The sequence below is a fragment of the Ictidomys tridecemlineatus genome, chromosome 13 (assembly GCF_052094955.1).
Source record: "Ictidomys tridecemlineatus isolate mIctTri1 chromosome 13, mIctTri1.hap1, whole genome shotgun sequence".
Lineage (NCBI taxonomy): Eukaryota > Metazoa > Chordata > Mammalia > Rodentia > Sciuridae > Ictidomys > Ictidomys tridecemlineatus.
In genome coordinates, this window is record NC_135489.1 from 98603602 (window position 1) to 98675690 (window position 72089).

General features: G+C 44.3%; 1 protein-coding gene and 1 long non-coding RNA gene across 4 annotated transcripts; one reads left to right on the forward strand and one right to left on the reverse strand.

Moving 5' to 3' along the window:
• Nucleotides 1-6528: 6528 nt before the first annotated feature.
• On the forward strand, nt 6529-9217 carry LOC144370069 (uncharacterized). The gene is made up of 2 exons (XR_013430003.1): nt 6529-7041; nt 7344-9217. It is a non-coding gene; the product is annotated as an uncharacterized LOC144370069 (long non-coding RNA).
• A 4101-nt stretch (nt 9218-13318) lies between these two features.
• On the reverse strand, nt 13319-44490 carry Diras2 (DIRAS family GTPase 2). Of its 3 annotated transcripts, none has more exons than XM_021720143.3 (2): nt 44180-44490; nt 13319-17248 (listed from the first exon to the last, which is right to left on the reverse strand). In XM_021720143.3, the coding sequence occupies exon 2, from the start codon at nt 17211-17213 to the stop codon at nt 16614-16616; it is 600 nt and encodes a 199-aa protein (XP_021575818.1). In that variant the 5' UTR covers nt 17214-17248; nt 44180-44490; the 3' UTR covers nt 13319-16613. The 3 variants fall into 3 exon arrangements, 2 of the variants coding, with proteins under 2 accessions (XP_021575818.1, XP_021575817.1); XM_021720142.3 differs by lacking the exon at nt 44180-44490 and adding an exon at nt 43800-43976; XR_013430001.1 differs by lacking the exons at nt 13319-17248; nt 44180-44490 and adding exons at nt 27214-27435; nt 43800-43976.
• Nucleotides 44491-72089: the final 27599 nt, after the last annotated feature.

Below are 72089 nucleotides of genomic sequence, written 5' to 3' on the forward strand. Positions count from 1 at the left end.
TTGTGTGGAATGATCACTTGTCCCTTTTTACTGCTGAGTCATATTCCGTGAGATGAGGGCAGGATGGTTCGAATAACCAGTAGCCCACTGAAGAACATTCGGGTGAGTTTTAGTTCGGAGCTGTTACAGTTGTTTTGTATACTTATGTACAAGTTTCTTCATGAAAATAACTTCATTTGTCTGGGATAAGTGCCAAAAAGTGCAATTTCTAGGTCTAGGTCTTTCGAATCTAAAACACGTTCCTTATTCATTGCTGGCATCGTGTTCACGGAGTCATTTCTTTGTGAAGCCATTGAAAGTCTGATAGATGTCAATGAAAAGGGTGGATTTGCTTAGCATGAAGGTTGGCGCCCATGCAGGAAGCGTGGTGGGGTCTCCGTGTGTGTCCACCGTCTCTCCCGGAGGGTCTTTCCCTCCTTTTTAACGGGGTCTCTGCTGTTGCAGGGAGGTAGGAAAGATTACAAAGAGAAAAAAGACTTTCCTCCTTCCACAACAGGTTCAGAAATGAGGCTGAGAGGCCACCGGTCCCAGACCAACTTGGCACCAACAGGACCCCGTGTTGCTGTGGCCATCCAGGTTTCCCTCTCTCGGTGGCCACCCACCTGGGAAAGGCCCCATTACTTCACGGATCCTGGCTCCAAGGACAAGTCCAACCTGGCGGGGTTCTTCTTGGGAAGTGAAGGAGAATCGCCATTGGCTCCTGGTTTTTCGAGGGTTGAACACAAAACCTTAATGTAAGACACCTGTCATTTTAATAGAGAGGCTGTTTGGGAATTCTTGTTCCTGGTCGTTCCTCGGGGCCACAGTCTCTCCCGAAGACTCTCTCCGCCCTCTGATCTTGGGGTCACAGACTCCCTCCTCTTGTGTTTCCTTCATAAGACACACACATCATCTGCTGTGAACCTCAAGGGTCCTCCACCAAACCCAGTGTCCAATGGGACAGAGGTCCGTGGGTCCCCCATCTCTTACCTAGAGCCAGATCATTTGGTCCACATTCCTTATTATTTACTATTAACTGTGAAATAAAAAGCACGAGCCAGTTGCAGTGCCACACAATGGCATACACCTTCAATCCCAGCCTCTGAATGGCAGAGGAAGAAGGACCGCAGGTTCAAAGCCAGCCTCAGCAACTTGGTGAGGCCCTAGTTGTTAGTGACACCCTGTCTCAAAAAAAAAAAAAAAAAAATCAGAAGGAAAAGAGCTTTTTCTCCTCCTCCTCCTCCTCCTCCTCCTCCTCCTCCTCCTCCTCCTCCTCCTCCTCCTCTTTCTTCTCCTCCTCCCCTTCTTCTTTCTTCCTGAGTGGGGTGTGTTTCCCTTGAACATCAGAATCCAGATTCTTCAGCTCTTTGGACTCTGGTTTCATACCCATAGACCCACAGAGAGCCTAAAACTGTTCAATCAGGACATACTGAAGGCTGTATTTTTGGTCACCCTGATCCCAAGGTGACTCTTTTCAACCTCTGTGACAAGGACTGGACCCAGCAGCACTAAAGCATTGACCCACATCCTGAGGTTTCTTTTTAATATTTTATTTTGAGGCCGGCTTCGTGATCCTCCTGCCTCAGCCTCCTTAGCTGCTGGGGTTACAGGTGTGCACCACTGCACCCGGCTTGAGTCAGTTTCTTAATCACTCTCTTTCTCTCTCTCCCTGTCTGTCTGTCTGTCTATCTATCTCAGAATCCAGTGGTTCTGTTCTCGGGAGAAAGCTGACCCACTGACTTCACAAGGGCTGTGCAGTTTTTGCAGCCTGCTGGTCCCTCGCTCCAGCTAGAAGGCTGGATTTATGGACTATTTTCAGCACACTCCTTCCTTACTATCTTTCTCCCTCTGGGAATATGTTAGACCTATATTTCTTGACTCCTTTGAGCTTGAGGGAACACGGATGACTAATTCTGGCCAACGAGTTGTAGGCAGAAATAATGTGTCCCTTTCGTTCCTGAGGGAAATAGCTATATCAATGTCCTTACTGCTGCTGGACAGAGAGCCCTAACTTGGGCACAGAGGACAAGTAGCAGGATGGGAAGTAAAATTTTGCTGTTTTAGGTTACTTAGATCCTGGTGCTATTTGTTATCACCACATAATATAGCCGATCCTCACTAATACAAGTGAGAAGTGTGCTTCTGCAGAAGAATTTTCTGACTTATTTCCAGGATTATTTCTGATGCTAAGCCAAGAGCTGCCTTGATTCAATGAACAGAGGAGTAGCCAGAAGAGGAAATTCATCCAAGAGGTATCTAGGGATAAGAGCAACTCTACACCACAGGTAAACGAGGTGAATGTGGACAATCAATGTCTTCTGTGGCCAGGGGTACTCAGGGATGCAGTAAGTGTCCCTTAGCCAGGGGCCTGTTTCTTTCTGGTGGGTGAGAGAAGGTCCTATCAGAATCAGTGCAGTAAACATGCAATTTGTCCAAAACACAAGCAAATACAAGTGATTCCAAAATACCTCCAAAACATTTCTTTGTCTTTCCTCTCTTACTTTTTAGCAGAAACCCTCAACACATACAGGATGCCGGGATGATGTGTGGCAATAAGTTTCTCAGGAAATTTGAGTTGAGAGATTCTGGGGTCAGGTTATATGGCAAAATAATAAGAATGTACTAGGAGACCTTTGAATTCATTGCTACCTGATATAACAAGGTCAGGTGAGCTCTGCTCTCCTAAACTGTCCTTAGACTTGGCTCTAGAGAAGAGAGAATCAGATTTTTCCTTTCTCCTTCCCTTTATGTGAATGCTGTGCAAATACTTTCTACTCAGTAAAGGTGATCAACCGATGCTCAAGGCCAAACACATGGTCACAGCCCGATTGAGCTGTTCTGTTACCTTAATAGCATGAGAGACATTTTTATGCTACCAAAAGGACTCACCTCCCACTCTCACCTGCCCTTTGCTGATTATAGGGTGAACCTGAGATTCTTAAACCAAAGCAGGCAAAAGTTGTGTTTCTAAGGTTTCCAGGAATTTTGGAAGTTTCTTATTTCAGGTGGCACCTAGAAGTAAAATTTGGTGGGAAGGTAGAGGGGAAACAGAGGAGTTAAGCATTATGGGGAACAACGGGAAGGTCACCTGACATGGATGACATCTTGCCTTGAAGCTGCCCTTGTATCTATGTTACCACTGGTACCAAAACCAACTTTATTTATCATCAAGGGAGAAAGAAATGGAGGCCGAGTGGCATCTGCTGTACTGTGAAATAATGATTTTTGCAATGACCCAAAGAGAGAGATGGAATGACAGATTGAGCCTGCGCATAGCATCGTCTTCCACAGACACCACACATTTTCAGACTCTGAGCCATCAGAGTTACAACTGAGAGCAGCTATAGAGGAAAAAAAATACCTGCTTCCCGTTAAACTTATTACGCTAATTTGATATTAATGGATAGTGCAATGGCTTTTTGAAAACTACTGTGGAATTTGGCTTTTAAGTTGCAGAAACGTCATGAGCTTACGAAGTCAAGTTCTGAACGAGTATACAGTAGGCAACATTGAATTGTAAATAGGGCCGAACTCCAATCAGTTTTCCCAGGCTCTTTCTTTTCAAAGTCACGCATTCATGGCTTGCGGTAGAGAAGTACTGTTTGGAGGGGATTGTGGAGTTTGGGGTAACTGCTATGGGTGAGAGAAGAAGGGGGCAAAGTTCAGAAGTAAAGCCCCTTTCGTGTGCGTAGGGGTGGGGCTTCTTGAAGAACTGATGGGACTATTTAAACAGCTAGCCACGGGGCAGTGTAAGAGGTGGGACATCCTCTATGACGCCATCATCTTTAGTTGCCCCAGATCTTCAGTTTTATTTGGTAAGTGATTAAAAGACAGTTATCCTTTGGTTTCTGTGGGCTCCAGGCCCCCGGCAGGCACCAAGCTCCATGGATACTCCAGTCTCTTCCATGAAGTGGTGTGGTATTTGCTTATGACCTACACCTGCCCCTGTACTTTCAATCATCTCTGGATAACTTATGCCTAGTACAACACAAATGCTATGTGAAGGGTTATACTGTATTCTTAAGGGAATCATGATGATAGTCTGTTCATGTTGGGTTCAGATGTAATTTTTTTTTTAACAAGTTTGATCCTGAAATGCAGAGCCTGTGGGTATGGAGAATGCACAATTTGCATCAGGACAACGTGGATAACAAAGAGACCACGCCCACGGCCCCTTTTCCTGTCCTTCCAGAATCCTGGTTCATTGAGGACAGCAGTGTTTCCAGTTCTGTAAGAGCTGTTCCCACTCCTCTGCATTTGCTGTAAGGGGATGTCCTGTCACGTGGAGCCAGGCCATGAAACACAAATGCAAGTTATCAGGCAGGGCTTCTAGAAGGCTTCTGTACAGGACTAATGGGACCGGATGCTCTTTCTCCCCCTGCTGTGGCTCAGCTGCCAGTGCTACAGCCACCATCTTTGCAAGTCACCAAGGTGGAAAAGTCCAGAGAAATCCCCCAAATCCCTGGCATGTTTCCCAAAGCCTTCCTAATAACCCCTGTGGGAGACCACCCTGACACGTGACGGAGTCACACTCCTCCCCGGCTGGGTGCTGAGGCGCTCAGTCGCAGAAATGTGGCAGAGCTCTCCCCACCTTCTTGGGTCCAGGGTCGGAGTCTGGTGCATGGGTGTGTCCTGCTACAGCCCCGTGGGTGGAGCTACGCTGCTCACCTGTTCCTTTGTGTAGGATAGAATCTTCCATGGAAGTGCCTTGTGTGTGTCCCCTTCTCTTACTGTGCCCTGGGGTGTGGCCTACCCAGGTGTCAGTCAACCTGCTGACAGGGGACATCATGAAGATAGACTCAGCCCCCTGAAACCTGACCCCTGGCCTCATTTGAACAGCTTCTCCTCAATAAAAGGGGTCAGCGCCTGCTCTCTCTCTTCCTGCGGACCCTTAAGAGGAGCCGTCACAGCGGCCCCAAAGAAAAAGGTCTCTGTGTCTCTTGTGTGGTTATTTCGTGCAGCCCAGTCAGCCCAGTTCAACTGGAGTGACCCCTGAGCCTTTTCACTGCGAGAGCAGAAACCGGGCACCCCCATAGAGAATCTTGCTGAAGCCCTTGGCCTGCGGGTTTCTGTCATGTGCCATGAGCACAGGCTTCAGGAGGTGGGTGCCCCGTGGCCCTCACTGTCAGGATGCTTCTTGGAGGGGGTCCTACCTCTCATGGAGACCCTGGCCCCCAGCACGATGGCCAGTGGCCCCAGCCAGCCTGGCAGTCCTCCTGATTTCATAAGGAGTCACAAGATCTGCCTCAGGAAGAGGGAGCAGGAGCCCACTGCCAACCCCTCACAAAGAACTCAGAATGTTAAAAAAAAATCTGTCAAAGGAAGGGTAAAAATGGCGATTTGAGCTGGCTATATTTAGCAGTTCCTGAAAGCAGCTATTCTGAGTGTGCGTGAATGAAAGCGACCGTGGATTCTGAAAGAGTGTGGAAGGAAACAGTGAAAAATGTAACCGAAAAAAGAACGTTTATAGCACAGCAATCCTAAACTCCATATTTTAGTTCAATCCTCCTTAATTAGTAGAAAGCGTGGCCTTACAATTAGAAAAGGAGGAAAGAGTGGGGGTTTGCAGGAGGTAGGGTACTAAAGGCGCTCTCCCGTATCCTGCCCGGGCCCCGCTCTCCTTGAATGGATATGATCACTGCTGCAGAGCAGGGAGTGTGTACTACAGGCCAACACCGTGCCAGATCTGTTACCTATTCGTAGTCTCATTTAATCCTGGTGACATGACCATCACTCCCAGTTAAGTGAGGAAACTGGCGTTGCAATCTGCTGTCAATCATAGCTCTCGATGGCTTTGACATCATTCTCTCTACCTGAAACCTACAGCAGAAGCCAACGGCCCTACTTCAAAGACACTACAAAGCTTTCGGTTTTAAATGTGATCGACAAAAAAAATCTCAATTAAGAGGAGTCTCCAATTAATTGAGTGTTCCAGGTAATTTAATTTCCTGACTTCATTTGAGCTCTACCCAGAAAAACTTTTCCATTAAAATGCATCGTCTATAGAACACACTTTCTTGACTTTGTGAACCCAATTTAAGTTTTCTTTGATAATTAAGTCACTGACAGAGCCTCGGGATGGCTCTTGCAGAAATCACTTATGGTTCAGTGGCACACAGTGCTCGGTGCTGTGCCAGACTTTTACATTTTTTACCAATCTTCTACTAATTAAGGCTGCAAAGGGTATCTCTAGGCATGAGATTGTTTCTCTTGTATTCCACATTCGTTTTCTATGTCGAAAGGGCAATATTGGGCCTTTTGGGTTAAACAATATATTATGTGTCTTTTAAAGACTTCTAAGAATATTTCCAAAATGCCCATGAATATTCATCATGGTTACTGGCTCTCAAAATTACAGTCCTGTGTCCTTTAAAAAAAAAAAAAAACGGATAACTTCTGGGAAGGGCTTTGCTAAATGATCTCATCATCCTTGTTTGCACATCACCGCGCATGCTTACACCAGCCCAAAGCCTGTTGTCCTCATACCAAGTGTGCACCGTATGTAATCACACGTGCTGTACTTAACATAACTGGCATCTCAGTAAGACTGGTTACACCAGAATCACCACAAGCCATGAGAAGTGTGTTGTGCTATGAGGTTATGACAGCTACCCTGTCACTGTGAAATAGGAAGTTTTCAGTTCTGATTTACCATCTAGGGGTGCTGGGTTTATTGCATCTGTTCAGCAAAAAAATTAAAGAACAGGACACAGAGTGTTAGGGTTTGGGTGTGAGGTGTCCCCAAAAGCTCGCATGTGAGACTATGCAAGAAGGTTCAGAAGAGAAATGACTGGGTTGTGAGAGTCTGGACCGAATCCGTGGATTAATCCCAGACAGGGATTAACTGAGAGGTAACTGAAGCGGTGGGTGTGGCTGCAGGGGGTGGGAATTGGGGCGTGGCTTGTAGGTATACATTTTTGTATCTGGACAGTGGAGTCTCTCTACTTGCTAATCATCCTGTGAGCTGCTTCCTTCTGCCACACTCTCTGGCCCTGAAGTTCAGCCTCACCTGGAGCCCTGAGGAACGGAGCCTGCCTTCCATGAACTAAGACTTCTGAAACGGTGAGTGCTCAGATCAACTTGTCCTCCTCTACGATTGTGCTGGGCAGGCCTTTAACCACAGCAGCAAAAGAACAAGCTGACTGAAACACAGAGTCAGCAAGCAAGCAGCGGGGTTTCTGCAAGAGCCACGGAGACAGACTTCTCCAAAGAGAAGGGCTTAGAGCTGGGAGTCCAGTGGGGGGTTTGGCCTGTTCTTTGTATGGTTTGTGGAATTTCCTCCTTTCCTTATGTCCTCCATTCTTGAGCAGTGTCCCCTCTGTCCTTGAGTCTGTTTTAGTTTTTCTTCTGGATTCCCCACTTAGGAGCACCGAAGTGTCTGCCTGATGGGACCCCCTGCTTGTGTCCGTGAGCAATTTCACGCAGCAGGAAGTTGACCTCCTCAGAAGACCCTCTCCATGCTCCTTGGTTCTGGCCCCATCTTGCCCTGACAGCCCCAGCCCTTCTATGTCTCCCTGTCACAATCATGAGATAACGTTCATACATGTGGTCTGCTGCATGATTTCCTAATGATGAGTTCAACACCACGGTGGTCACAGGTGCCTGGGGAGACCAGGGAAGAAGACTCTGGGTGACAGGAGAATGAAGGCGGATCACGACGAACCAAAAAAGGAAGGATGCAGAGAAGGACACAGAGAGAAGGAGAAATGACACTGCACCCACCGCGAGCGGTCGTGTGTGATGCATGTTTATAACATACAGCTCCCAGGATGAGAGCAGACCCAGGCGTAGAGTCTTTTCCAAGATGGAAATATTCTGGCCAAGGCCCATTCTCAAGTTACTGATTGAGGACTTGGGAAGCAAATCAGTTCTTGTGACCCAGTGGGGACTGGCCCCTGACCGCCAGGGACCAAGGGAGTGAAGAGAAGTGAGGATGAGCGTCTCTGGGTGTGGGAATGCCTCCACCCCCCTTCCCACTGGACAGCCAACAGTCTGCACACTAAAGACCCCCTGCATGGAGGACTGGGACCCCTGGATGCCCTGTGGTCCAGAAAAGCCTGGTCCAGCTGGACAGGGAAAGCCCTGTGTGGGAGGACACAGTGTATTCCAGGAACCAGGGAGTCTCCTGATCAGTCTCGAGGGTACTGGATTTCATTGCATGGTCAGGGTCTCCTACTGGGCCTCCATTTCTACCAATCAGAAAACTCTGACTCAGAGGAACAAGAGCCACTGTGAACGACTGTCAGAGGCTGGTTATTCTGTCACATTCCAGATACTGAGATGGGGGATGGGGCTTCTTAGAGGACCCTGTTTTCATGTTTCCGGTGATGCCGCCACAGAGCCTGAGAGACTCAAAAGGGACCCAAGACACGGTCATTTATTTCATTCAAATTTATGTGTTTATTTTGATGCCAGGAATCAAACCCAGGGGTTCTTAACCCTGAGCCACATCCCCAGCCCTTTTTAAATATTTTATTTAGAAACAGGGTCTCGCTGAGTTGCTTAGGGCCTCACTAAGTTGCTGAGCCTGGCTTTGAACTCGTGATCCTCCTGCCTCAGCCTCCCAAGCAGCTGGGATCACAGACATGTGCCACTGTGCGCAGCTTCCTTCGACTTCAGAAAGTGTTTCCCAGCCCCTGGTTTATCAGCATTTGCCTGCGATTTTGCATTCTTTATGCTATGACCTTTCTTTATTTCCTCCAACAAGTTTGGGAAACTGTAACATGTTGGGGAAGTGATGACCGAGCCACTCCACCCTCTCATGACACGTGGCCATCCTGGGCATGGGAGAGATCCACAGTCTATAAATCATGCCTCTCTATTTCCTGCATTTCAGGAGTCTTGACACCTGGGACTTTGCTAATTTGGAGCGATGCCCCTCTCAGGATGAGCCAGTTACTAGCAACAGTTAAGGACATCCCTAAAGCACACCTTTCATATGCAAACTGAACAATCCAAAACCTACCCACCTCCCGTCTAGCCCACCCACCTCCTCCACCAGATTCTCCCTGCCCCCGTCAGCTGAGGGCCAGCTGACAGACAACAAGTAGGGACAGCCCTCACATCTCAGAGCCCACTGGAATTACCCCAAACTGTCTGCCCTGCCCTGCCTTGTTCCATCACAATAAAAGAAAAAGAGAATGTTGCTCAGTGGTAGGACATTTGCCTATCACGTGCAAGGCTGTGGATCCCTAGCATTGCAAATAAAGAAATAAAGTTGGATTAAAATGGAAAATATTTTTTTAAAAATACGTCTGTCAAACAGGAGTAAAAAACAAAACACTACAAGCGTTTGATAAGTTCATCCTTTACGGTACTTCATTTACTTATATTGTAAAGATTTTCTTTATTCATTTATATTCGAATTTTAAAAGGTGAAAGTTGACAAGAAGAGAAATACCAGCCTTTGAGAATATGAACCAGAGGTGTGGAGGCCCATCTCCCAGCCGGCTCTGAGTTCCTGATGTGTGTCCTAACATTGTAATGGGAGTGAGGCGGGTATTCTGTTTTCTTGTTGTGCTGGAGCATGTGTGCACAGCGAGAACACACTAAGTCATGATGAGCACTGTGAAAGGAACTTCTTAAATGCCAGTGTGTATTTGTTGTTAACAAGACTGCAGGGGCTGGGGATACAGCTCAGTTGGAAGAGTCCTTGCCTTGCAAGCACGAGGCTGTCTAGAACTTTCTCTAGAATTAAGAAGAGATTTCACTTCTGCTTTATTTCTCTTTTATCTTACACTCATTAAGAATGGTGCTGCCGGGGTGCAGTGGCCCATGCCTATAATCCTAGCAGGTTGGGAGGCTGAGACAGGAGGATCGCAGGAGTTCAAAGCCAGCCTCAGCTATGGCAAAGCACTAAGCAACTCAAAAAAGAGACCTTGCCTCTAAATAAAATACAAAAAAAAAAAAAAGGGCTGGGGAGGTTGCTTAGTGGTTGAGTGTCCCTGAGTTCAATCCCCAGTATCAAAAAAAAAAAAAAAAATAGAATAGTGCCTACAGATGTTCAGTGGGAAAATGTGGGTTTCCTTTTTTCTTGTTGTATTGTTTAATTGTACATGACAAGAGAATCCATTTGGATGTAATTACACCAGCATGGAATACACATTATTCTTTTTCTGACATCAGTACCTCTCCATCTCCTTCCCTTTCTCACCCTCTGCTTCCTTCCCTCTATTGATCTTGCTGCCATTTACCCAGAGGTATTTTTTAAGTTCATTTCTTGTGGATGCCCATGAGGGTGAGATTCACTCTGGGGTCTTCATATATGAACATAGGAAAAAGTCACAACAGATTCATTCCACTGTCTGTCCTTTTCCTGTCCCTCCTCCCTTCCCTTCACTCCCCTTTATCTAAGGCATGGAACGTCTATTCTCCACGCAAACACACTTTGTGGGTTAGCTTCTACCTAACAGAAAACAGTCCACCTTTGGTTTGGGAGGATTGGTTTATTTCACTTAGTGTGATAGTCTCCAGATCCATCCATTTATGGCTGAGTAATAGTACCCTGTGACCTAAACTAACCCCTTCCATGTTGCTTGCGGCAAAGAGACTAAGGGGTTATAAAGGGAAACCAGTAATGACCGCAGTCTTATGACACCTAGGGTACTCCGGCAATGGAAGTGGTACTAAAATGTCAGACAGATGCCTGCCTCTTTGGGGCCCGTGGAGACTTGGGATAGAACAGGATGGATAAAAACCTCTTTTACTTAAGAAAAAGTTAATGAAGAGGGAAAGTGAGAACAATCCAGAAATGGGAACATATTGAGGCCTGAGCGTTCATGGCCCCGTGTGAGGAAGCACATTGGCTGGGCAGAGCTAGTACCTTGAGTCAAAGGAACCAGGCAGACATAGTCCCCAGCTGCAAGGTGGCACTGCAGCTGGGTCTTCTGTATTCTCAGGAGCCAAAGGAACTTGAGTCCCTGCCAAGAACGGTGCATGCGCCATACTGAGACTAGGTCAGCGTGAGGTTGGACACTCTGACAGCTGTGGCAGCTCCGATCCAAGACACTGAGGTAGTTCCTCCCAGGTAGCACAGGTGGCTGCCAACTCTATGCCTGAATTACCATTTTCTCTCCGTGACAACATTGGGACCTACTGTAACAGAGGAGACCAACAGCCTCACACGGATACCACCAATGTGCTACCTGGAAAATATTCACTCAGAGGGAACGTGGTTTGCAAGCAACCCCTCCCTCACACTACCCCAGGAGGTTTAGGGAGCTGGCCAGCATTTCCAATTAACTTGGGCAAATAGCAGCTGTTCTTAAATTTGATTCCATAATTACCTGGGGTCTTTAAATACCCTGAGAGATGCCACATTTCTGAGCTGCTCTATCGTAATTTCTGGAGAGGGGTTTGAGAGTCAGGAGTCAGCCAAACTTCTCCAGGTGATTTCAAAGTGCATCAAAATTGGAAAACAAGTAGATGATAGCCTTGCTCCTAGAGAGAGGTCTATGCCCAGCAAAAATAAACTCAGTATTTATCCTAAGGAGTTTAAAGACATCACACTAAAGCAATCCAAGCATTCCCCTGTTTAGAGTAACATAATTCCCAATAGCTGAACTATAGGACCAGCCTAGGGGTCCATCAACAGATGTATGGTTGAAGAAAAGGTGTTATAGAGACACCATGGAGTTGTATTTAGCCATAAAGAAAAATAAAATTATATCACTGGCAGGGAAATAGATGAACTTAATAAAGTGAAATAAGCCAAATCAGAAGGTCAAGGGGTGTACATTGTCTCTCTCACGTAGAAGCTAGGGAGGAATCCTTGGAAATCTGGGAATGGAACCACCATTTGACCCAGCTATCCCTCTCTGTGGTCTATACCCAAAGGACTTAAAAACAGCATACTACAGGGACACAGCCACATCAAGGTTTATAGCAGCACAATTCACAATAGCTAAACTGTGGAGCCAACCTAGATGCCCTTCAATTGGATGAATGGATAAAAAAATGTGGCATATATACCCAACCAGATTTTACTCAGCAATAAAAGAGAATAAAATCATGGCATTTGCAGGTAAATGGATGGCACTGGAGAAGATAATGCTAACTGAAGTCAGCCAATCCCCCCAAAAACAAATGCTGAATGTTTTCTCTGATATAAGGAGGCTGACTCATAGGAGGGTAGGGAGGGGGAGCATGGGAGGAATAGATGAATTCTAGATGGGGTAGAGGGGAGGGAGGGGAAGGGAAGGGGCAGGGGGTTAGCAAAGATGGTGGAATGTGATGGACATCATCATCCAGAGTACATGTATGGAGACACGAATTGGTATCAACAAACTTCATATACAAGCAGAGATATGAAAAATTGTGCTGTATATATGTAATAAGAATTGTAATGCATTCCACTGTGGTTTATTTTTAAAAAATCAATGAAAAAAAAAGAAAGATGTGTGCATGTGTTGCAGGGGGCGATCTCCCTAAAAATTCAAAGATCAGCAGAGGAAAGAAAGGGAGAAGGGAAGGGAAGAGAAAGAGAAATGATATTGGCCAAATTCTTTTACGTGTGGAGTGTGTGTACGAATATGTAACAACAAATTTCACCATCACGTTCAACTATAATACACCAATAAAAATATGGAAAAAAATTTCTCATTTGGGAAAAGGGAAAAAGGAAAAGTAGCAGTCTGTGGGCTTGTAGAAGAGCCAGAAATGCAGAATCCCAGGTCCCACCCCGACCTGTCTCAGAGGTTTCTGAATCCCAGCCCCAGTGCTTCATTTGCACATTAAAGTTTAATAAGTACCAGAATGTCCTTTAATGGGGCCTAATGGGACCTGCTAATTGTAATTATCTTGCATAAACGGGAAACTCTGAATAATGTAGCAACACTGATGGGGGAGGGGGGATAAGAATTGAAAAGAGACAGAGACTGGAGTAGGGAGTGGCCAGCAGAAAACAGGACAAAGAGGCTTCAAGAAATGGAAAGTTGCTGGTGGTTTCTTTACTTGCACAGGTTGATTTTCACACTGCAGTGAACTTTCCAGGTAGAGTCCTGTGAGCTGCTGGTTTCATTTGTCACCATTGAAAGCTCACGATGTGACAAGACCCCTTCAAACGCTTTACGATCTCATTAAGCTCCTCTTGATTGAGTCTCACCCACCTTGCAGAAGGTACGTAGGTTTTCTATCACAAACTCATTTCATAGCCTGGAGTGCCTGGAACATCAGCTTCATTTCCACCCAGTGACAGGGATCAGCAGGACTTCCCCATTCCCAAGGTCTCCCAAGACATCCCATCGTAAGCTGGCCAGCATACACATCTGCAGCCAGTGAAGCCCATCACACACCCACCACTCACTTACGGACAGGAGACACCAGCACCTCCCAGCCAGGGTGTCATTATCTGAAACTTTATTGTAATATGTTCCATGATTTTCAGAACATCACTGCAACTAGAAACTTGTATGCAAGGGTGATTTTTAGACCTGCAGAGTAAATAAAATATAAGAGAATGGAATTGTAACAATAGATACACCTTAATATAAATATACATATTGATATCCCACACATATAAAAGTCATGCTCTGCAAATACTTTGTCTACAGACGATCTGTGGGCTACTGGATTCCAAGATATCTTCAGGGATTTACACGTGTCCCATTCCTTATGGATATTTCCAGAGAGCTTATGTAGGTGCAACACATTCCAAATTTGGGGGAGAAAAAAAGTATCACAGAGCGATTTTTTAAAATATTGAGTACATCTTTTGTTCTACAAAGAATGAGCCTTTCTTAAATATTACAAACAGTGAAACAAATATACTAGCTTACAGATATGTACAGTTTACTACTTTAATATTTCAAAAATGCAGGAAGATAAACTATATAATATACATAATTTTAGATAGAGTGAACAATTCAATATTGCTCTTGTGTTGGTCTTGCTGCATTGTATGCATGCCAATGGCTTGTCACTGGATGGAGAGGGGACCAGTGGGGACAGAAGGGAACTCATGGAGCCCCATGCATAATCCCACAGTGCCATCTTCAAAGCAATATTTTGAGTTTTAGAACTTTCTAGGACTGGGTTAAAAACCGTTTGCACCCATGTGCAGTGTAGGACATATTCTCAGGAATCACCACTCCATATTTGAGGACGGGAACAAACACATGTTGAAATCCACCTGCTCAGTGCTACTAACCCCTCAAGTCCCACGTCAGTTGGGGAGCTCCTGAAAGACGAGGATGATATAACCATCAACATCCTCAGGTGGGTTCACAAAAAAGATGGCAGAATGGAGCCCCAGGATGGAGGCTTCCTTCCTTCCTGCCCTATAAACCCTCAGGCGAAGAACAAAGGGATGGAGTGTATCCTGAGTGAGCTCAGATTGTCAATAATTATAAGCTCCTCAAATCGATGAAGCCCCAAGCACTCAAACATGGAGAAATTGGCTTCCAAGGAAAGAAATCCTGACTCATTTTGGGTGGGAATTGGAAATGGGACACTTGGCAGGAAGCATTCACAATAAACGCCTTATTAACATGACAGCTGGTGGCAAAGATCATGGTTTACTGTTAGAAAGAACACACCCAACTCTAGACAATCCCCGTTGGCCATAAAGTTCTGTAACTTCTTCCATTGCCTTCACATTCGGGTGACAAACTAATAATCTCTGAGAATAGGAAAAACTATGTAGGGACACGTTGAAAAACACGTTCCAGAATATCCAACAACGAGATCTCACGGGGAATGGGATGGAATACTACGGAATGGCCTTTGGAAGGCACCTGTATGAAGCATTTAAAGAGGGCCTGGGAATGGCCCAATGACATGAGCTCCCTGCTGGCTCCCTTCCTTTCTCAGCATGATCATTTCCCCAGGAAAAGACAAGGGAACTCTTTTCTAAATCCCAAAGAGATGGTAAGACCGTGAAGCCAAGGAGACTCACTGGTAGAGCCCCGGATGAGACCAGGTAAGAGAACTGAATAAGAAAGGACTAAAGGAAACTAGGAAATACTGAGAGCCCAAGTATGCTTTGGAGGATGAAGGTGTCTATGTGGCTGTGACAGGAAACCCTGCACAGGAAGGGTCATCAAAATAGCAGGTGCAGAAGGCAGTTTGTGTAACATCTCCAGCTGGGAAGTCCTGCCTGGGGTTGGCACTGATGCCCAACATCCAGGAAGACCCTGTCTGCAAGAAGCGTGCACTGCTGCCTACCCAGATGGCCAAGAGGATGATCCACCAGTTGGGGCAGGCATGCATTCTGCCAACTAAAACAGGAAAACTCAGGCTTTGTGGGAATTTCTCAAGAAGCAGAGCCCAACCACCATGGCAGAACGGTTAAGGTGAGTAGGCTCTGCCCAGGACAGAACAGCCAGCCTGTGTACAGACACCATCACCTCCCATGCCTCCTGCAGGAACTAGCAGTGGCTGGAATTTGGTTTGAAGTATTAAGGATGCACACACAATCATTAAGAGAAGAGGACCATGGTTTCTAGGGTGGACACTGCATTGAACAGGTCTTTAAGGATGTGTGTAATAGAACATGCAAGAGTTTGCTATTGATTAAATGCATTGTCCAGGAATACAGTCCTGATTTGGATAGGTCATCAAAAACACAGTGAACAACTTCTGTTGCAAAATATTTCATGAAGGTGCAAAGTGTAGCCTATACATGTTCACGTCACTTAGAAAAATGATGTGCTTCTGGTCACTGGATGGCCTTTGTTGGCTGTTACCCAGCTGGGTACAGATCAAGTTATTGAAGAAGAAAACAAAAATCTTGGAGGGGCCAGGGGAATTTTTTTTATTCTAAAAATAGCTACTTTATTTGCTTGAATTTAAAATCTGAGGGGTAGAAGTTACAGCCCTCAGGGGCGAAAGGAAAGAAACTTCACATTCTAAAACCCTCAAAGTATAACACAGGAATATTATTGCGATGTTTGAATAATGGTGTCACAATACCTTTACTCAAAACTTGAAGAACTTCTGACACAGCAGTGTGCTATGCGTGAACTCATCCTGGTAGGTGAAAATAAATAATGAGTCGTCAGCTAACATGACACTAGCTCACTAGGTCTACAGGAGGTGAATACATCCCCTTAGGGTAGGATCCGGTGGGAATTAACTGAGGATGCACATCCTTTGAGGAAGGCTGGATTACTTTATCTTTAATACAGTTAAAAATCTATGGAGGGGAGCCACCGGGGTTCACTTTGGACCGACTGGGTTTCCCACCAACTCTGCCTGACGGTTCCCTCCTCCCCCCAAAGACGTAATTGACTTCTGAGCAGAGAGAAACGGCTGGTTTGGAGTCGGTGCCGGGTAGCTCTGGCTCTCTCTCGTGCAGGCAGGTGACATTCAGCCTTCCCAGCTTCTGCTGCTTTGAAGGGTATGAGTCTTCCTACCTCCTCGTGGCAGAGGCCGCCCTCATCAATGACCGTGACCTCTCTCAGTTCCCTGGGATGCTGAGCGCGCTGGCTTTGGATGTCACCGCCTGGCAGACGGGGCGACTCCACAGAGGGGTGGCTTATTGTCACTGGTGGGGGGTGTGGGATGCCTTCTTGGGGACACTAGGGCGGGCCTCGGTCAGGTGCCAGGTTCTAACACGTGGGCATCGGACATGCTGCCCGGACAATGGGTTCACGTGGGGTGGGGAAGGGGCGAGGCCGGGGGACGCAGGGGCTCCTTCACATGACCACGCACTTGCCCTTGAGCTTCTCTTTCCGCTTCTGCTGCTTGCTCTTTTTCCCGTCGATCTGGAGGCTCACGGTCCTGCGCTTCTCCAGGTTGAGCAGCTCCTGGAACAGCTCCTTGACGTTGTGGTTGAGCTTGGCCGAGGTCTCCATGAAGGCGCACTTCCAGGAGCGCGCCAGGGCCTCGGCCTCGCCGCTCGGCACCTCGCGGCTGGGGCTCTCGTCGCACTTGTTGCCCACCAGCATGATGGGGATGCTGTCCACGTCCCCTTTGATCTCGCAGATCTGCTGGTAGATGGGCTTGAGCTCCTCCAGGGACTGCCGGCTGGTGATGGAGTACACCAGGATGAAGGCGTGCCCCTTGGAGATGGACAGGCGCTGCATGGCCGGGAACTGGTGGCTCCCCGTGGTGTCGGTGATCTGCAGGGTGCAGATGCTCTTGTCGCAGCTGATCACCTGCCGGTAGGTGTCTTCCACCGTGGGGATGTAGCTCTCCCGGAAGGTGCCCTTCACAAACCGCAGGACCAGGGAGCTCTTGCCAACGCCCCCGGCCCCGAACACGGCCACCCGGTAGTCGTTGCTCTGCTCAGGCATGTTGCTGCAGGGCTCCCACCGTCCACCGGGGACACCTGGCGGAGGAACCAGAAGTGGAGAGAATGAATTTATAAAAAATCAACTTTGGAAAGTATGACTTTGCTTTCTTTCTGACTCTGCTTCCACTCTCCCAGCCCAAGAACAGATTTCTTTTAGAAACATCCACGATTCTAAATTCAATAAACGCGCCCGATCCCCCGTCTCCCAGAGGGCAGCTCATCTGCGCAGGAGCCAAACTGGAACCAGGCTGTTTCTCCTTCTTGGATCCTGACTCTGAGCAAGTTTCATCACACACAGACCCTCTGCTCAGGGAGAAGATGCAGAGTCTTCCAGATGGGGAAGAGGGGTGGGAGGGAAAGGGGGGCGAAGGGGAAGAGCATGGGTGGTGGAGCATGGGAAGGAGACCCTCCTCATTATACAACATACATGTATGAAGATGTGAGTTTGGTGTCCACGTACCTTATAGACAGCCAGAGATATGGTAGAATGTGGTCTAAAGGTGTATTGAGAATTGTAATGCAAAATAATAATAATAATAATAAAGAGCTCATGTATACTGGCATAATTTGGAGTGAACAAATTTTATACACAGAGTTACAAAAAAATGGTGTTGTGAATGGATAATTATGATTGTAATGCACTCCACTATTGTCAGATATGTAAGAAATTTAAAAAAAAAAAAAAAGGAGATGCAGAGTCATCCCAAGAGGGACAGAATCAAGGATAGGCAATGGGAGGAGATGAGAGATTCACCAATGCCCTGAAGACACAGACACACACACACACACACACACACACACACACACACACACAGCATGTGTGATTTTTTTTTTAATATTTGGAGGGAGGAATGAGGAAGCTTTTAATATTTATTTAAAGTTCATGTTAACTCATGAAATCCTACCACCTTGAAGAAGCTGGTGTCACTATTTCTGATGTGTCATGTTGAAACTGGAAACACAGAAGGGCTCAGGACGACAGTGTGATTCAGCCAGCGAGGAACAAGACTGGACACCAACCAAGGCACTATGGATGCCAGGCCAGCCACAGGCTGTCTGTAGAAGGGCTGGTCATGGTGTCCTGGGCATTATTCAAGCAGAGACTATCACCACCATGTAGACAGACTTAAAAGTTAACTAAGAAGCTTGGGTAGTCGTTTTATTCATCGAACCTAAAATGATGTGTTTTATTTTTAAGAATCACAAGGAATGGAATATCAGCAGGCTCGCTGTCATTAAAATTATTAGCCGCCATTAAAACTGAGTAGAATGGACCTTCCTTCCATCACAAACCTGACCCCTGGTCCATGGGAATTGTACATGTGTTTTTTTTCATTTATAAACCATCAAATATCTTTTATCCTGTCTCCTCTTTGGCAAGGAAGGACATAAGATGCAAAAAACAAAGAAATAAGCAATATTCACATTTTTTAAACTAAAACAGAGAGGTAAATCTAACGCAAATCCTGGAATCCATTCATTTCTGCAGACAAGCATTGTACTCATTTTCCCCTTTCTATTCCTAGAGTAATTATGGAATAATAATAAGCATTGCTGAGCAAAATCATTTTCAGAGTCCAGTAAAAATTATTAAACATAATTAACAATGGGAGGAAATGGGTTTAGGCAATGAATATATATATAATCTCCTGGCAGACAGAATGTCAGATCAAAGTCCAGACTGCAACCTCCCGTCTTCTGCTTTCCACACGCACATCTGCCTACAAATTAGCTCCATCAAATCCTCAGTTGTTCTTGTGCATACTTTGGAATCCTAGACCTACAAAGAAGTATCTATGATAAAAGAAGAAATAGAAAAATGTCAGGAAGTTCATTAACAAGAAAAGACTAAAAGAGAGCCTGCTGAAGAGTTTGATGAAGTGTATTCAATGCTCATGAAATAATCAAGATCAACCCAAGAGTGTAGGGTTGGGACAAATGAAATAAATTGTCATATAAGTTAAATCTAAAAAAAAAAAAAATCAGTGGCACATGGAACCTGATTGGAAGGTCCTCTGCATTCTCCAAGTGAGGCTTGGACGCTGGTTTTCTCACTCAGAATTGTTTAGTATTATGCTTATTTAACTCCAGAACTGAGTCCAAGAATCTAGCTGGAAGAAAACCTGTCCTAACAAGCCCCAAATCCCAATATCATCCAGAGATCTCTAGGTCCACGGGATTTGCTTTTTTTATGAGTTTGCTGAATATGGGAGCATTTCTTTTTGGTGCTAAGGCATCTCCATAATAAAACTAGCAACCAAAATAGAGATAGCAACTACTAAACATAAAAAGAATCATGGTGACTGTTTTTCATTTGTCCAGATAAATATCAGTTGAGCTTTGGCTACAGGCCAGGCTCTGGATGAGGGAACAGGAGACAACTGTGCAGAAGCGAGACCGATGCAGTGTCTACTCATAGAGTTCAGAATCAAGTGAGGCAGACGGAATAAAAAATATAACTTCACAAATATTTAAAAATGTACATCACAGGCTGGGAATATAGCTCAGTTGGTAGAGTGCTTGCCTTGCATGCACAAAGTCCTGGGTTCAATCCCGGGCACCACAATCCTGAGTGATATATATAGATATAAAACTAGTTCTGCAAAAGAGAGATCTAAAGGAACCACCTGATCAGACCTGGGATATCAGGAATAATGTCCCTGGTGGGAGATCTGGGGCAATAACTCTGCAATGACCTCTGTCTCAAACAAGTCTTATTCCAGCTGTAAATAATATTCCCTCACCTTAGAACTATTCGTGTATTTCACAAGCTTTCTGCAATACCTCCTACACACTATGCAACCTCAATGCTCACCTTCTAGCAGTAGCTAGCAGAAAACCTCAAGAATGGAAACATGACACCCCATGTGGAGGATGCTATCATGAAATTACAAACAAGGACCCAAGAAGAACGTAGTGGGGCATCGGATTCTGCCTGGAGCCCGGGAGGCAACTCACCAGATGGCTGGGGAATGAGAAGCATGTCCGTCAGGAGAAAGGATTTTATGGAAAGGAACAAATACAGGAAATAACACCGACATTCATCTCGGGGCAGGAAGTTGGTGTTAACTGGCATCTGGGAGTGGGTCTGAAGGAGCCAGCGTTATTACCCAAAGGGAAGACACGGGAAGGAGGTCTGGAGATAAGGTAGTGGCCAGGAAGGAGCTGCAGAGGGGCCCGGCTTGCAGGGCAGTGGGGGGAGACACCTGGTAGGTGACGGGGCTTTTGTTTAGAAGCTCAGCAGAGATCTACAAGCTAATGATAGATACAGGGATGTCATCCACACAAAAATAGCACTCAAACCTACAGAGCTCCCCCAGGAGGGAGTGGAAGGAGAAGAGCAAATGTCAGATCTGACTTGTACGATTAAAAGAACTCGTCGAGTTACTGAAACCGTCTGCATTTGAGTTGCATGAATGATAAAGTGGAGATGATAAGCCCCCTTCTTCACAGGGCTGCTGTGGAGGGAGGGTGTGCGAGACGGCACCACTAGGCGCTCAGCACAAGCCCCAGCCACGGGCTGTCTGGCTTCTTTCAGGAAGGATCAAGCAGAGAAGGGTCACCAAGGAGCAGGAAGATGGAAAGGGAGGAAAATGAGCAAGAAGGCGACAGGAAGCCCAGGGAGCAGGAGGTAGGAACACCGTCCAGAGGGGAACCGTAGCTACCAGCACCTTGTGCAGAAAGAACACAGACCTCCAGTCAGAATCCTGACCCTCCACCTTAAAGCTGTAAGGAAGAAAGAGCAAATCCAAGGAACACGCAGACTACAGTCTACGTTAGATTTACAGAATCATTAAAGAATAGAGGAAAATCAACAAAACCAAAAGTTTGGTGTTGGAGACAAATGAAAGAAAAATGCTAGAGAATTTGTGCTTTGAATTCACTCACTACAAGGCTAAAATAGTCCACACAGCGTGGTACTGGCACAGTATTGACATAGAGAGGCCTAGAATAGAATCCAGAGTCCAGAAATAATCAATTGATTTTTGACAAAGCTCCCAAGGAAATTCAATGGAGAAAGAATAGCCCTTTCAACAAATGTGCTGGGCGTCCGCACGCAGAAGAATGACACTGGAGCCCTCCCTCACACCATATAATGAAGTGACACCAAACGGATCAAATACCTAAGCTAGAAGACTCTCGGAAGAAAACACAGGCCTAAACCTTTATGATGTTGGATTAAATAATGCTTTTTTCTTCTTTGTGCTAAACTTAAACTACCATTAATATTTCAGCCCCATAAAACTAATCAGCTTCTTACACGCTTCCCAAGTGAACTTTCCAAATATTCGGTGATGATAGTATTAACAATAGTGATTTTTATTGAGCACACACTATGTTCCAGGGATAATGGTTCACTGTGCCTTGCACGTATCTTTTAACACTAACAACAGCCCTACAGATAGACACACGAATGCTCCTTTACAAACGTGAGGAAACGGGAAAAGGATGAAGTAACTTTTCTGGTGGTACTGAATCAAGCCCATAACTGTGAATGCTAAATATCATACTATGATAACAACTCTCATATTGTCTTTTTAAAAAAAGTACTTTATAGATGTGTCACTACATTGGTGAGCAATAAGATTAAAACCAGGCAAATTTGACTTTGGCAGAATTAAACGACACTATCAAGAAAGGAAACCCACAGGATGGGAGAACGTTTTTTAAATCATGTATCTGAAATGGGATTAATTTCAGTAATTCAACAACCAAGGAACCCAATTAAGAAGTGGGGAAAAGAGTTGAATAGTCATTTCTTCAGAAAAAAAAATATATGAAGGCATATGGCAACATTCTCAATATCACTAGTCATTAGGAAAATACAACATAAACAAATTTAAAGCTTATCAAAATATGACCTCATACCCACTCAGATGGCTGCAAATACAATAACAAAAACAGACACCATCAAATGTTAGTAGGGATGTGGAGAAACTGGAACCCTGGGGCATTGCTAGTCAAGATGCAAATGGTCATGCTTCTTTGGAAGACATTGTATCAGTACCTTAAAAAGGTCAACATGAAATGATCATGTGACTCAGAAATCCCCCTCCTAGGTACACACCCATAAGAAATGAAAACACAGGGTTATGCAAGAACATATACATGCATGCTCACAGCAATGTTCTTCACAGTAGCCAAAGAGTAGAAACAATACTAATATCCATCAACGTGGTGGATAAGTGAAATACAATGTAACAAGGAAATATTACTGCAAATAAAAAGGAATGAAGTGCTGACTCGGGCTACAACGTGGCTAAACCTTGAGAACATTAGTGCAGATGAAAGAAATGTTAACCAGAACACGCACACACATGTGAACCCTCTTATATGAAATATGCACCATTGTAAATGTATAGAGTCTGCTGTGCCTTAAATCTAAGTATTCTCCAAAGATCCATGTGGGAAAGGCTTATTTCCCAGAGGGGTGCCACTGGGAGGCGGTGGAACCTGACGGGAGACCTTTGGGTCATGGGGGGGGTGCTTCCTCAAAGGAGACCCGGGTCTCTTTCTTTTTCTCTCTCACTCCACAGCCATGAGCTGAAGTTTTGCTACTCCTGCCACGATACGCCACCAAAGGCCCAAAGCAAAGGGGTCAATCCTGGACTGAAAACCTCTAAAACTGTGAGTCAAAATAAACCTTTTCTCACGATAAGTGAAGTACCTCAGGTATTTTTGTTATAGTGACAGAAAGCTGGCTAACACAGCAACAGAGGTGTATTTGTGGCTTCCTGGACATACAGTAGACAGGCACTGGGGAGAAATGGAGAGTGACCATTAGTGGGTACAGGGTTTCTTGGGCAGTGAAGATGTCTCAACGTTAATTGTGGCAATAATGTCAGAACTGTACGAATATGCTAAAAACTACTGAGGTGTACGTTTTAATTGGGAGAGTTATATTGCCATAAAGCTGTTAAATTAAAAGAGAAGCAAGAGTTGATGGCCTGTAATAACAGGCCATGGATCTCTGTGTGAAAAAAATAACATATGAAAAGTAAGAGGCTTCGCTTTATTCCTAATAGCCAGATATTGGGAGCATCCCAAATACTCACAATAGAAAGCATGGGCTCCATCACACCCATGCCAGGAGAAATGGTAACCCTGAATGACAACGGCCACAAATACCCAAGGGCAATGGAAAAGACACCGCCTCAGCACCTGAGTGAACCTGGCCTTCCGGGCCCTAGATACGCTGAGCACCTCCACGCGGGTGAGAGCCCGCTACGGGCTGTTATATAAGGTCACTACCTTGATGATCCTGAACGATGTGATTCATTTAAAATGATCACAGAAACAAAATCTCAAAATTTGAAAGGAAAAAAATCATAAAAAAAACTGGGGAGTCCAAGAGGATCTGTTCTCCGTCTCCCACAATTTGAGGAAAATGAGGTCAGGGATCAAAACTGAAAGAAACAGGAAGCAAAGTTTTGGGTTGGAAACACAGGAGCTAAAGGAAGATGAGCAAGGGTTCCTATAAGTGATACAGTGGGGTCGGGAAGAGGTCAATCCCGCTGCTCAGGGTGTGGCCATGATGAAAGTTGAAGAGATTGCTAGGAACTAGATGAGAAATGCAGATGTCTCTTTCTTGAGACCTGGAGATTCAGGAACGGGGAAGGACAATTAATGGGTGAAGGGTCAGGTAGAGACCAGAGGAGCAGGAAAGTTCTATATGGAGTTGGTGGTGGGTAATCATGAAGCACATCCGGAAGGTGGCAGGTCCCTGGGGCCCAGGGTGTGCGTGGTGGCAGGCCTGTCCTCAAAGACGGCAGGAAGGAGAGCGTGGCGGCGGCAGCCCAGGATGCTCACATTCAACCTTCCCAGACCACCCAGACCACTGAGCTCACCAGCAGAGCAGGAGAAAGCCGCAGTGATCTGTGTTTAATAACCACCGACAAGTGGTGAACTTCAAAACAAGCAAGAGATAACAGTGCGTGCACTTGATTACCAATATGTAAGGGAAGTGTAAAATGTTCTTTTGTCGAAACCCAGGCCCTTTCTGTGGACGACCCCACTCTGTCTTCTCAGAAACAACCGCTGTTAGAAAGATTGAAACCATTCTCCCTTTCTGGCATCTGACCTCATGATTTTAAATCATGCACTCATGACTTGAATAAATCTTAATGTCCTGACTTAATGATTGGAGACCATATTTATGAAATTAACAAATTACATTCCCTCATGTCTTATTCTGTTTTCAGTGGCTATAACTGAATCTCAGAGACGGGATAATTTAGAAAGAATAAAAGTTAACTGGGGTCAGTAGAATAAATCTGACACAACTTTTCTAGGTACACATATGAATCTTACCAATTGTGTACATCCACAAGACAGGGGTCCTAGTTAAAATAAGATCTATTCCATGATGGTTATGATTATATCAAAATAGATTCTACTGCCATGTATAAATTTAAAAAGCCAATAAAATTTAAAAAAAATATATTTTCTAAAAGTTAGCCAGGCATGATGGTTGCATGCCTGTATTCCCAGTGGTTTTGGAGGCTGAGGCAGGAGGATTTCGAGTTTGAAGCCAGCCTCTGCAATCTAGTGAGGCCCTAAGTAACTCAGCAAGACCCTGACTCTAAGTAAAATATATTTAAAAAAAAAAGGCTGGGGATATGGCTCAGTGGTTAAGCAACCATGAGTTCAATCTCTAATACAAACAGAGAGAGAGAGAGAGAGAGAGAGATAGTTAACTCAGCTTGGAGATCCAAGGGGTTGTATCTGGGAGGGCCTTCATGCTGTGAGGGGTCTGCATCACCCTGAGGGAGCTCAGAGCATCCTGCAGCCACACAGTAAGTGTGCTGCCTTAGGCTCTCTTCTTCTTATAAAGCCACCAGTGTTATCACGGGGGCCTCATCCTCCTCACCTAGTCTAACCCTAAGTCCCTCCCAATGTCACCTCCACATACCATTAACGTGCGACCTCAGGGAGCAAACCTCCAACACAGGAGTTCTAGGAGACACACTATTTTGTGGTCCATTACCTGATGTTTGGGTAGTCACGCTATATTTTAAAGCATATACCAATCATTAAGTTTTGAGAGACAATACTGCAATTTATTCTAAATTTTATATCTATTTATTTATGGTACTAGGGATCGAATCCAGGATCACTTAACCACTGAACCGCATCCCCCAACCCATTTGTATTTTTCATTTTGAGACTGGGTCTGGCTAAGCTGCTCAGGGCCTCGTTGAATTGCCGAGGCTGCCTTTTGAAAGTGCAGTCCTCCGGCCTCAGCCTCCCTGAGTGACCGGGAGTACAGGTGTATGCCACTGTGCCCGGCTGTTCCAGAGTATGAAATCAGCCTCCTGTGCGTTGTCTGCAGGTCGTTTCTGAATCCTGTCGACAGTGGCATTCACCGAATCTTAAAATATTTTTCACCACCAAAGTGGACAGCAGATTGGAGCCCTGAGGAGAGAAAAGAGCAACTTCTTCCTTCGAGCTTTGCTAATTGAAGGGCAATTTTCTGTCTGTAACACTTTATTTTACACTCTTTATGGATTATCTTTTCCCTAAAATAACTCTCTCTGTTGGCAACTTTAAAAATCTCAATTTGTCTGTTTCCTTGAATCCACTGAATGTGTTGGTGTAAACATTTCTGACAAACCACTGTAGACGTTCTATGACTTGGGTATGATTTCCGTGTCCCTCGAGGGTTCAAATACTGAAATTTACACCCTGATCGGAGTCACTGAGAGAGTAGAAACCTAATCTGATTAAGTGCTTAGAGGTGGGGCTTTTTTTTTTTCTAAGAAATTGGTTAGTATTGGATGAAGTCATTAAGGTGGAACCCCAGGACAGACGTGAACACACACCCGATCACCCGCTCCCTGTCTCTTGCCGTGTTCTGCCCTGTGCCACCTTAGGACACGGACCAGATACAGCCCCCCCTTGACCATGCTCCTCAAGAACCATGAGCCGAAATAAACTTCTTTTTCTTTATAAAGTAGTCTGCCTCAGGTATTACATTATAGTAATGAATAATGAGCTAACACAGATGTTATTAAAATATATGAGTGTGTGCCCGCTCACTGGATTGATGAAATTCAGAAATACAGCCAAGCTAAATTCAGATTCTTTCTTCTTCAGATTTTAAGGGTTATTTTATTTTTGACTTTAGCATCCAGCGTTTTGATCATGAAATCCAGAGTCAGTATGATTCTCTTTCCTTTGCAAGAAATTATGGATTTTTTTTTCTTTCTCTTCAAAAGAGTTAGGGTCCTCACTCATCCCACCTGGAAGTTATACCACTTAATCATCATGTATCTAGAACTGCTTTTGAACTTTGGAGGGGAGGGGGCAGAAAGGGCAAAAAAAAACCCTGGTTTTTGTCTGCATCTCAGGAAAATTTTCTTCTCTCTCTCAACATGACATCATTTCCACCCCTGTATCTTTTCTTTCTATAGCTTCTGTTAGATGATAGGTTGATGGTTTCTATTCTTGATTCCTCTAGAAGCTTCTCCCTTATATTTTCAGTAACCTTTCTTGTGCCGATTTTTTTTTTTTTTTTTTTTTGCTTTTTCATAGAAGCACTTTCTTATCTTAGGAACAACTGTGATACCACACTGAATTTGAATGAGGATGCTCACTGAAATTGGCTGCTCCTGTTCTCCTCCCTTATCTAAGATCTCTCTGGCTCTGTTCATTGGGATTCTTCTCCATCACACTGTTGGTTTCCCCCGATGCCTGTTGGTCTCTGGATTTCAACTGGACCTAGGAAAAGACCATCCTAGCTACGGAGGTGTGACCATAAATTCTCTTGGATGCACCGGTCTACTGACCACAGCCCTCCCCCCCACAGGAAAGCTGTCTGGAGAACTTTAGATGCAGAGATTCATTTCTCTCTTCTCAACACTTGGTGGGACTGACTGTCGCTGCAGTCCCTTACACTTCTAAAAAGCGTACGCACAGACAGGGAGAGGAACGGAAGGAACAAGGAAAGGAGATACTCTACCCATCCCCACTATCAACTGATACAAAAATGCATGTCAATAAAGAATTCAGAACTTTTTAATAATGAAAATCAGGTGAGGGGCTATCCTGGGCACTAAGGATTCAGATTCTAGGGAAAATAGATCTTGATTTTCTGGGTCACGAAAGGTTCTCACTCAAACATCCTTTGAAGAAACTTAGGTCCATGTGAATAAGATACAAGGAAGACCTCAGGGGAGACACACCCACAGTCGTTGTTCTCTGTGTTGTACCCAGCATTAGACCTGTTTAAGAAAAAGCAAGTATAGTCAGTCCTCTGTATCGGTGCATTCCACACCCGCAGATCGAACCGACCACAATCAAAATAATTCAAAATAAAGAAGTGCTGCCAGTATTGAACACGTAAAGACATTTTCTTGTCAGTATTCCCTAAATGATGCCTGATAGTGTTCACATTACCTGAGGCATTGTAAGCAGTCTAGTGATTATTTAAAGTAGAAGTATAAGTTCTATGCACAACTATTCCTTATCCCAGACTTGAGCGTCTTTAAGATTTGTTCTGCTGGTGGTGGGAGGTTGTGTTTCCTGGAACCCCGTGGATATCAACAATGACTATAGTTGAAAGCAGAGAAAAATTAAAGAGCAGAAGAATTCACCCCTTTAAAAGTAAACATTTGGAAATGCCTGAGAATTTGGTGTACTTTCCTGCCCCAAACAGCCCTCTGTATCCTGAGCTTAGAGGAGCATGTTTTCATGGGTACATAGATAATCTCTGATCCACTATTACCCTGGTGGCCCATAATACTTTCTCCAGATCATGACACTGAATCATTATTAACTTGAAACAAATTCCACAGGTAGAGTTAAACTAGCTCAACTATTTAATAGTTTGAAAGCTCATTTAAACTATTAATCATACAAAGTGAATGAGTCAGTTAACTCAAAGAAAGGACGATTTCTGATATCACAACATGAAGCAGGATACCTTCCCAAGAAATTAAGAAATAATTTTCAACAGGGTTTAAATTCTCTAGGAAGATATACCTCTCTAGGTAAGGCATACACTTTTGTATATTTTTAGAAGCTCAGTTTAAATAAAAGTTTGTTTCCTCTACTTTCTTAGCTGAACCTAAACGTGAAAGATTTGTTTAACAGTGGGAGATCTCTTTCTGACAGTAAAAGATATGTAATAGTAAAAGCCAACGCCGATGGTTCATCTTTCTCCAGAAATGCAAAATCCTCTCTCAGGAATCTTGTTTTATGATGTTTGGAGACAGCCCATCCCCTGACCCCCAGGTACAGAAGTGGTGGACATGGCCAGGGGGTCTCAGGTGCTCATTATAAGATGCATAATATTGGAAAGAATGATCAAGTGGAAAGAAACAGGTTACTTCTTGGAATAGAAGAAGTGGAATAAATGATTTTTAGGAGTTTCGTTTCCAAGAGACCAATAAGCTCACAGCTTAAGATTCGCTGACGTTTGTTTGCAACAATTTCATTTAGGATGAAATTAGGTCCCTGGATGGCCAGGGACCACAGAAATTGTTCTTAGAGATATTTTTAAGACTGCCCTGAGCCTGATTATGTTGGGATGATTTCTGTTTTATTGCTTTTATTTCCATGAGGGTATGGGGAATGAAAATCATGTACATAATAAATATTATGGTCGCTCTGGTTAAGGACCAATACCAGTGCAGCAGGCTCATCCCTGGAGGGAAATGGAAACTAAAGAGTAAAGTCTCCCTGGGCACCAGCCTCTGCACCTGTGGAGGAGGTACACAGCCTGGTCACGGTGACTGGGAGGACACTGTACCCAGCTCAGGGGCCCCCTTCACGGCCAGCAGATTGGAACACAGGGCTACCGGCGTGTGTGCTTGGATAGGTTGATTTCTAGTGTCAGCAAAATACAAGACTTACAAAATGGGCAATTGACTAAAAACAATTTTTTTAAAAAATATCATGAATAATTGTATTGCTCATTCTCTTAATACCATGTTAAGAATCCACCTCCAAATCCCAGGTTGTGAAGATTCACACCTGTTTCTTCTAAGAGTTTTACGGTTTTAGTTTCTATATGTAGGGCACTGATCCACCTCGAGTTCTTCTTGTGTGAATAACTTCATTCTTAACTGTGGATACCCAGGTTTTCATTTGTTCTCCGAGAGACAATTTTTTTCCCCATTAAATGGTCTAGGACCCTTGCTAAAAATCAATCAACTGTAAATAAGAAGGTTTGCTTTCAGATTTTTAATTCTGTCCCACAGGTCTACATTTCTACATATATGCCAAAATACACTTTTTTTTTGTTTTTATTTTTGTTGTTTTTTTAGTTGTAGCTTTGCTTTGCAATAGGTTTTTGAAATTTGGAAGTCAAAGTTCTCCAACTTCATCCTTTTTTGAGATTGTTTTATCTATTCAAGACCCCTTGCAATTCAAATTCAACCTTCTTCAAATTAAAAACATTTGTGCAACAAAGAATATTATCAAAAAAGTTAAATAAGCCAGGTGCAGTGGTGCATACTTGTAATCCCAGCAGCTCGGGGGCTGAGGCAGGAGGATCATGAGTTCAAAACCCGCCTCAGCAACAGCCAGGTGATAAGCAACTCAGTGAGACCCTGTCTATAAATAAAATAGAAAATAGAGCTGAGGATGTGGCTCAGTGGTCGAGTGGCCCTGAGTTCAATCCCCAGAACTGCCACCCACCCCCAAAAAAAGTTAAAAGAGAATCTACAGGCGAAAATATCATATATCTCAAAAGGATCTAGTATCCATAATATATAAAGGCACATGCAAAGGAATCATAGAAAGACAAACCAAATAAAACAGGGGCAAATAACTTGCATAGGCTTTTTCTAAAGAAGACACATAAATGGCCAACAAGCACATGAAAAGATATTCAACACCATTAATCATTAAGGAAATGCAAATTAAAATCGTAATGAAATATGCTTCATACCCACTCAGAATGACTATTAAGAATAAAAAAGAAAATCACAAATGTTAACAAAAGTATGGAAATCAAAACCCTCTTGCATGGATGGTGGAACTCAAAAATGGCGCAACCTCTGTGGGAAAATTTAACATGTAATTACCAGAGGCTCTAGCAATTCCACTTGTGGGTATAACCCAACATGACTGAAAATAGGGACTCTGAGGGATTATTCATACACCCATGTACACAGCTGCATTGTTCACCACGGCCTGGAGGTTGACGCAGCCCAAATATCTACGGACAGATGAATGGGTGGATAAAATTCAGCACATACGTATTCAGCCTTGGAAAGAAATTCTGACGCGTAGTTACACAATGAATGGAACTTAAAATCAATGTCAAGTGACAGAAGCCACTCGCCATAAGACATGCACTATATGAGTCCACATGCAGGAGGTAGCCATCTAATTCAGAGAGACAGAAAGCAGAATGAGGTGGCCGGGGACTAGGGGAAGGGGGAGGGTAGTTGTTACTTATTGAGTGTGGAGTCTGCATTTTGGAGGATGAGGAATTCTGGATGATGGTGATGGCCGCCCGACTTTGTGAAGATACTTAATGCCACCGGACTGTGCACCTGAAAGTGGTTAAAATGGCAGATTCTGTGTGTGAGCACATTTTAGCCATGACAGAACTATGGATGACAGAGGCACTCAGTGTCGGCACAGTTGGCAGTAACAGCAAACAGTAACAGTCGGCAGATGGCTCCTCTTCTTTATCCACAGCACCCAGAAAAACCATGAAGGTCTAATCAGATCTGACAAGCCCCCACCTCCACCACCAAAATCTAGTTACTAAAGAACACCCATTAAAACGCACACTTACGTCTTGGCATGAATTTTCTGTTTTGATCGTGTGAATGATCACGTGAAGCCATTACCCGTCGAAATGATAATACAGCATATGTCTCATTGAAATGTTTAAGTTAATTCACCTGTGTCTTTTTACTCATCTAAATTGTGATTTTGCTAGAAAACATAAAACTACTAGCTTGCTCATATTTTATGCCTCTTGGTGTGCACTGTTCAAGACCATGAATACAAAGCCCTGTACGCCTTTCAACAAGGTTTAGTAACACATAACACTTAATCCAAAGTGCCACAAAATTTAAACTAACCTAGGTTTCTAAAGAATGCCCAGAATCTTCTTTTTTGATTTTTGTTATCGATAAGGAAAAACCAAAAGCCACAAACCCACTGGGGGAAAAAAATATTTTCCTGCTACTGTGAAATATATAAAATAACATGCCAGAATGTACTGTGACAAGCTCAAATTCATTCCTTTCTTAAAATGCTACAGGAAAATGTATAGGGAAAAAAATACCAAAATGCTGAAGGTACAAAGAAACCAAAATAAGGGAGAGAATTGCTTGACAGTTGGATAGAAGTACAAATGTTTTAAACATATCTCAGCTCATCTGCTATTTACTAGAACGATTCTCTTTCAATAACCGATATTCTGGTTTATAAAACCTTCTCTCAGCACTTACTTGTGTACAGACTTCTGCAGTCTCTCCGCAGGGACTGTTGGCCTCCCTCATCAGCACATCACTGCCTTCCAACCCAAAGCCGGACTCGTGGAAAACATTTGGCACATATGATTCGCTGCAAAAAATACACGTGTGTGTGTGTGTGTGTGTGTGTGTGTGTGTGTGCACACTCGCTAACAGGAGGAAAGTTGTGCCAGAAAGAGTAAATGAACTCTTTAAAGAAGCAAAATACCAGCAGCTCAGGAGGCTGAGGCAGGAGGATCGTGAATTCAAAGCCAGCCTCAGCAAAAGCAAGGCCCTAAGAGACTCAGTGAGACCCTAAATAAAATACAAAATAGGGCTGGGGATGTGGTTCAGTGATCGAGTGCCCCTGAGTTCAATCCGCAGGACTCCTCCGCCTCCAAAAAAAAGAAGCAAAAATAAAACACAGTCTTTTGAGAAACTACGTGAGAATAAATATTCCCAGTATGGCAACGTCCACTGAAATTCAAAACTTACACAAAGACGTCTATTAACATGAGAGGCTCAGAATCAAGGTGAATCCTTGGCTGTATCACTCAGCAAAGTGTGTACATTGTTGCAGCAGAGAAATTGAAGCCAAAGTAGGCAGGAGCAACTAGATATCAAGCATTTGCAAATTTTGTTTTTGAAATAAAAAATAAGAACTTTAAGATATAATAGAAATAATTGCTACCCTAGGAGGTTCACCAGTTATTTTGCAGCAAAGAAATGAAAGTTGTAGAACTGACATCAAGTTCTACATTTTGCTTTTATGGAAAGAACAACTGTTCTAAATTTATTAGCATTTTCCATTTGACAGGAGGCTTTTAGTAGCATGCCACAGAGCAGATATTTTGCAAAACTAAGCATACTTCCTCCATCCTTACAATATAATGGTAACATTTTAAACATGACAGGCACGGAATCTGCCTTAGAAAATCAATCATCCCATAGAGCATTTTTGAAGAGAGATGCCTAGTGATTCCACCAATACAGTTGGCTCTATGTCCATGAGTTCTATATGCATGGAGTCAACCAATCTTGGATCAAAAATCTTTAGAAAAGGGTGAACATGGTGGTGCATGCCTATAATCTCAGCAAAAATAAGGCACTAAGCAACTCAGTGAGACCCTGTCTCTAAATGAAATACAAAGTAGGGCTGGGGATGTGGCTCAGTGGTCGAGTGCCCCTGAGTTCAATCCCCAGTACTCTCCCAAAAATAAATCTTTAGAAGAAAAATTATCTGTTCTGAACAAGTTTATTTTCTTGTCATTATTTCATAGACAATATAACAACTATTACGCTGCATTTATGTTGTACTAGGTATTATAAGTAATCTAGAGATGATTTAAAGCAGAAGAGGATATGCATAGGTTATATGCAAATTCTAAATTTCATATAGGGAATTTGAAAATCTGCAGATTTGCTATTTGTGGGGCATCTTGAAACAACTCCTCTCAGATACCAAGGGAGCAATTTTACATGATTTTGCCTCAAATAATTCAAATGTATTTTTAAGAAACTTTCCTATAGCACAATTAAAAGCTTGAAAATCAAACATTTTAATCATCATAAAGGTCTTCTAAATGCAGGATTTCTCAGTGGATCCATCTGGTTAAAACACATGAATGCAATATCTTTCCCTGACATTTCAAGAGTTTCCGAGGCACTGAGAAGTCAGGGAAGGACGCCCTGAGAAGGTGATATTTCAGCAAAGATTTTAGAGAGGTGGCTGTGAGCCCTGTGGGGATCTGTGAGGTAGCTCCCCTGGCAGAGGAAACATCAAATGCAAACACAGGAGCTGTCCCAGACGCTGAGTCCCTGGTGGCATTCTCCAATGGAAGCGAAGCAGATGAGGTCAGCCATGTGGAGGAGCAGGGATGAGCACGGACAGGTGGACCCTGCAGAGCTTTGGAACGTGAGCCAGAAGTCAGCTTTCCCCCTGAGACAGACGGGAAGGTGCCAGAGGGTTTCACGCAGGGAAATGATGGATTTTGACCTCCACTGTGAAATGACAGTTCGAGGACCCAGCAGCGAGTTCTGACGTGTACCTAGAGTGACTTGTGCCAGGATGGCGGCCAGAGAGGGAGATCCACACCACCATTCAGCACCAGAGAGTCTTGCCTCTCCATCCTGGTTACACCTCCCTTCTCTACTGTCCAGTTGGTCAGTGGTGCCATCTGGTTCCACTACTTTAAATGTCACCCACCTGCCAACAGCTCCCAACCTTACACCTACGGCCATGTCCTCCTCCCTAAACTGCAGACCCTGGACCACCTTCTCTCTCCTTGACGTCTCTGGGTGCTGAAGAGATATTCCAAATGTAACCTTGCAAAGTGGAGCTCTTAACATCACCGCCCACCTCTTCCATGACCCACAGACTCTCCAAACTCCTCATCTCTTACCTGCAGCAGCCGCCCAAGCCCTGAGCAGCTCCACCAACTCTCACCCTAGGTTTCAGAACATTCATTCACACGCTCAAATCCTCCCCCCAGCTGTCCAGTCTTCCTGGGGATAACAGCTAAAGGGTTTTGCCCACTCTCTAAACACCCCCAAATTCCCACTCTTTGGTCTCTAGCTCACTTCATTCCAGCCACACTTCTCTTGCCTCCTGGACACACCTAACACACTCCTGTCTTGGGATCTTTGCACGCACTGCTCCTTCTATCACTGTTCCCACCGAGGTCCACGGGTCAGTGTTGGAACACCCACCTTGTCTGTAGAATGCCCCTGACCAGCCTGTCTCCATGGACAACCCCAACTCCAAGTGTGGTCGTTTATAGCTATCTTCACTTTATTTTCTCCTGAACACAATCCCCTTTCTGACCTACCATTTGAAAATTTACTTTAAAAAAAATAAAAAAGGTTTGTGTTTCCTTCCACTATGTAGAAGCATACCCATTGGGTTTCTCACCCATTCCATTGATGGCTATTGCCGTCCCCCCCACCCCCACCCAGGCTTACCTGGCCCATAGGAAGTACACAAAATAATTGCTCAGTGTCTGACTGAATCTGTATTTTATTTCTAATGCACTTGCCTTGGGCAAAAACTATGGGGGGTGGGGTTGATGAGACTGTCATGTGTCACTCTGGTTTTAATCTCTGGCTTTGTCTCTTCTTTGCTGTGACATCCTTCACGCACCTGTGGGACTTAGGGATGCCTGGTGGGCGGGAGGGAGCCCTCACCTATCACCCAGAGTATTAGCGCAGACCCTGCTGCCATTTCCACAGCAGGACAGGGCCAACCCTGCCGATGTCCCTTCGTGCCTCTGGTGGGGAAGGGTTAACAAAGCCAGACCGTGCCCTGGGCAGGCCCCGTAGACGGAGACGGTAGGGAACCTTCCAGACACTGGAAGGAGAGGAAAGTGACCACAGTGGTCAGAGAAAGGGTAGCGACCCAAGGTGAGGCTGCAAAAGAATCCCAGCTAACGTCACATGGGGCTTCAGAGGACAATGAGCCACCATGGGGGGCGGGGGTTCTGGCCACCATGTAGTGAAGAATCAAGTCACCTTAGACATCAACGGCAACTGGATGGAGAAGAAGGATCAAGGAAAGCGAATGTTTCCATCGTATAGAGCTGAATAAGTTGGGCGAGACTGTCATGTGTCACTTAACAAGGGGGACACAGTTTAGAAGCCACCCTTGGGCAGTCTCCGCATGTGAATGTCATACAGCGTGTTACGCAAACCAGGATGGAAGGGGCCCATCATGCAACTTGGCCTCTTGATAAATCCAAAGATGACGTAAACAAGGGGCATGCCCGAGGGCACTGCTGGCAAGACATGGGGTACTGTGTGCGGCAGTTTTCCTAAGGAGTAGGACTATAATCTAAAATAATGATAAAAAGAACAGTAGAGTAGATAACTACACCAGCGGCACTGTGACTGGTCATTGCTCATTGGTGGGAAACAGTGAGTGACCGGTGGGCCCAGCTAGAGGTGTTTGGAGCACACCACTGGGCAGGAAGCTGAACTGTCCTCGAGGGGTAGAGAAGAAAATCCAAGAAGGAGCCTGGCGGAATGGGAGAACATTTCAGTCCACTCTGTGGTTATTATGCAGTTTTGTAATATGTGCTGCAAAGTGGCCAAGCTACCAATATGTCTAGACCACTGACCAACAGCATCTCGCAGCCCTTGGTCCCCGAGTAGCCTTCCTCCGCAGCCTCCTAGGGGAGGCCGAGGCATCTGGAAACTTCACAGAGATGAACAGCTCAAGGTGAGAAAGACAAAAATGTCAAGTGGGGCCTCGGCTTTCCTATTCAAAATGATAATCAGGACCCACCACGGAGGGAGAGAGAGACGCTCAAAGCGCAGAGCGAGGGCGTTGGCAAGAAAAGGAACGAGGGGTTAACCAGATGGAGAACGGAGTCCATGTGGGTCCAACTAGAAGAGAGAAGGTAAGGGGGAAAAATCAACATGTTCAGATTAATTTGCAAGTGTGAGCACTGGGCATGGTAAGAGGGGCCGAGGCTGGAGGCCAGAATTCCCTGAAGATGCAGAGTGCACCTATTAGACGCTGGGCTTCCTGCCAGGTCATAGAGGAGAAGGATAAATCTCGGATTCAGAAAGGAGCCACTGAAATGCTGACCAGACAGCAAACACCCGAACCACCAGGAATCTTCCCTGAGTAGCAAAAACCTGAGTTTCAAGATAAGCATAGCTTGGAAATGCCTTTTGACCTAGGGACTGGTAGCCCCCTTCTACAAACGAGGAAACAGATTCTGGATGGTTAACGTAGCTGCCAGTTGTCGCACAGCCAGTCTGTGACGGAACCCACCCTTCAGCTCAAGTTCAAGTTCAAACACGGAAGGACAACGACGAGGAGGAGAAAGACATAAAAGCTCAGGAGAGTAGAAAAACAAGGCCGGTTTTGACGGAAAGAGAAAAACCATTGGAGGAATGCTCCGTGGCGTGCAGGGTATTTGCAGAAAGATCTTCAATAACATATAATCACACCGAGGCACGGCCGATCCGAGGAGGGCCACATGCCAATCCAAACAAGCAGCCCTGGGGGGTTCCAGATGCTGAGAAAGCGCTTCATACTGACCTGTACTTTTGCCACTTTCACGTCTACATCCTATTCATTTGAAAACTGCAGTGACGATTTTAGGCGGCTTCTAATGGAAAACTGTGGATTTTTTCTGACTCTTCCAAAAAAAATATTATAGATGCTTCATAAAAGGGCCACATCCAAAGCCAAACTCCAAATAATCACAGTGAATGTAGTAACATGTTTGGAGGAAAACATGAGATATGCTAAATCATTATTTTAATGTAGCCCTAACACCAGAGGCAAAAGTGTCCTGATAAATCTTACAAAGGCCAGACCACAGGAGACCGAGATCGAAGTCGGACAATGTTTAGTATTCTTGCCAGGTAGATGACAGAGGAGGGAGAGCTTTGGCCCCCAAGGGCTCCTTCATCTGGGCTGATGAGTATTCGAGCATTTTCTAAGGAAGGTAGGTACGTAGGTGAATGTGTGCAGATTATAAAAATGAGCCAAGAACTCTCCTAAATAGGACGGTTTCTATTAGTGCAAGTCACAACTAAGAGGTTTGGGTCACACTGGCTGTCCTGGGGTTGTAACATAAGAAGCCTTAGCCCGAAACATGGTTTGCTTCCAAAACAGAATGGCTTCCGTGAAATCTGGAATTGTCCTAAAGGACAGAGATGGAACCCTCATGAAAGATCTCAGAATGTCACTGGAAGAAAGAAAATATCACAAAATGGTTGCCAATGCACAAACCAATACTACTTCACATTTGGAAATGAAAAAGTTAAACGGAAAAAAAAATAGCAGTTTTCTAATGTTAACATAATGGGCTCATGGCTTCACATTAATCCAAAGGGTGATTTTTTTTTTTTTCTCAATCTCCAGTAATAGTAACCGGCCATAAATCAGATAGAAAAAGGAAGGCTGAGGTCAAACAGGTCCTGTGTGAATAACAAATTGAGCGGCCACCGGAAGGGACCGGCATTGTGATCAGGCATTAACACAAGGGCATACGGTCAGAATGACATCTATTGACAGCCATTTAGTCAGAGAGAGAGAGAGAGAAAGAGAGAGAGAGAGAGAGAGAGAGAGAGAGAGAGAGAGAGAGAGACCCAGCAATGGGAGTATCTCGCCTACAGTGTTGCATATAGATTTCCCCCTGAGTACATTTAGACCATACTGTGCTTTATGTCAGCTGCACTGGGACTCCTTCAGGGACATCTCTGGCTCAACCCACAGCCTTATCACAAGTATCTCATCAAGTGTTGGAGTCTGCAGGAGAAATTCCTATGAGTGGACCTGCATTTTAAATCTAATATGGATTGCCCTTTGCACTCCAAAAATGACCACTGATGTCTCCACCACCTGTCCCTCCATAGTACATGCGTGCTGTCTGTCTCCTCACACCTGACCTGGCACACACCAAACTCTTTGATCCTTTCTCATGTGACAAGATGTCTGTTTCTCATTACGGATTTAATTGCACTTACTATGAGGACATGAAGCATCTTTCCATGTGTTCAAAGTTGCCGTGTCTTTGAAACCTGCATGTTCCTGTCCCCTGCTCACTTGTCTATTATTCTGCGAGGATGATATTCATCTGACATGGTATTAAAGACTGTGGCTCACACAGGATGCTCGGCAGCCCAGCATTATTACCATCATCGGGAACCTCGTTGGACATGCTGGGCCCCACTGAATTAGACCTGCCAAATCAGAGTCTCGGGGGTGGGTATGGTTTTCCACAGTGCTGGGGATCAAACCCAGGCCCTCAAGCATGCTAGGCAGGAGCTCTACCACTGAGCCACATCCCAGCCCCTAGTCTCAGGTGACTCCAAGGACCACAAAATTTGAGATCCATCAGACCCTCATCTCAAATATGTTACAGTTACCTGTACTTTTATGTTAGTTGCTAAGTTCTTCCAATTTAACACATTTGCCCTTTTTTAGTATCCTAGTTTAGGATCCTCCTCAGAAAATTCTTCCCAACCCTGAGATCACTGAAGTTTCTTCCATATTCACATCATTTTCATGCATTATGTTTAAATATTTGCTTCAGCAACCTGATTTATTTTTGCATCTTGAAATTGTGGTACAGGTCCATTTAAACAAACATTTATAAGAATGGAAGAACAAAGAAGAGATTCACAGGGTGTCCTCTGTAAGTCTATCTCGAAAAATTAAAACAAAAAGCAACACTTGAGTGTCATGATATTCTGGGAAATTCGGGTTCTTTTCAAATCTAGGTACTGAGTCATTTCTATCAACCAACAGTTCCACTTTCTCTTCACTTGCAAACATTCATAAAGACCTTACTAAATGCTGGTAATATTTTACACTTTGTCTTCTCCTCCCATTCTTTCTGTTTCTGATTTTAATAAATTTTTTAACTGATACAAAGATTAAAATTATTCATATTAACGGGGTAATGTGATGCTCTGCTAAATCATCTAATGCTTAGATCAGGTTATACATCCCTCTCTCCTCAATATTCATCATTTCTCTAGGGTAAAAACTTTCAAAATACTTTCTGCTACTTTTTGAAACGTGCCGTTCATGACTCTTATCGTTAGTCAAGAAAACTGTGCACCGGCACACCATAGCCAAGCCTTCTCGCTCCTGTCTAACTGTAACCTCAAACCTATTGATCAACCTTTGCCCATCCCCCGCCTCTAGGTGGGCTGTAACCACCATTCGTTCTTCATGAAGAACCCAGTGAAGTCCTCAGAGGCCCCCATAGTACAGGTAAAGAGCGTTCTAGAAGTCCCAGGCGATTCTTCCATTGACACCTCTAAGTCTCAGGAACTATTTTGTAGGCAGGAAGGAACGAGACAACCCCTGGATCTCGAGTGTGTGCATACTGAGGTGCAGGGCGGATGGGGTGAGCCTAGCGAGATGAGGTCAAGTTTATTCAGAACAGCAATTGAGCTGGACTCGAAATGAGGGTAGGTTTTCAATGCAATAGAGAGTTGATTGAATTCCACCTGGATTTGTCCTGGATGCAGAGACTCGGAATGGGATCATTCTCCCCTCTTTGCTCAGGACATAATTTAGTTTGTATCTGCAGATAAATCCCCAGACTCCAAAGTCACAGAGGTGCTCCAATAAAACAACTGAAATCTAAGAGTGACCGAGGAAGAAAAGCTTCCCTTCCAAGAGCTCCTTCATCCAAACACCGATGAGGGCCTGGATCCTTCTAGAGAACTTAGGTTTTATATGTGTGCATGTGGGTCTGTAGTACGTGTGGCTGTATGTGGTGTGTAATGTGTATGTGGTGTGTATGATGTGTAGTGTGTAGTGTGTGTGTGATAGGTAGTGTGCATGTGGTATGTAGAGTGCATGGAGTATGTAGTGTGCATGGGGTATGTAGTGTGCATGGGGTATGTAGTGTGCATGTGTATCTACGTGTGTGTTTACTGTGGAAAGACCTATGAGAAAGATCTTGCATTCTCTTATTTCCTCAAAAAAATAAGATCACTTTCCCAACATTAATTAACTTTAGAAAAATTCTCACCAGTATTCTTTTGCACAAAATGCTGCTCTCCGTTAATTTCCTATCATGATTTCTTAGACGGAGAGCCCTGTAATGGAAACAGCGTCCACCCTCCAGCACTCATTGATCATGGAGGCTATCCAGAGAAGCAAGAAGAAATTGACATCTTTCCACGAAGGTTATTAGTTTCTGTGTTTCAAGAATACAGTATTCATGGCTCGATCATAAACCATTACATTTCACTAGTCTTTATTCCATGGTGTCAAAATAAATAGATGCAAGCATTGAAAATACTCATTCCAGTAAGGATGGATCTAATCACAGGGTCCATGATAGCACACCAGTGTTTTATTAGCTTTACGACAGGTTTGCTGCTACTTCCCCAGTAAAAGAATTTAAATTGAAAATTGAGTGATCCCTAATGGGACTGGGGCTTGGTTGCTGAACTCTGTCACCAGAGATGGCCAGAGCTAAGGGGGGACACGTGGTGAAAATTGGCAATGATCAGGTGCACCTGTCTCCTCTGTGTCTGTAACACAGCCCTCTAGTCTTTAGGCAGATTGGACCACAAATCTGTCCACTGGATATTTTTCATAGAATCTAAGTATTTGACCTTGCCCTTTTGTTTTACCGGTAAAGAAGTAAAATAAGAGGCTCAAGTTTGTGCAAAGGAAAAGACACAGACTCTCATTAATTGGACACCATCTGTATATTTGATGGTGTTTAATTGACAATGGCCCTAACATTTTAGCTTTTCAATTGCTTTGTCAACTGTTAGCAGTCTGTAGCTGGTCAACCGAGCAGCCACCACCACACAGGCTATTGAGGACTTGAAGCAAGTCTGGCTAATCCAAACTGAGACTTCCTAAGTAATGAGGCCGAGCATGGAGGAAGAAAAAAAAAGATAATATCTCACAGGTATTTTGTATTGACTACATTTTTTTTAAGGGCAAAGGGGTAGGTGGACACAATATCTTTTTTTCATTTTTATGTGGAGTTGAGGATCAAACCCAGTGCCTCACGCGTGCTAGGCAAGCGCTCTACCACTGAGCCCCAGCCCCAGCCTTTGACTACATGTTTAAATGATTATTTTTGATGTACTGGGTTAAAGGAGATATATTATTTAAATTAATTTCACCTGATTCTTTTTACTTTTCTAATGTAACTAACAGGACTCGTTCAGTTATTCACGTGGCTCACACATTTTCTATTGGACAGCACTGGTTTATAGGAACACACTTCACTGCACCGAGAAAAGGGCTACAAGAAACCTATTTCCAGAATTTGCTAGTGGCAAGAGCAAACAAGAGAATGAGAGTGTATTTGTTCTGACGATTGTTTTAAAGACCTCTTCTTACCTGATCAATGAGGAGACTTGCAAGCCACATAATAAAAACTAAAGCATTATTTGAAAGCAGTTAAATAATTTTAAGATTATGCTCAAATATATATGCACTTGTTAATAAACTTAAGTTTTTAAAGGAACATCAATAATTTGGACAACATGAAAACCATCATCTTCTCTCTTAGAGCAGCTGTTTCCTGCAAAAAAAAAAAAATCATAACCCAAACCAAGTAATATCATATAAATCAGTTCATCCCTGAAAGAGACATCTGTCCATGGTTAATACTCATACCAGAAAGATAGATGATCAATAGAAAGATCCAGTCCACCTTGTGAGGGAAAATAGACAACAATGATTATATGAATTCTAAGTTACAGGCCAAGGTGAGCAAAATTTTCTCTTAAAATCTCTGGCTGGCAACCTTCTCACCCGAGACAACCAAATGCTCCTCTTGGTCACAAAGAAATTCTTTGGTGCACAAATGTACTGCATTCATGGAAATGATGATTTTTGCCTAAATCAATTGATTGATTTCTAATAGATCAATCATGGCCCCCAAATTAGAAGAATGATATGATAGTTTTATCACAACCAGTATAATTTCTTCTTAATAACTTGTATGATTTTTCAAAGGTTTTAATTGCTCATTGAGATGGGTGCCATTTACTGCTGAAATAATATGTTTCTCACGAAGCAATAAGCGATGTGTGGATGGGGAAAACAGCCGTCTCTCAGGGTGAAATGGCTTTGCTGAGATGCTGGGTCTCTAGCCAGTTGCTAAAGAGTACTCTTTGAGCTTAGTGTTCACTGTGGTTGCATCTCTTCTTAGGAACAACTCTATTAAAGAAGTAATGAGGAAAGAGTCTGAAGGCTTCTGTATGAACCATGAACATATAACTCCCATCTGCAGGATAGCAGGGCTGAGCAGCAATTCTGTGCTGGCTTTGGTACAGAGAAAGCAAACTCCCTTCTCCTCCCCACCTCCTTTCCTGTGTTCACCAGGGAACATCACCCTCATTACCAAATGAAATGTCATCTTTTAAATAGGATGGAAAGATTTCCTTGTCGTTGTGTCTTCTATTTCTCTAAGATGAACTGAAAGCCTTCCTTTAGCTCAGAGGGCCGCCTGCATATCCAGAGATAGGATAGACAGCATTGTGGACAATTTGCAATTTCAGGCAACAACCAGGGGGGGAAAAATAGTATGATTCCCCTACAAATTCATTACATTTATTCTAATTTTATCTTTCTCTTTTCTCTCCCTCCCACTCCACCTCTTCAAATCCAAATGCCGCTGGAAACCAAGTACATTTGGACTGATTTGGAATGTAAAACGCTCCAACCTTTTATTGCTATCTAGAAAATATCCTTTAAAGTGATATTTTTAAAAGTTGGGCTCTTTTGGAGGGTGGGGGGTGTTTTGTTTTTAATGTCAAACCAGGAAAGTTCTGATATGCTAGCCTAGCTTCTCACAAGCACAGGGGGCTGTTTAAAAGATAATAGGGGTCAGTATGCAAAACGAATTCCTAAGGAAGACCAGCTGTGTCACTGTCCCTTAAGCCCTGAATTCCACCGTTCAAGGATGGAGCAGATGATTCCCAAGCTTCTAGCTCAAAAAGTCTCTCAAACCTCCACAGTATGCGAATTGGAGTTTTTAAAGGAGCCAAGGGACACTGTATTCCCAAGCGGATGATGTGTGGAGATGCCCACGCTGGGAAGAGCCAGCAATACTTGCAGGGGAGCCTGGAGCTGTGGGCAGTCACCGTCATCTGAGGGGAAATCACAGTCTTACAACTAAGGGCTAGATGCAGCAGCGCCTTGCCTATCCTCAGCTCTTACAACGAGGAAAAAACACCAGTAGAAACCTTGGAGCATCTTCTTTTTAAAGACACATAATAAAATATTTAGACAGGTCCCAGGCGGGGACACGAAGTGGTCCAGAATGAAAACATGCTGAATCCAACGCCCCGCCTTTAACGTGCTTTTGCATTTTTCTCACTTGGGATCGCATCTTTGGATGACTTTCTGTAAATGCATTAAAATCAACTTCCAACAACAGAAACACCTGCAACCACAGAATTTTCAAAAAAAAAAAAAAGAAAGAAAGAAAGAAAAACCCCACGGTAACTCCTGTTTTGCAAGGAATCCCCAACAATGTGCAAGATACAGAATTTCCTTCTCCTTTTGCAGAAACGCAGCTTGCTTTCCCCACTACCCAACTTCAGCATTTAAAGACGGATTGGCCCACCCGGAGAGTGGTGATCCCGCTCCAGTGGCTAACGCCCAAGCCGCGGTAGCCCCGCGAGGGTGCAGGGGAGCCACGGGAGACACGGGTTACCTGGAGAAGAACACAACTCCGCTCAGAGCTTCCTCGGGCTCAGCTCGCGCAGGACGGGCAGCGCCTGGTGAGCGGATGCGGCTCCCTCCGAGGCTGGAGCCGTGCGCTCCCGCCCGCAGCCGTGACGATGCTGTCAGCTGCTCTCCCTGCGCCCTGCGCCCTGCGCCCTGCGCCCTGCGCCCTGCGCCCTGCGCCCTGCGCCCTGCGCCCTGCGCCCTGCGCCCTGCGCCCTGCGCCCTGCGCCCTGCGCCCTGCGCCCTGCGCCCTGCGCCCTGCGCCCTGCGCCCTGCGCCCTGCGCCCTGCGCCCTGCGCCCTGCGCCCTGCGCCCTGCGCCCTGCGCCCTGCGCCCTGCGCCCTGCGCGCTCCAGCAGCCCCGCACCTGCGCTGGCCCGAGCCCGCCGGCTCGCGCGTCACCACCCTGGCACCGTCCTCCTCCCGGCCTCCCTGCCTCCTTCTCCCTCCTCAATCTCTTGAGTCGTGCCAATGCTGCAGCGGCAGCTGCTCCTGCTTCAATGGCGCCTGCTCGCCTCCAAAAGAGCTTGTAGGTGCCACCTACTGCATGCTCCTGGAATCGACGGCGAGGACTGGAATTTTCTGAAAATTCAATGAATTAAAATAATTTCATTGAAAGGACACCCTATTCTTTTGTTTTAGATTGTTTGCCTTCCCAGCTAGAATCACTGCTAACCACATGAGACTTTCTTTCAGTTTGCAGATACTAAATTAAAAACCTTCTCATTTCCGAGCCAGACGAAATACCCTGCTCCCTAGCCAACCAGACAGCCCAGATTAATAGACTCTAATTTAATAGGATCCTATGTCCAAAACCGCCATTGGCAATCTTGGGTTAGAATTGCTTTTTCGCTGAGGGGTTTTTACATGAACGTTTCAAGGAAATAAGCACATTTATTTTTCTGACATTGATAAACAATTTTGTCAAAGAACCACTGATCAAAAAGAGGTGAATCAGCAAAAAAGAAAAAAAAAAGATTTATGGTTAACAATTCTATACAGGCATCTTTAAAAATGTTTGACCATAACATCGATCCATATTAAATTTAAGCCTCAAAGATGAAGATTTCTTCTCCCACTTACATTGTTCGTTCTTTTGAAATATCAAATGCACTAGGAGAATTGAGCAAAACCCACATTTTCTTGTCCTTTCAATTCGGTTTAGCTTACCTGTTCTGACACCCTTTTGACTTCCTTTGTAATTTCCAACAGCATTAGTCTTTGAAGTGCATTTCCAAAGTAAATTTCTGCCCTGCTATCCACAAGAAAGGTATGTGTTTTTTTTTAAATCTTGCTGAAGAATTGTGCATTTTACTATTTATCATTCAAAAAAGATTTAGTTTGTGCACTAGGTTAGCATAATCCTGGCCTTGGGTTTATGGGCACTGGAATATGTAAATAAAGATGCGCCATTTTTTACCAAAGTCATTTAAGACTACTGTCAACACATCTACCCCTATTTTAATGATGCCTGAAAACACGGTCCCCTACCCCCTGCCACGTGCCCTCTCTTCAGGAAAGCCCTCCCAGGGGACGGTCTGCATATGCTGACCATGGGTCTGGACACTGAGATCTGAAACAACATCCAAGCTAACAAGGCAGGATGTTGTTTTTCCATGACAACCAAAATGTAGGTTATTGGGTTAAATGATAAAATGGAATTGGAAGACCAAACAGAGGAGGGTGAAAAGATTAAGAAGATGAAAATATTGAAGGCAAGAAGGCCTTTCCAGCATCGAATTGGAGAACAAAGACCTGGAGCTGAAGGGAGCCCTTCTATTCTGCAAACAAAAGAATCCAGCCATTTGCTGAACAGCATCATAATTTGTTCTGAGAATGTGAAGCAAGGGCCCCCATAGACCCTTTAAACAAGAAACAGCTCACTTGAAATGGTGTCCCTGGCCTCTTTGTCATTTGCTGGGAGCCCTAAGCTTTCATTAGCCAGAGGAGCAGATTGTTCCCAAATTCCTCCTTTCTCTTCCCCTTAACTTATGTCCTCCTAAGAGCCTGCCCCATTTGCTTCTAGACTAGGAGCTCCTAACATCTGGCTGCACATTAGGATCAGCAGGGGAGCTGTAAATAAATTTTAAAGCCAGGATTAATTTCCAGCCCAGTCCATGACACAATGGGATCAGAACCCCTGTGGGTGGGACCCAAGCATCCATATGTAAGGTCACGGTTATCGGTGAGGTTGCCATGGTCTGAGTTCATACACTGAAAGTCAGACCCTGAGAAACCTAACCACCAATGAAGGCCTTTGGGAGGGTACAGATTAGTGCCCTCCTAAAAGAGGGCCCAGGGAACCGCCTCTTTCTTGCCCCACATGAGGGCACAACCATCAGGCACTATCTTTGAACTGGGAAATAAGCCTTCACCAAACATGGAGTCTCAAATTCTTAGCTCTTGTGTGTCCCAGCCTCTGGAACTATGAGCAATGGATTTCTGTTGTTTATAAGCTACCCAATCTATGGTATTTTGTTAGAGCAGCCTGGAGGAAGACAGAAGTCAAGGCCCAGAAGCATTGCACTAATGTAGAACCTTACACTCAAAGCGGAGCTACGGGTCTGCAGCATCACCTTACCCAAAACTCACTAAGACAACAGACTTTTAAACCCCACCACGGAAATGGAACTTAGCATCTGACTTTAACAACACTCTCAGGAGATTTCTAGGCCTGTGAGATGGGGAAGAGCTCCATACTAATGTCTTTCAAATGTTAGCCTCAACTGAGTCACCTGGGTTGGGAGCGGGGCTGGGCCACACCTCCAGATTCTTGGATTCACTAGGCCTGGGGCATAAGGCCAGGATCCAGGTGAGCTGGGCCCCAGGTGAGATGATGCGGAACCTGGTAGCAAATAGTAACGGGATTCTCACTGCCCAAATGGAAGAAGCATAACTACTTCCTTTTCTAAGGCAAATAAAAACTGGCTCAGCCAGTCAATCCAGTGTGACTGGTTTTGAAGCAGGCCTGTCCTTCGCAGACTTACACCTGCCCTAGCCTGTGGGTGGTTGTGAGAAGAGCCCCTTCAGCCAGGTTCCCACTTTGCTCTTAGAACCATGCCAGCTTACACTTGGCTTATGATCAAATTAAAAGAGGTCCCCTCTCCGGATGGAGCTATCCCTCTCCACACCAGACAGTGCAGGCTTTGAGGGGCAGAGGGCCCTTGGTGCGAATGACTTTCTTGGGCAGGTGCAACCCACTCTGGGTGCCCAGCTTTAGGGGAAGGGGTATGGGTTGAGTCCCAGTCCCAACCCTGCCCTCTGCTAGACATCTTTGTGCATGGCACAAACTGCCCAACCCGCAACCTTACATATCATCCCCGCTTCCCCGTCAGTCTATGTCAGGGATAGCGGCTCCATTTATGTCCTGGGGCCACAGAGTACCAGTCAGAACCAAATGCTGACGTCAGGGGCACAAACTGACGGAGAAAGTGGGAGCCCCACCCCTTGGCCTCTGAGCAAGTGAACATGTAATGGATGAAAAGATACCTTGGGACTGCGTTCACCAGGAGTGTTGCTGCCTTTCTTCCACTAAGACAATGAATGGTCTGGGGACCAGCAGTATCAGAACTGGAGAGAGTTGGCAGAAATGCACATTTCACCTCTACCCTGGACCTACTGACTGAGACATTCTGAAGGTGGAGCTCAGCATTCTGCAGTATTTTGCAAATAATTGTGATTCTAATGCATAGAATAGTTTTGAGATCCATGGCCCAAGATGTGTCTTTGTGTGACTTATATTTTTGACAAATGCCATGTTAACGTATTTCCTTTAAAGTTGTCAGAAAGACACCATCTTGACAGAGTTTGCTCAGGGGAGTAATTCAGGTCCCCCCGGTAGTGTTTCTGGTAGTGAAGATGTAGCAGATTCTCCCAGTATCACAATCATTCCTCACCTGTCTATGCAGCCATCCCTTCTAAGATGCTACCATGTAAGGGTGGAGCTCAGGATGCTGCTCCCCTAGGGACACCCCATTTCCAGCAATCCAGATGTTCCCTTCCCTGGGGTGGCCCAGGTCTCTCTTTGCCTTGAACTCCAGTTCCCATATTCTGTCCCGTAAAACCATTATGGCTTAATCCCCAGAGGATCCAGACCCTGCAAATTAAGATCTCAGCCTTCAATGGCAAAAAGCTTTGCAGAGTTTGGAGAAAGGAAGCCCAGGTCTAAACCCATAAAGCCTTCTTCCAAAAAGTAGGAAGAAAATGAAGCTTTGCTTAGAGTTTTGTCCATGAATTCACTGGCCCTCAAATAAGAGCTCTCTTCAGATACAGCTTGGGAGCACCCCCGGGATTTCTCATTGTAGGTGTGTTTGCAATCAGGGGCAGTATCTTCAGCAGAGGACAATGCCCAGGGAAGAAGTTGATGAAAGGTTCCTGTAGAAATACTCCTCCAGCCAACCTGGGCAATGAGCTCAGTCCTGACTGATGGCCGTGGGGGTGGGCGACAGAAACCTAGAGTGATTTGCAGATGGATCAGTTTGTTGCAAATGAAGAACCTCAGAGCTAGGTCTCTTTGCAAAGAAGAGAAGGTTCTTTGTTATTCCACTGATTTTCATCTTGATTCTGTATTTCTAATTACCCTTTGAGGCTCTCTACATACACTAACTGCTTTTAAGTCTATTGAGCTTCTCGGTTCTCTTCTTCCTCTCCTCCTTTGGTGCCTGGTGTACCCCATTAAGGAGGAGGCACCATGTGCTAGCTATCTGTTCTTAATCTTTGCAGCTTACCCAAGCTCCACAGATGCTAAAGCTGACATCTGTTCTCTGTAATCTCAGAGTTTCTCATTGCAGCCTTATGTAAGGTTGACCTAGTTCTCATGGTCCACTCAAAATATTAGCAAACACACATGAAATGCAACCCTGTGCACCTACAAGGCCCTGCACACCCCTGGGTCCAGCTCAACACACCCCTCTTGTTTACTCCCCCAAGACATCGCTGTGCCCTCTGCAATGCTTTACCTTATTCATCAAATCCCTCTGACATTGGAAGGGTCCACCAACCACTTTCCCTCATCAGAAGCTGCTGGTTCTCCAGGTCCCTGCCTGTCCTGCAGCATCTGCAGCAGAGCTCTCCTTCACCCTCATGAATGGTCTCTTCATATCCTCCCCTCCCAGCAGGAAAGTGCTACCTCTTCTTTGTCCTGTCATCATCTGCCCATCCTTGGGTCTGGTGGTCTTCTCCACCGGATCCAGGGCCACCTGAACAACGCACCCAACTTCTCTTATTCCCAGGGTCTCCTGGTCCCTGGTGACCCTGTGCTGCGTCACACCATCGGCCACATCACCAAGGCCTGCTGGCTTCAGGCGCCCACTCTCCTGCTACTCCCACGGAGACCCCTCTCCCTGGCAAGACGCCAACGTGGCTGCCTCTTTGTAAGTGTCTGTGTCTCCTCTCCCTCTCTGTCAGATCACTTCCAACTGCATTACCCGGAACAACAATTAAAAATAAAGGCTTTCTCTCCTTTTCATTTGTGTCCCCCGAAGAATCGGAAAGACTGGAGATTATCACCGGCTCAGCTTGAGTGGCCTCCCTTCACCCACGGATCTCAGCCTCTTCCCCAAGCAGCCAGGAAAAGCAGAGCTCAGTGACATCCCAGAATTTTCAGAATCAGGCCCACACCTTTATGTAGCTTCCAAGGCTCTCCTGGTCCGCCTGCTGGCCATGCCTCCTCGTTCATCTCAGGTCCTCTGCCTCCTTTCTCATCTGCACACTTACCCAGCCCCTCCCGCAGGGGCTGCCCAACATGCTGCTCCTGGGCTGAGTGTGTCTACCTGGCCACGGAGGCTCCACCGAGTTCTTTCCCCTCTGGCCTAGACCTCAAAGTACCAGGTCTGCAGAGAGGCCTTCCGTGACTGTCTGATGTCAGGTATTGCTTGCTGCTTCTGCTTGAATTGTTGTCATCCAGAAGAGAGGGGTGAGGTACAAGCTCTTAGAAACTTAAGATGTGACTTTATTTGGAAACAGGATTGTTTGGGGGTTTGTTTGGTTATTTGTTTGGGTACCAGGCATCGAACCCAGGGGTGATTGACCACTGAGCCGCATCTCCAGACCCTCTTTTTTATTTTTTTTATTTTGAGATAGGGTCTCACTAAATTGCTGAGGCTGGCTTTGAACTTGTAATTCTCCTGCCTCTGGGTTAACAGGTGTGCGCCATTGTGCCTGATTGTGATACTATTTCTTAAAGCTCCATGGTTTGTGCTGCTTTGTTGTGGTGTGGCATCCCTAGAAATCGATTCATCTCCTGGGATGGACTGAGTGTTTCCATCCACCCCTCAAATTCATATGTCGAAGCCTGGATCCCCCATGGGATGGTACTTGGACAAGGGGCCTTTGGGAAGGGGATAAAGAGGTCATAGGGATGGAACCCCATGATAAGATGAGTGCCCAAGGACGAAGAGAAAGACACAACAGAGGTCTCTCCCCCAACCATCCGAGGCCGCACAGGAAGACAGCCCTCTACTAACCAGGAAGAGATCTCTCACCGGACGGAGCCTTACCTTTGGAATCCCCAGCTTCGAGGACTGTGAGAATTAAATTGCTCTTGTTGAGGTCACACAGCCTGCGGAACTCTAGAATCTCAACCTGGACTCTCTAAGACACCACCCATTGCCCAGTTACTAGCTTCCGCTTCCTTTGTGGTCCGGATCACAGTCGGGCCTGCATTCTGTTGACCAGCCATGGCCGTTCACCTCTGTCTTCGCCTGTATCCTGTCAGCTGTATGTAGGCTTCGTGACTGCCTCAGTCACCAGCAGGTCAGGTTTTTAAAAATTAAGGGGGTGAGCGCCTGGACATCACCCTCCTACCTGCCCAACTCCTAAACCAATCAAGAATCTACTTAAAACTCTGTAAGTTTCAAAAGACCATGAGCAAGTTAGCCCATGAGAAAGGCCAGGTCCTCACTCTTCTACAGAAACATTCAGCAAGCAACCCCTGAGAGAAATAGCTCTGTGGGAGCTCCAGAAAACAGTCGGGGATCTGCAGCAACCAAGGGAAAGGTCCATCAAGAGAAAGAATGACCAAAATGGCCTGTTTCTGCTTATTTTTCCCCTCCTCTCCCCCACACAGTCTACAGAAAGCCAGTCAGTTCCGGGCACCTCCACTGGGACAGGAGAAAAGAATGGAACTTCTTTGCAAGATTCTGCCTAGTCTGGCAGCTCCCCAAAGAACAGGGACTGACAGGGACGACAGAGGAATGGTGGCAAGTTTGAATAGTAAGTCAGGGGACGCTCAAAGGAGTGTTGTGTGCTTCAATACCTGGAAATTTCAGGAGAACATCAGACTTGTGGGTATTGGCAGCCTGAAATTGTAAGCAAAGGACCACAGTAGTACATCTCAGGTTAGGAAAGAGGCACCAGAGAGACTCTGGGGAAATGGAGACACTTACAAGCAGTCACATACGTGAGGGGATTGAGGGGAAAGCACACAGACAGGCCTAGGGGAAACGCATGCCCAGAAGCACTGGAGAAGACCTTCAGCCTCCCTACCAGGCTAATTATTGAAGATATTCCCTGTACAGAGACAGTCTGCAAAAATTGAGAAAGATGGCTGGTTTTCTTTTTTATCGTTGTTTTCAAATCACCAATTTTTAACAACGACAGCAAAAGTCACGAAGCACACCATGAAACAGAAAAACAAACCCATTCGGTGGAACACGCCGTCTCCAGAAACAGACACTGAAGAAACATAGGCTTAGGATTCATTGTACAAAAATTTTAAGTATATGGTCTCAAGCATACTCAAAGAGTCAAAGCAAAACATGGTCACAGAATTAAAGGAGATCGAGAAAGTGGCTTGTGGACAAAACTGTGGCTCCAATCAAGAGAGTAATTATAACCACACAGAAATTCTGGAACTAAAAAATACAATAACTAAGTTGGAAAATTTACTGGAAGGACTTAACAGAATGGAAGAGGCGGAAGAAAGAGCCAACAAACCTGAAGACTGGCCACTGGTCATTTGAAGTTATAAAATCTTGGGAACATTAAGGAAAACAAATAATGAAAACCGAACAGAGCCTAAGAGACTTATGGGGCATTCCCCAAGCAGAAAAATCTATGCATCTAGGAGTTGCAGAAGGAAGAGAGAGTGTTAATCCTCTGACAGGGATTAAGTGGTGGGCAACTGTAGGCAGGCAGGCTGTGGCTGGAGGAGGGGGGTCACGCGGGACTTGCCTTTGGGGTATGTATTTTGTGCCAGCCAGAGTCTCTCTCTGCTTCCTGATTGCCATGTCCTGAGCTGCTTTCCTGAGCCATGCCCTTCCAGCATGGTGTTCTGTCTCCCCTCTGACACAGAGCAAGGGAGTCTGCCATCCATGGGCTGAGACCTCTGAAACCATGAGCCTCAAATAAACTTTTCATCCTCTACAGTGTTCTTGCCATGTCTTTTGGTCACAGCAGTGCAAAACTGAAACACCACTCTATGAGAAACCCTTAGCAATTTAGGGAAAAATCCAAATAAAAAAAGAAAAAGCTAGCCGGGCATGGTGGTGCACATCTGTAATCTCAGCAGTTTGGGAGGCTGAAGAAGGAGGCTGGCCTCAGCAACTTAGAGAAGCCCTAAGCAACTCGGTGAGACCCTGTCTCTGAGTAAAATACAAACTAAAGCTGAGGCTGTGGCTCAGTGGTCAAGTACCCCTGAGTTCAATTCCTGGTACCTGTCCCCCCAAATGTTTAAAAAATAATAATAATAATAAACAGGCTGGGGATGTGACTCAGTGCTTAAGTTCCCCCAGGTTCAATTCCTGATACCACCGGGGGAAAAAAAAGATAACAAATGGTTATCCTTCAAACTGAAATGAAAGGATGGAATGAAGATGATATACAAAAATATAAAAATACCCAGTAAGACAAATACCTGAGAATACTAAATATATATAATTGTAATTTTGATTCTTAATTCCACATCTTATTTTTATAGCATTTAAAATATAAGGGCATGAAATTAAATCATAAATCTATATTAATAGGTATAACATGAAGTGGGTAAAATATGTGAAGCTGTAATTGATGACATCAATAACAGAGGGAGCAAAAAAGAGGAGTTTTCTTTGTATGCAGCTGGAATTGTTATCGGTTTGAAAGAGATTAGTGTAACTTTAGGATATTAAATGTAATCCTTATGGTAAGCACAAAGAAAATATTTTCAAAATATGCACAAATGGAAATGAGAAGAAAATTAGTGGCAAGTTTTGTAACTAAATAATCAGCTAAAAAGCAGAGGCTGGGATTGTGGCTCAGTAGCAGAGGAGCACTGGGTTCTATCTCCGGCACACATTTAAAAAAATGAAAACAAATAACATAAAGGTATGTGTCCATCTACAACTAAAAAAAATTCTTTTAAAAATCAACTAAAAGCAAAAAGATGGCAACAGGAAGAAAATGAATGGTGGGGGGGAGGGAAACTATAATATAAATAGGAAAAAAATAACACAATGGTAGTGGAGAGTGCTGTCTTATCAGCAATTTTACTTTTAAACTCCCCATACCAAACAAAAATAAAACATAGATTTCCAGAATGAACAAAAACACAAGACTCAATTTATGTGTTTCTTCAAAATATTCATTTCAGGTTTAATGACAAATGAACGTTCAAAGTGAAAGAAAACTCCATGAAAATAGTAGCCAAGAGAGCAGGAGAGGCTTCACTATTGTAAGGAAAAGTAAACTTTGGATCAAAAACTGTTACAAGAGATCAAGAAGGACATAATATGATGATAAAAGTCAATTCACAAGAAAAAATGTAATTTATATATATATACACACACACACACACACACACACACACACACACACACATACATATATATATATGCTACCAATATCAGAGCTCCACATATGGTCATGTGTCACCTAATCACGTCTTGAGATTTGATTATTCTTCACATCCTGAAGGATACAGCCTGAGAACGGCTTTGTCAGGTGATTGTGTCGTTGTGAGAATATCACAGAGTCACTCACACAAACCTACATGGTACAGGTCAATGGCCCAACATGGCCTCTTGATGCAAAGTCAAGAGACCTGGGGAACGGGAGGTGTCTGGGGCTGCTGCCAGCTTCATGTGACATGCTATTTTACAGCAAACATTTTTATAAAAAGAAAGTAGATTATTTTATGTAAGTATGAGAACACTTTAAAAAGTGTATTATTAATATGCAATCCAGTGTCAGTCATTTATTGTCATTATCAAGTATTACGTGCTGGACATTTTGGATGTGCTAGGCTTCCATGTGGACTGGAAGCACCATCATTGCCACAATCAGAAGCCATGCATTGTGCTACCATGTCATTAGGTGATAAGGAGGTTTTTAGCCCTGATACAATGTCACGGGCCCAACATTGTACGTGTGGTCCATTGTCAACTGAAACATCCTTATGTCGTACATGACTTGTTTAAGGCTACTTGGATGAAGTAAAAAGTGCATTAGGTGAGATTAGTTTTCCTACAAAACGCTACACATGCATTTTTCTTGAATAACATTCTGGAGACTGTGATGAGGTATCTGTTGTAGTGACAACGTTTACAGAGATTGTGGATTTAATTCAGCGTGAAGTTTTAAAAATAATTTTCCTCTAGTCAAACCTACAAAATACAAAGTCTACTCTTTCAAACGTTGCAAGCATACAATTAAGTAGAATTAAATACATTCACATTGCTATGAAAACATCACTACTACCTTTCTCTAGAACCTTTTCATTATCCAAAATTGAAACCGCACCCACGAAATAATTTGTGATCATGATTGGAATTGCTTCTCCAAAGTTGTCCAGGAGAGAAAAATAGAGGGCCCCCCTTTTGTCCTCTTCTGAATTACAGTGGGTGTAAGGATACAGAAGGCTGCTGCGCTGGGAGACACAGCAGGGAGGGCCCAGCCCTGGAGGATCAGGTCTCCCTCTACCTGACACCTCCTCCTTCTAAATTCAGCACTGACAGCTCTCCTCTGGACCACCCTGGAGCAGGGTACAAGGAAGAAAAGCCCTGGGCCTGCTCCTACAGAAGGGAGGCACAGGGAGAGAAGATGCACCACGAATGGAATTTGGAAGAATTCAGAGAACTTTTTGAGTCACACGTGTGACTGCACTTAGTCATTTTTCCACTGGTTTTATTTTTCCTGACACTAAAAGCATGCCCGCCAACATAAAAAAAAAAAAAATCATACATCTGGAAGATAAGATCATGGAACACTAACATAGAGGTAATCAGTGTTTCTAGAAAAATAGAACAGAAAACAACAGCTGTTAAAAATGTAACGGAAAAAAATCCTTCTCTGAAACAATCAAAATCTCTATCTACAAAGGACACAAGAAGTTCAAGGAAAGGTAGATGCAGAAAAATCAACCTGGAACAGGCACTGTTAACGGTGAGACCCCTTTAGCTATGAAAAGCCTGCTTACCTGATGGGTACCTGGGTCCACCTGCTCCTGCAAAGATGATACCACCTGGAATGTGAGCACTCGGGGCCACAGACCGGCTCCACTGGCAGCATTTCACAAAGGAAATGGGAACACATGGCACAGGAGCTTTAGGAAAAGAAAAACTAAACCCAGAATATCATCCCCACATTACATGCCCTACACCCACACAAAGGAAATAACAGATCAAACTTCTATGCAAGAAAGACTCAAATACTAGCTAGCATGGATCCTTCTTGAAGGGGGCTGGGAGAAAAGAGGAACTTCAAAGAACTAGGATATAAACAGGAAAACTGTGGTTCATACCAGGCACCAGAGATGGAGATAAAGGGTATGGGAAATGATATTACATAATACCATTAAAAAGGTGATAAAATAGCTCAAGTTACATAAAAATTCATAAATTAAGTAAAATGCAGGCATGGTGGGGAGAAATAAATGGTACAATTCTTGGAATTATTCATAATCTTTGTGTTTGTTTTTGTTTGTGGGATTGAACTCAGGGGCACTCGACCACGGAGCCACATCCCCAGCCCTATTTTGTATTTTATTTAGAGACAGGGTCTCACTGAGTTGCTTAGGACCTAGCTAAGTTACTGAGGCTGGCTTTGACCTTGCCATCCTCCTGCCTCAGCCTCCTGAACTGCTGGGATTACAGGCGTGTGCCACTGAACCCAACTTATTCTTAATATTAATAGAGTCAGAAACCATTGCCAGACGTCTTGAGTTACAACTCAAGAAATTGAGGCTGGCTTTGATTTTGTAAAGAGAAATTAAAAGTACAGGTGACTTCCAAATGTTCAGAAAGGACTTGGGCACGGTCAAGCACACATATAAAACAAACAGCAAAAAATATAAAAACAGATGATTTCCAACAAAAATCATAAATGGTAGAAGTTAAACGAAACATACTTGTTATTTCAATAAATGTAAATAAGTTTAATGACCCATAAACTCTAATGATCAACTCGTTCCCTTTTTATAATTGCTCAAGCAAACCGGTCATTTGCTGTCAACAACCCCAAGGTGAAGACCACCAGGGGTCAGTCAATACGCACAGGGTCCAGAGATGCACGAGAGAGCAGGTGTGTGTTCAGGAGGCCACGCCAGGTGGTGATCCAGGCAAGACAGATGGGAAAGGAGGATAAACCACTCGGGGAATCTTTGTGCACCAAACACAGAGCATCACCTTGATGCCACACACAAACGTCAAGGTACAGACGCTAGAGTCCCCTGTCTCAGATCACAGGAGGGCTAGACTGGAGCAGCTGGATCAGGCTGGAGGAAATCCAAGAGATGGGCGCAACAGGACTTGGGGGGTACTGAGGTCAGAAGAATACCTCTAGCTCTTTTCCTGGGCTCCCATTTCTTCACGGAGGAATGTTGCCCATCTCACAGCTGCAGCCCCTTCTGGTAGACTACAGAGGGATTCTGTGTTATAGGTTCTCTGAGAAACCTTAATTCTGCACCTTTGGGTCCCCCCTACCCCAGCCATGCCATCATAAGGGCTCACATTGTGTCCCAGTGCACCCAGTCCACCTGCCTCGTCCAGACCTGAGCCTCATGGAGGCAAGGGCCGCCCATCTAAGCCACGTGTTTGAGTCAGCTTTTCCCGTCACTGAGCTAATGGCTTATATGACCAGGGGTGTATGAGAACTGGATCCAAGATGCTGTGAGATCAACAGAGAGGCAGAAAGAGACAGGATTCGCACAGAGTGCAATGATGAAGGACTTACTGACAGAAGCGTGGTCGTCTTGGGTGACAGCCAAACTAGCGAATCCCGTTTATTTGGGCAGAGGAAGGGGTCCTTCCTATAAAAAGATCAGGCCAAAAGATGACTTCATCTGAGCCAGAATGTACTGGTTTATCTCAACAATCAGAGTCAGGCACGTTCTTGGTGCTGACAGTACGAGGGTCCATAGCCACTCCAATGGCTTGTCTGTAGGATGCTGGGAAACTATAGGAAAACCCACGAGGGCTACGCAGGGACAATCATGGTGGTCGCAACTCAGGACGGCTGCAGTCAGGTCAAGCTGAATCCATGCACCATCTCACCCCATCCTTTAAGACATCCTAATCTAGTCGTTCAGCTCAGGACTCACTCTCTGGTCTCCATGTGTTTCATTTGGTCCCCAAATCGGGAGGTGAAACAGGTGCTTTCTACGGCTTTTCTTAAGGCTCTAGGAAAAAGTGTGGTCACCAACGATCTCAGGCTTAAAGCCTGGTGGACAGCTGGAAGTCAGAGAAGAGACTCAACCCATCAGGAGGCAAAGGGTTAGGTCTCTCCTTCTGATCTGCAAAGCCAAGAATTCTGGGGGCCAATGCACTAAGCACTCAGGGTCCCCAGTCCATCTCTTTTAGAGCAGAAGGGATCAACTGACTGGATGGGGTCAGGAGACTGCTACACCTTTTCCAGGTAAGAAGCCTGCAGCAAAGCACAGGGAGCTAGCCACTGCCATTTGTGGATCTGAGCCATTAAACAACATCATCCAGGCTCTATCTAGCCTTTGGGCACATTTGCTTCTGTTTATTAAAGCCTCGGTTCTAGAATAATTTGTTAAAATGTATGCACTGCAATTTCCACTCAGAGTGGGATTTTTTTTTTTTTCAGAAAGGAAATGTGTTAAAGCTATGATTTTGATAAAGAAATCCTTTACGATTGCAGGCAGGCTGTGAACCCTGCTGACTATGGGAATGAGTCTGGGTTTCTGCATGGCTGGGTGGGCAGACAGGACCTCCCCTACTGCACTAGCTCTGGGCCTCCCAAGGCCTTAGAATCCATCTAGTTCTTACTTTACCAATGAGAAAAGTGAGATCCAGGGAAGAGAAATATTTTGTCCTAAGTCAAGATTATTATACTGAGACAGGCTCTGGAATCCAGGTTTGCAAGGACCGTTACACAGAAATTTCTAGTATAGAAAGGCAATTACACACACACACACACACACACACACACACAATTGCTAGGGCACATTAGTGATTATGTGCAAATGTGCACAGTAGATTCCTTTTGCCTCGTTTATTATTAATGGCCCATGACACCCATACCCATTTCCTTCACGATTTCTTTACAGAGAATACACACAGCAATTGCATTGCTCTACAAGCCAATAATGCCACCTTCCAGTTACATAGCAATTTCCACAGAACACGCTAAAACAAATTTAAGTAATGTCTTGTGTGTCACAAGAAAACACATCTCAGGGGGATAAGCAGCAATTATGGTAATCTTTGCTGCTGCTTTATGATCAAAGATCAGAAGCCAAGGCTCGCCAATTGAAACAGAAGTGTCCACAGCTCTGGGCCCAGGCAGGGCAAAGTCTTGCTGGCAGCAAGCATCTCAGGTATTTGAGCTGTGGGCTCCTTTTGGCGTATCTGTCCTGCCCCCACCTGCAGCCTGCTGGACCCCCTACACACATCTGCCCTGCGTCTCCTCCTTCCCGAGCCTCATCCTGTGAAATTTTGTCAGTGATTTTGCATAAGTAGAGGTTTTAAAGAGCACTCCATCACCATCCTACTAATAGCCCACATTAAACACTTTTTTTAAAAACTCTGCTTTGAAAAACCAGGAATCTCTGTAAAGCTAATCAGCATTCCAAATCCACACTAATGGAAATGACTGGAATGACAGAACCCCATCGCCATCTGCATGCTTTCCAGTGGCAGGGGTATGCTGTGGATCTGGTGGGTTGCTTGAGCAGAAAGGATGGAGTTGTTTCATAAGCACCGTGAGCGGTACTAGGACCTGGAAACGCGGCCCAGCGCTGAGATTCTTTGAGATTGTTATTTTGATGTTGCGAGGATGAGCCTTTGGCACTTCCCTTCGGTGAACGTTGAGTTCTGAAGCATTTCTGTCCTCTCTGTCTCCTTTGTTATAGGTGGCTGTGAAAGGCTTAGCTGACGTTCGCAGCATGCAAAATCCCAGGGACACAAGAATGCCTTCAGCCAGTGTCCAGATGACAGAGCCGGGATTTGGGAGATGAGCAGGCTGTCTCCCCCCTCTCCAGCCCCGACTGGCATCTGTGTGCCTTGCTTTTGATTCCTACACAAGTTTTGGGCGTCGGTACAAGGCATTGTGGGCAGTTAAGGAAGACCCCAGAGGGAGAGCTCACAGTATTGGTAGCTGCTTCAGAAAACCCTTCATGGAAATAGCTGAGTGCAATGAAAAGAGAACTAGCCCATCTCCTAAATCCTGCTTTGCACAGGAATTGTTCTGAGTACTCCACCCCCCACCACCACCCATGTCACAAAAGCTCTACAAGGAAGCTACCATTAGCAACTCATTTTACTTCTATGAAAATCAGGTACAGAGAAGTTAAGTGACTTGCCCAAAGCCACCCAGCTTCCAAGAGGTAGAGTTAACTCACTGCGTGAAAACAACTCTCAAATTACATTTGATCTTATTTTGGCAGAAATGATATTCAGAAACATCCATTTCTCTAAGCCCCTCTGCCACCCGATGAGCTATTATAGGTAGTGGAGCAGAGCTGGGTAACGTGTACAGCCAAAAGGATCTTGAGACAAAATTGAGGATATTATGGAGATTCCATGAGATTATTAAGAGACTCTAGAAGTATCCAGAAGACTCTAGAAACACAGGAATATGAGACCTACTTCTCCATTTCCATGACTATTCTTTTAGGACTGCTTCCCTGAGGCAAGGGTTTCAAAAGAAACACTAGAACATTGACCTGTGTAAAGAACAAGCTATTTCTATTCACTAATTCTGTTCATTGTTGGCTCTTTAAAAGAACAAATCTCCTTGACAGGGCATAAATAATGTTGAAATGCTGCTAACACTGAAAGTCTCAGGCCACCGTCCCCACTTCTGGGTCCCTGGCAAATTGAACGGCTAAGAAATAGAACCATTTTCATTTTTGAAAATGAAGATGTGAGTTGATGTGAGAAGCCACATTTCAAAGGCACAGATTCCAAGATGGTGACAGCAACTCTCCTCCAGGACTACACGGATTCTTCTGAGTAGCCAATAGCACCTCAGGACCAGGATGGAAGAAAACCATTCATCCTAATGGGAGCACAGGTACTTCCTGGGTTTTCCTATTACCCAACAATAAGAAAAATGCAACATGGAAAGAAAAGATTCTATGTATCATAAATGCTTTTGACTAAGAATTAAAGGAGATCCATGGTTTTAAACCACTGTTGCAATGGAAATAGGCTCTCAAATTCGGACTAGGCATGCAACCTGCTTAAGCTTAAGAAAACAAGATTTTTTTTTTCTGAGTTGAAAATGTTTGTCATATTAAAAACCAAGAGTTTATGCTTCAAGTCAAACCTAAGCTATAATTTTTACCAGCTTCTAACAGTAAAATGGACCATTTTCATACAGAAGCATGGTAATTTGGTAAAAGTAAAAAAATTGAATAAATCAATTTATTTATGTGATTGGACTATTTTCATAGACAAATGACAATGTTAAAAAATTAAAACTAGCAGTCACCTGGGGTGAGATTATCACTTTCTACAGCTTTATAGCGGTATAATTGACAAATAAATATTGTATATATTTAAGGCATACAACATCTTGTTTTGGAGGCTGGAGATGTGGCTCAAGCGGTAGTGCACTCGCCTGGCATGCGTGTGGCCCAGGTTCGATCCTCAGCACCACATACAAACAAGGATGTTGTGTCCGCCGAAAACTAAAAAATAAATATTAAAAAATTCTCTCTCTCTCTCTTTAAAAAAAAACATGATGTTTTAATGTACTATACATTGCAAAACAATTTCCACCATCAAAATAATTAGCATCTGTCACCTAACATCATTACCTTTTTTGTGTGTTAAGAATACTGAAAATATACCCTCCAAAAATTTCAATTTTTTAATAACCATAGTCACCATGCTATACCATAAATTGCCCTAACATATGATTATCATTTTAAGAAATTTATGCAGGGGTAGATTTCATTCTATTAGAATTGTACACCCTCATATAAGGTCTTTCTTCAAAAAACCAACAAAACTTTTCATGTCTGATTTAAAGCTGGGCATCATGTTGCACACCTGTAATCCTAGCAGCGCAGGAGGCTGAGGCAGGAGGAACTCAAGTTCAAAGCCAGCCTCAGCAATTTAGTGAGACCCTGTCACTAAATTAAAAAAAAAAGAAAAAGGCTGGGGATGTGGCTTGGTGGTTAAGCAACCCTGGGTTCAATCTCTGATAGGGGGAAAAAAAAAAATATATATATATATATATATGTGTGTATATGTGTGTGTGTGTGTGTATATTTACCTATATGTGTATATGTGTATATATGTAGATATATATATATATATATATGTGTGAGTATCAGTAAATTATTTTACCTGTGTGCTATAAAATGCCTTTCTAAATCATAATTCATTCCCTTCAGTTATACAGCTCTATTGTACCACCAAGAACTGTGAAGCAACTCACTGTAACTAATTTTCATATGAAATCAATCGACTTACGGCTGCAGTGGATAGGTCTCCTCCCTCTGCCCAGGGCGACGTGGCAGGGGCAGACCTTTATTGTCTGAACAGAGAAGTGCTTTCTGTGGTCCCACGGGTTTCCCACCCATCAGCGGGCACTCTTGTGGGTCACCTTCAAGGGCTGGGACTTCAGAGACAGAAATTGTGGGGGGGGTGAGAATCCCCCGACTCTCCAGACCCACTTCCTGAGCCACAGCACTACGGGAAGGACAGCGGAAGACTGGGCTCCTTGTGAAATGCGATGGCAGAGGTCACTCAATGACACGCGGTAGACCACGTGCCGAATGGCTGCGTGTGATGCATGTTTAGTGTCTGTGTGTCATGTGTATGTAGTATGTGTGATGTGGTGTCTGTGTGGCGTGTGTATGTGGCATGTGTGATGTGTATTATGTGGTTATGTGTGTGGTATATAGAGAGTGTGTGCTCTCTGTGTGTTATTTGTAATGTGCACTGTGTGTGTTGCATATGTGGTGTGTGTGGTTTGCATGTGGCCTGTGTGTATGTGGTGTGTGTATGTGGTATACGTATGGTGTGCCTGCCGTGTGATGTGGATGTGATGTATGGCAGGTTTCTGAGTGTGCTGTGTGTGTGAGATATGTGTTTGGCATGTGTGTGTATGTGGTGTGATGTGTGTGCTCTGTGTATGTGGGGTATATGTGACATGTGTGATTTGTGTTTGTATATGTGGTGTGTGGTGTGTGTGGTATGAGTCTGTGTTCGGTGTATATGTATGATGTAGTATGTATGTGATTTTCTGGTGTGTACATGTATCTGTATGTGTGAGGCCTGCACAATAGGTGTATGGTAACTATAGCTATGATATGATCGGTGTGGTGTGCTTGTGTGTGATGTGCATGTGGTGTGTATATGGTATGTGTGGTGTATAATGAATGTTGGCATGGTGTGTGTGTATGAGTTTGGATTCTGTGGTTCATGTATGGAAAGTCTGTAGTGTGTGTTGGGGTCTGCATTTGATGTGTAAGTGTTGGGTGTGGTGTTTATGTGAGGTGTGTGGGGTATGTGTGTATATGTGGGTGGTATATCCAACTCTGTGTGTATGTATGCTATGAATATGACATATGTGTGGTAAACTTGTGGTGAGTTTGGGGTGAGTGTGGAGGGCACGTATGGTGCACATTTTGTGTTGATGTGTACATGTGTGTGGTCTGATTAAGATGAGTGTGTGGTATATGTATCTATGATTTGTGGTGTATAGTTGTTTATGGTGTATGTGATGTGTGTGGTGTCTGTGCATGGTATTATGACATATGTGTTGTGTATGTGTGTATAGTGCAGGGTATGTGGTATGTATCTGGTGTGTGGTTTATATACACATGTGTGGTTTGTATGTGGAGTGTGTGGCATGTGGTGTGTGTGTGGTCTGCTTGTGACATGTGTAGTCTGTGTGGGTACGTGATGTTTCTGTGGTCTGTGTGTATTTATGAAGTGTGAGGGGTTTGTGTGTAAAATGTGCATGTGATGTGTGTGGAGTGTGTGTATGTGTAATTGTGCAGTTTGGGTATGTGATGTGTATGGTGTGAATGTTATATGATATGTATGGTGTATGTATATGATGTATATGTTCTATGCACTATGGACTATATATGGGTGTGATGTATGGTGTGTGTGTATGTGAATACTGTGTGTGTTATGTGACACATATCTGATTTTGTGTGGTTTGTATACATATATGTGGTTTGTATGTTGGGTGGGGTATATCATGTGTGTGGTCTGCATGTGACATATGTGTAGTCTCTGTGTGGGGATATATATGATGTGTCTGTGATCTATATGTATGTGTATGGTGTGTGAGAGGTGTGTGTAAATAGTGTGCATGTGATGTGTGTGAAGTGTGTGTGTATGTGTGGTTGAGTAGTATGGGTTATGTTTAGGGTTTGTATGAGATGTTTATGTGATGATATGCCATATATCATGTGGATGTGGTGTGATGTATGTGGTGTGCACACCATGGGCTCTATGAGGTTGTGTTGTATGGTATGTATGTATGTGATGTGTATAACATATTGGTATGTGATGTGTGTGTGTTGTGTGTACAGTCTGTATTGGAAGTGTGCAGTGTTTGCATAGGTGTTATCTGCATGGTGTGTGTGTGTGTGTGATATGTGTTTGCTGTGTGTGTGATATGTGTTCATTTATCTGTGTGTGTGATATGTGTTCATTTATCTGTGTTTGACGTTGACCTGAAAATATTCGATGAAAAAATCCAGAAATAAGCAATTTTTAAGTTTTAGATCGTGTGCTATCCTGAGTAGTATGATGAAATTCTGATTCATCCTGCTCCATCCTGCTTGGGACATGCATTCAGTGTATCCACACTGTATATGCTACCTTCCTGTTAATCACATAACCACCATTTAGGTTGTTAGATCAACTATCGTGGTTCAAGTAGCCTGCTGTCAAGTAACCCTCATTTTACTTAATAATAGCCCCAAAGTCCCATCTTAGGAACATGGAAACCCTTCCTTGCCTTCTGCTCATGCTACCTGCAGGCTCTGCCCTTTCCCTCCCTATAGCTAGTGGCTAATCACCTGCAGTGTGGTGCCCAGGAATGAGGCCAAGCACAACCACTAACCAGCTATGTGACCCTGGGGAGCATTTCTTAACCTCACTGAGCCTCACTTTTCTTATCTGTAAAATGGAAATAGACAATAATCACAATCCCCAGGGATTTTGTAAAGATTGCCTGACACAGTCCAAGAAACCTGCCCCTGGTAAAAATTCAGTAAACGAAAGCAAATGTCATTGTTCCTCAGGCTTCACTTCTTGGCACTCTGTGCAGGAAACTGCTTCCCCAGAGTTCACCCAGCCCTTCCTTCATGATCTTGGCCTTTGCAAATGCGGTTCATCCCCTTTTAGGACCCGACAGTTAATCCTCCTTCTCTTTCAGATTTCAGCTTTGCGAGATGCCTGTCGATGCTCCAATGTGAATCAGCACATTCCGCCAGCCCTGAGTGGCTGCCCCTCAGGTTTTGCTATTTCCCCTGTATGTTCGTTATCTCAACTTCCATTTGCACACTCACTGGCTTTTAAAGAGGACATTGCACTTTTCAAAGATGCTGTGCATCTTCAGACGGCTCCACGGAGCCTCCTGCTACCTGGAGGCCTGAGCCTGGCAGCCTCTTACGCCCCTCACCTTCCTGAGGGGAAGCGGCTATGGTGAGGGTCACAGGTGGCACAGCATGGCCCAACAGAGAGGAAAGGAAATCAAAGAAGCCACTTAAAAATGCCAGCAATCGTGGTTCAAGACCTGGTTTAAAGATCCAGCAGCCACTGGTCCCTAAGCAATTTTCCAAAAGAAAATCAGAAGGCATCAAAACAATCCCTATTTTACTTTCCACCAAGGAAAACATCCCCGTGTTGTCTTCCACAACAGTCAGGCTGTGAGCCATTCATGGAGGTCACATCCTTCTCAGAGGAAGCTTGTGGGACACCAGGAGTGACATTCATCAGGGAAAAGCACCTGGACAAGGGGGGAAATCCTCTCCCTAGGGTATCTCCACCACGCTGTGTGTTTGCTTTTCTTAAACACGCAGTGTTAGATGCATGGTCTCTGGATCGACCTGGAGCTAATCAGCAAGAAGACACAATGTCAGCAACCGTATGTCCCCTTAAGGATTGAATTTTCATGGAAGCAATAAAATCCTCATTGCTATGAACTCATGAGAAAAATGCAGAGGATGACTTTGTGCACGGATCTCGCATTTACACAGAGTCAAAGCCATTTTACGTCTGAGCAGTGCTGTCCAAACAGCTTTGCAATAATCCAAAAGGAGAAATGGGGGTGGGGGGGGTGGAAACTAAGCCATCAAGGAGGACACACTGTCACAAAGATGCCAGAGTCCAAGGGTTTTAAGGCATGTGAGTGGGAGCCACATGGATACTGACTGCAGTGCTCAGATTTTCTGCTACTGGCTGGGGTGTGGCCCACAGAGAGGAGAGAGCAGACTGAGGAGGATGCTTGGCTGGGTGTCCCTGCAGGGCAGGGAGTGTGTGCACATCCTTAGGCCTCATTATTGTGACCACTAGCATATTTCTCCATCCTTAAAGTCCCTCCCTCTGTACCTAAAGCCATCTAGACAGGTCAGCCTAGGATGATGTACTCATCAGCCTTTTGACTGTAACAAACATGTGAGGCCATCAACTTATAAAGAGAAAAGGTTTATTCTGGCTCCGTTTTGAGGTTCCAGTTCATGGACACATAGCTCTATTGCTTTTGAGTTTGTGGTGAGACAGTGCATCATGGTGGGAGGATGTGGCAGAGCAAAACCACCCACCTCCTGACCAGGAACAAAAGAGAGAGATGAGGAGGGGCTGGGTCCCCACTGTCTCCACCAAGGACATGTCCCCAATGACCTAAGGACCTCCCTTAAGTCCTACCTCCTAACGTTGCCCCCATATCACCAAGCTAGGGACCCAGCCTTAAACACCCGAGCCTTTGAGGGATATTTTAGATCTAAGCAAATCAAGACGGGGAGATAATTCTGATTGACATTAGCTGTATTAACTGCTGACTAAATCTTTTATCACCTGGTCTGCAAAAATCAGCATGTGTGCCATTGAGATACAGAACTGCTTATCAAGTGAGAGATTTTATTGAGGTTTACTATAAGCAAAGCACAGAGATAGGCCCCAGATATGACACAAAGATAAACAGAACATGTCCCTCCTCCCCACAACCCAACAGTTAGAACGAGCTTTCCTGAATTACAGCCCACCCTCCAACCTCACGTGGGACCTTCAGCTTTAGTATCTTCTTGTTAACATAATAGAACAGTTGGGTCATCGTTTTGTGCAAAGAACCCAACACTCTTGCCAAAAACATCCTTTGTCACAGAAATAGGAGTCCCAACCAAGCGTGACAGGCTTCTCTGTGTGACACCTGGCTACTTTCATCCATAAAGGTCTCATTTACCTTTCCATTCCTTTAAATGTGACTTTAAAAAAAAAAATCCCTTCCATATTTAGTTCCAGAAAAGATTCAAGCTGAGTTACATGAATATCCACAATGCAATAAAGGAAAGCAAGATTAAAGAATGAAGAATGAAGCCAGAATCATTTGGGGACAGGTACTTTTTATTACAGAATTTACATAACAGGAAATTTGTCATCTTGACTACTTTTGGTAGACAATTCAGTGGCAATAAAGAACATTCATGTCACTGTGCAATCATGACTACCATCCATCTCTAGAGTTTTTTTTATCTTGCAAAAACTGAAACTGTCCCCATTAGACATTAATCCCCCCACCTACTCCCCCAAGCCCTTGTCTTCTCGATTCTACTTTCCATCTCAAGATTTTGACACTCTCAGTGCCTCAGCTGAGGGGACTCACATAGGATTTGACCCTTTGTGCCCAGATTTTTCCATTTAACCTAGTATCTTCAAGACCCATCCTTCTTGTAGCAGTACCATTTTGAGTGACTGTATCAGAGAAACATTAATCTGTCTCTTTTACATTATGCACTTTAACATCCATGTTTATACAAGTGTCAGTAACTATCAAGCATGCTTCACATAATCATGAACATTACAATCCTGGCTAGTGGAGGAGATCATTATAATTTCAAATAGAATTATTGAAAATCTCTTCACAAATAACTCAACCTACCGGGTGTTTTGCTGGGTTTCTTCCCTTTTTTTCCCCCCTTTCCTACCTTAAATTATGTTCATTGTTTCTCAGAATCTAAAACTTTGGTGCTCTTCTGGGTAAAGAGAGAACATTATAACTGCTGCTTTCGTGCTACTGTTGTCTTTTAAAAGATTTAAGTTACGCAAAACTATTGCTGTTTCTAAAATGCAAAACTCAACGGAGAGTTCGATTCACATTTTCTGACAGTAACGTGTTTGTCCACTTTTATTCATTGCATAAATATCGAGTAGGTGCCCTCTCCACATTAGACGCTGGTCGGGGACTTGGAGATTCAGAGAGGGACAGAGACTCAGCCGAGCCCTTCAAAGATGATGTGTGTTACAGAGCCAAAGACCAGCAGTGAAACCCCCATAGACAAATGGAACAATGGCAGGTGACCATTTGTGTTATAAAAGGAAGGAACAATGAAGGGCTAATGTTGGGGGTCTGTGTGGTGGGGTGTACCAACCAGAGGAGAGAGCATCCTGAAGATGGAAAGATTGAAGCCAAGATCTGAAGTTTTGGAAAAACTGGAATTGCAAAGAAAGATAGAAGTGGTCCTGAGAGACGGAAAAGTATGTGCCAATTCCATGAGCCACAAAGAAATGGTGACGGAACTAAATGGAAATTACGGTATCTGGATGGTCATGAGCCAGGAGGAAAGTAACACAAGGATTCTGGGGAGATACGGAGAGAGGGGCCTGGAAGATCTAGGTCCAAAGTTCTTTTTTTTCCCCTGACTTTACTGTGAAACATTCAGAAGTATTTCAAACAGAAAAACATGACCTACTAAATTTTACTATAAAATGAGCATTCTGCTGCTGGGTGGGGCCTGGATTGGAGGGAGGCCAGAAGCATTGAGGACTGATGATGGCAGGGACAGAAGTAAGGAGAGGGACTGGTCATACTGAAGATGGAATCCAGCAGAGGTCCTGGTGCCTGGAATCTATTAGAAGTACAGATTCCTCATTCAAGCAGTAGAAATGGGTGTTACTGCCAGTGTTTTGCTTGTTTCTTTGGTTTTGGTTTTGGTATCAGGGTTTGAACCTAGGAATTCTCAACCTCTGAGCCACATCTCATCCTTTTTTATTTTTTATTTAGAGACCGGTTCTCACTAAGTTGCTTAGGGTCTCACCAAATTGCTGACATTGGCTTTGAACTTATGATCCTCCTGCCTCAGCCTCCTGAACTGCTGGGATTACGGGTGTGTGCCACTGGCCTGGCTATGCCAGGTTTTTCTCTTTAGAACTGAGAGGAGGTGATCCTTTATTGATGGGAGGAAGAAATGGGACGTGAGATTTCAGGTGCAAAACTGAAAGGTTCCGTGAGAGATGTCTGCCAATCGAGCTATGGGTCAAGGCCCACATGGAGGGGCAAAGCATGCACTGACTCTGCTGATGTGGTTTCCAGTTTTCAGCTCAGAGGTGGATGAATACTTTGAAGTCAGTAATACAAGGTTGTTATTTAAATCTATAGAGATCGATGAGAAAAGGGGTGTAGAGAAAACATTAGAAGACCCAGATTCACACTCTCAGGAGCTCCACCACTAAGAGGTTAGGGAGAGACAATAAGGCAAGACAGAAACTGAGTGGCCTGTGAGCTGGCAAGGAAAACCAGGGGAGCATCACACATGGGAACCCCGAGAAGACAGACTTCCCTGGACGTCGTGCTGGGGCCGGGGAGGAGAGGAGCCAGGAGATGAGAAGTACCCATTAGACGTGGCCCCATGGAGCCAGAGCAGTCGATGGTCGTGGTGGGAAAACCCTCATTCAACCTTTTAATTATAAAGTGTTTTCTGTAGCTTTTTTGCTGCTGGGACTTAAAGACCCAACCAGAACAACTGTAGAGGAGGAAAAGTTTATTGAAGGGCTCAGGATTTCAGAGCTATCAGTCCATATACAGCCAGTTCCAACATGGCGGAGGAGTACGGCAGAGGGAAGGAGAACACATGATGACCAGAAAGAAGAGAGTCAACAGTCACCAGTTACAAATATGTACCCCGTGGCCTGGCCCCCCAGTGAACCACTTCCTCCAGCCACACCCGACCTGCCTCCAGACACCACCCAGTTAATCCCATCAAGGGTTGATTCAGTGATTAGATTAAATCTCTACCTCAATCATTTCTCCTCCAAATCTTCTTGCGCTGTCTCATATGAGAGCTTTTGAGGGACACCACATCTAAACCATAACAGAAGGTGACTAGAGGCCAGGAAGTAGTGGTAGTTGTAGAAAGTAAAGAATTCTGTTCAAAAGAAGATTGGAGAAATAAAATTATAGTTGGATCAAGGTCTTTTTTTGTAAAATTGCGAGCATATTTGTAGGCCGATGATAATGTTCACCAAACATGGTCGTTTTTATTTCAGAATGTTTGCAGTCCATTCACTCTTTTTGTAAAAAGCAAAAACAAAAACCAGCACAGTCAACTGATTGTTAAGGCCACTAAACATTGTCCTGAACATAAAAACAAGCTCTGAGGACAGAAGAGGTAGTAAATAAATAAAACTCGAGGAAGGAGCATCTAATATTTAATAAGCACCTGCTATGGGACAGGTATTGATTCACACACTTGGCTTAACTTTTGGAACAATAAAGAACGGGAGCTTATATTCTTGGGGATAAAACACAACATCAAACTGATAAGTAAGTAAACTGCACAGCGTATTGAATGAACATGGCTGTAGGAAAATGTGCAACAAGAATCCTCAGAAAGGTGTAGAGTAGAGAGGTTACAGGTTTGGGGGGGTTTTGGTGCCAGTTATTGAACCACTGAGCCACCTCCCCTCACCAGCACTTTTTATGTTTTATTTTGAGATAGGGCCTTGCTAAGTTGCTGAGGCTGGCTTTGAACTTGTGATCCTCCTGCCTCAATCTCCCAAATCACTAGGATTACAGGTGTGGGCCATCATGCTGAGTTTCAGTGGTTACAGTAACTCAGAGAGAGAGTGCCCATGGGTTCAATCTCCAGTACCACAAAAAAAGAAAAGAAAAAAAAACATCCTTTTAACGATTTTTAAGTGCACAGTTCAGTGGCATAAGTACATTTACAGTATCATGCAATCACCATTAGCATCCCTCTCCAGAACATTTTTCATCTTTTCAAACTGAAATTCTACATCCACTGAAAAACTTCCATTTCTTACCCCACAGCCAACAAAGGTGATTTCTCATTCAAACAGGCATGGAGGACTGGGGCTGTAGCTCAGTAGGAGAGTGCTTACCTAGCATGCATGAGGCCCTGGGTTCTGTCTTCACCACCACATTAAAAATAAACAAATAAAATAAAGGCATTCTGTCCATCTACAAATGTAAATAAATAAATAAATGAAACAAAACCAGGCATGTAGTACAATGGAACACCTTGCAGCAGTTGAGAATGAGGTTCCTCCAAATGTACGAAGAGGGACATTTCTCCAAGGTACACCTTTCATTTACTTAAACATAGTGAGAAAAAGACAGTATCAGATGTTTCTGTCTGGAATATCTCTCTGGAAAAGGCTCCACTTCAGTGGTGTGACCCCGAAAGCCTCAAATGTCTAAGCTGGTGGGATCCTTGAGGAGGTCATATGATTTAAGTTTCTCATTTTACAAATGAAGAAATAAATCTGAATTTGAGGAGTTGACCTTAAAAGTTTTTAAAAGGAATATTTAGAATAGGGTTTTCTTTACCCCCCAGCCCAAGGTGAATCAAACAGTTGGGAGCAAATGAACTGGCATATGCATCATGAGTTGACTTTAGGAACTAGGCTTCTGTATTCCTTTTGCCAAAATCGGAGGACAATTTCCTGGGGTGAGGCTTAAAATGGAGCAAATTTTAACCTAGGAAGTAGTGAAATGTTAATTTCCTGAATGTTAGAAGCACTGCTATTATTTTCTTTCCGTTTTGCTTTAAAATGGCAGGACATAAATTCTGCAAGGTTTCTGGGAAGAGGAAAATAGGCACCATTGCTTTGGTACGATTTTCTGCCATATTGGATGATTTTTAAACTAATATGGAAGTGTGTCACCAAATTTAAGTTATGCTGTTGCTGTCCAGCCTAGTCAACTGAGTATTGGGACTCCCACCAAGAATTGACTTAAAACCATAAATGACATTTTGCCCACCTCTTAGGTGCACGCAGAATATCATACGTAAGGTCAGACAGATCCTCAGGTACTGGTATTTATGTCTCCTGTGTCATCTGGGCTGACAGGTTACACACCCTTCACTATGTTGATCACAAAGAGAACTGTGGGTTCCTCTAATGTGGCCTGGTGCAGGGAAAAGGGCCAGACACAAGCTGTTGGGACTTTAGTTTCTCACTGACACTCATTTTTTTTCTGCTCTACCTTCTTCCCCTTCTCCTTTTCCATATCTTTCACTCGTCTCAGTTTATCTTGGCCTCACTCTCGCAGATACTGCTGTAGTAGCCCATCCTGGCCCCTCAGCCGCTCTGACATCCTTGATGGCTCCTCTCCAGCCTGGCTCCAGAGGCTCCAATTATTTGCATCCCTGGCTCTGATTGGATCAAGCGTTCACCTCTCCACCAATCCCTTGCTCCCGAGTGATTCACTGTACTGATTGGCCAGGCCCGGCCACCGCCCCTTTCCTGCTTTTCTCTGCGTCAGCATCTACTCTGTCTGGCTTCTTGCACTGAGAGTCCTTCAAGTTCCAGGCTGTGTCTGCGGTAGAGAAAGACCAAGAACCACTGTTGAGAGTTGAGGGACTGGGAAGTGACTTGCTCCAGGTGCATGGATGGAATTTCAGA

Bases quoted from the DNA above. Each gene is read 5' to 3' on its own strand.
- Diras2 (XM_021720143.3), bottom strand. From the start codon at position 17,213: ATGCCTGAGCAGAGCAACGACTACCGGGTGGCCGTGTTCGGGGCCGGG.